The 72,089-nt window shown below is 43.1% G+C and overlaps 1 protein-coding gene across 3 annotated transcripts; it reads left to right on the forward strand.

The window, feature by feature from the left end:
- Nucleotides 1-6,143: 6,143 nt before the first annotated feature.
- SUDS3 (SDS3 homolog, SIN3A corepressor complex component) lies at nucleotides 6,144-56,913 on the forward strand. Of its 3 annotated transcripts, XM_056537212.1 has the most exons (14): nucleotides 6,144-6,593; nucleotides 14,684-14,753; nucleotides 22,245-22,300; nucleotides 26,360-26,431; nucleotides 27,602-27,621; nucleotides 27,702-27,858; nucleotides 36,618-36,713; nucleotides 44,924-44,985; nucleotides 45,718-45,739; nucleotides 46,881-46,986; nucleotides 49,733-49,780; nucleotides 51,241-51,325; nucleotides 52,932-52,995; nucleotides 56,139-56,913. In XM_056537212.1, exons 1-14 carry the CDS (start codon nucleotides 6,470-6,472, stop codon nucleotides 56,156-56,158), a joined length of 1,002 nt encoding a protein of 333 aa, XP_056393187.1. In that variant the 5' UTR covers nucleotides 6,144-6,469; the 3' UTR covers nucleotides 56,159-56,913. The 3 variants fall into 3 exon arrangements, with proteins under 3 accessions (XP_056393187.1, XP_056393186.1, XP_056393188.1); XM_056537211.1 differs by lacking the exon at nucleotides 56,139-56,913 and having other exon boundaries at nucleotides 6,150-6,593; nucleotides 52,932-54,453; XM_056537213.1 differs by lacking the exons at nucleotides 49,733-49,780; nucleotides 56,139-56,913 and having other exon boundaries at nucleotides 6,163-6,593; nucleotides 52,932-54,453.
- The last annotated feature ends 15,176 nt before the right edge of the window (nucleotides 56,914-72,089 follow it).

Genomic DNA, 72,089 nt, shown 5'->3' on the forward strand with positions numbered 1-72,089 from the left:
AACCTGCCCCCAAAATGCGTCTTGCATGTCTGAACTAAAAAAAACAAAAAAAAATTGGTATTGTTGTACTCATATTGGCCCAGAGAATATGGATATAATGTTACTTTTACCACACAGAGAATGGTTTAAAAGACATCATTTTTCCATTTCTCCCAGGAAGAGTTATTAAAAGTTATTATCCATAATGGTTCGGCAAAAAACAGGTCCCAATATGGCTATTGTCAATGGAAAATGGAAAAGTTATGGCTCTCGGAATTTGCTGGTGATAAATGGAAAACAGTATTGATTGGTTTAAAATTAGTTTTTTCCATAAGGACACTCTTTACCTATTATCAGGATAAATGATGAGCATCCATTTAGTGGAGGTCCAACTGCTAGTAATCCCACCAATGACAAGAAGGGATCCCATTCCCCCCCTAGTTAAATGGAATGATGGTTGGACCTACACAGTGTTGCTCCCTTTAGCTTCCACTTTCCTATAAAGTTGAATGGAGCAGCAGCGCTCATGGCCGACCACCATTCCATACGTGATTTGTCCTTTGTCGGAAAACTCCTTCAGTCTGTTTTTTTTTTGTTAGTTTTTTAAACGGTCACTGCAGCTTTTCAGCAGAAGCCTGAAGTGGATCCAGCAGGAAAAAATATAAAACTAGGTCCACACTGCCTTACCAACTATCATTTGATGTTTCCATTAGCTGAAAGTGAGATATACTGTACTGCAGGGCAGCAGATGCTATTTATTTCAATGGCGAATAGTCATCATTAGTTTATATTCAGCAGACTTAAAAGCACTGTCTGCTGCCATTGAAATGAATGGCATCTGCTGTACTATACAGTATACATTGGCATCCTAATGGGAGGGGGGAAGTGATTGGACAGGTAACATTCACCAGTCTCATCAGAAACTTCTTAATCATATAAGAGGTTAATGGCCGACATCAGCCATCCCTCGCCCTGTAAGCTCATGGATGGTTATGGACTGGTAAATACAAAAGAAAAATCCCACTAATCAATCACAATGGCACAGATCATTAGGGGCATGTTGGCACAGTACTTTAGGGAATAGTTTATTAGGGAATAGTGACACAGTTCCTTGGGGAATGATGACACAGCTCATTGTGGCAGGAAGGTAGAGTTTTTTAGGGCATGGTAATACAATACATTAGGGGCATAGAGGCACTGATCATTAGTTGTATGATGGCAAAATTCAGCAGGGCATGGTGGCACCATTAATAAGGGGCATAGAGGTACAGATCATTAGTGTCATAGTGGTAAAGATCATTAGGGGTATAGTGGCACCATTAATAAGGGGCATGGAGGTACAGATCATTAGTGGCATAGTAGCAAAGATCATTAGGGGTATAGTGGCACAGTACTTTAGGGGCATGCAATACAGTTCAGTGTGGCATAGTGACACAATTAATTGGGGCATGGTGGCACAGTACTTTAGGGGCATGTGGCACAGTTCATTGGGACATAGTGACACAGTTCATGGGGGTCCAGATTATCAAAGGCATGGTGGCACAGATCATTGTTTAATGGTGGCAGAGTACTGTAGGGGCATAGGAGTACATTACATTAGGGGCATAGTGGAACAGTAGATTAGGGGTATGGTGACAAAGATCATTAGGGCCATGGTGACACAGTACTTAAGGTGCATAGTAGCACAGTATATTAGAGGCATGGTGGAACAGATCATTAGGGGCATGGTGACACAGATCATTAGGGCATGTAGTACAGTTCATTAAGAACACGGTGACATGGTGAGACATTAGAGGCATGGTGGTATAGATTAAGTGCATAATGGCACAGATCATTGAGGCATGGTGGCACACTACATTAAGAACATGGTGACAGTATATAAGGGGCCTGGTTGCACAGATTATTGTGGCATGGCGACACAATACATAAGGGGCATGGTTGCACAGATCATTGGCGTGGTGATACAATGCATTAGGAGGATGGTGGCACCATCCTTTAGGAGCATGTGGCACAGTTTATTTGGGCATAATGACAGTTCATTGAAGCATGGTGGCACTGATCATTTTGGCATGGTGGTTTAGAATATTAGGGGCATGGTAGCACAGATCATTGTTTCATGGCAGCACAGTACATTAGGAGACTAGTGGCACAATAAATTAGGGGCATGATGACACAGATCATTAGGGGAAGGCACAGATCATTAAGGGCATGATGGCGCAGTTTACCTGGGCATAGTTACACAGTTCATTTTGCATGTTGGCACAGTTTATTAGGGCATATTGACAGTTAATTGGGGCATGTTGGCAAAGTTCATTGGGGCAAAGTGAAACAGTTCATTGTGGCATGGTGGCACTGATAATTGTGGCAGTACATTAGGGCATGGTGGCACAGTACTTTAGGGGTATGGCAGCACAGTGCATTGGGGTCATGGTGGCACAGTACATTAGGGGCATGATGAAAGATAATTAGGGGCATGGTAGCACAGTAGATTAGGGAGATGGTGACACAGATCATTAGGGGCATGGTGGCCCAGATCATTAGGAGCAGTACTTAATGTGCATGGTAGCAGAGTATATTAGAGGCATTGTGACACAGATCATTAGTAGCATGGTGATATAGATGATTAGGGCACGTGGCAAAGCTCAGATGACTGGGGCATGATGGCACAGATCATTGGGGCATAGTGGCACTGTTTATTGATGCATAGTGGCACAGTACATTAAGCGCTGCGGAATCTGTAGGCGCTATATAAATAAAATTATTATTAAGAGCATGGTGACACAATATTAGGGGCATGGTGGCACATATCATAAGAAACATAATGGTGCATTTTATTGGGGTACAGTGGCACAGTATATTAGTATATTTCCATGCGGCATAATGACACCGTACATTAGGGATATGGTGACACAGTACATTAGAGACATGCTAGCACAGTTCATTGGGGCATATGGACACAGTTTGCTGGGACATAGTAGCACAGTGGGGCATGGTGGTATAGTACATCAGGGGCATGATGACATAATTAATAGGGGCATGGTAGCACAGATCATTAGGGGCATGGTGACACAGATCATTAGGGCATGTGGTACAGTTCATTAAGAACATGGTGAGGCATTAGATGCATGGTGGTATAGATTAAGTGCATAATGGCACAGATCATTGAGGCATGGTGGCACCCACCGTGTTTACTGGGACATAGTTACACAGTTTATTTTGACTGTTGGCACAGTTTTTTAGGGCATAGTGACACAGTTAATTGGGGCATGTAGGCAAAGTTATTTGGGCAAATTGACACAGTTCATTGTGGCATGGTGGCACTGATCATTGTAACAGTACATTTGGGCATGGTGGCACAGTACATTAGGGGCATGGTAGCACAGTAGATTATGGAGATGGTGACACAGATCATTAGGGGCATGGTGGCCCAGATCATTAGGAGCAGTACTTAATGTGCATGGTAGCAGAGTATATTAGAGGCATTGTGACACAGATCATTAGTAGCATGGTGACATGGATGATTAGGGCACCATGGCACAGATCATTGGGGCATAGTGGCACTGTTTATTGATGCATGGTGGCACAGTACATTAAGAGCATGGTGACAAAATATTAGGGGCATGGTGGCACAGATCATTAGAGCATGGTGACACAATGCATTAGGGGCATGGTGGCACACAAAGCCAATCACACTTCTGTGAAATCACACTGTCCACTCAGGAAGCAACACTGATTGACAATCAATTTCACCTGCTGTTGTGCAAATGGAACAGACAACAGGTGGAAATTATAGGCAATTAGCAAGACAACCCAAAAAAAGGAGTGGTTCTGCAGGTGGTGACCACAGGCCACTTCTCAGTTCCTATGCTTCCTGGCTGATGTTTTGGTCACTTTTGAATGCTGGCGGTGCTTTTACTCTAGTGGTAGCATGAGACGAAGTCTACAACCCACACAAGTGGCTCAGGTAGTACAGCTCATCCAGAATGGCACATCAATGCGAGCTGTGGCAAGAAGGTTTGCTGTGTCTGTCAGCGTAGTGTCCAGAGCATGGAGGCGCTACCAGGAGACAGGCCAGTACATCAGGAGACGTGCAAGGAGGAGCACTGCCAGATCCCTGCAAAATGACCTCCAGCAGGCCACAAATGTGCATGTGTCCACTCAAACGGTCAGAAACAGACTCCATGAGGGTGGCATGAGGGCGCGACGTTCACAGGTGGGGGTTGTGTTTGGCATTTGCCAGAGAACACCAAGATTGGCAAATTCGCCACTGGTGCCCTGTGCTCTTCACAGATGAAAGCAGGATCACACTGAGCACATGTGAATGTTGAGCCATCCTCCAGCATGACCGGTTTGGCGGTGGGTCAGTAATGATGTGGGGTGGCATGTCTTTAGGGGGCCGCACAGCCCTCCATGTACTTACCAGAGGTAGCTTGACTGCCATTAGGTACCGAGATGAAATCCTCAGACCCCTTGTGAGACCATATGCTGGTGCGGTTGGCCCTAGGTTTCTCCTAATGCAAGACAATGCTAGACCTCATGTGACTGGAGGGTGTCAGCAGTTCCTGCAAGAGGAAGGCATTGATGCTATGGACTGGTCCGCCCATTCCCCAGACCTGAATCCCATTGAGCACATCTGGGACATCATGTCTCGCTCCATCCACCAATGCCACGTTGCACCACAGACTGTCCAGAAGTTGGCGGATGCTTTAGTCCAGGTCTGGGAGGACATCCCTCAGGAGACCATGCACCACCTGATCAGGAGCATGCCCAGGCATTGTAGGGAGGTCATACGGGCACATGGAGGACACACACACTACTGAGCCTCATATTGACTTGTTTTAAGGACATTACATCAAAGTTGGATCAGCCTGTAGTGGGGTTTTCCACTTTGATTTTGAGTGTGACTCCATATCCAGACCTCCATGGGTTGATAAATTTGATTTCTATTGATAATTTTTGTGTGATTTTGTTGTGCGGAAATTCCGTGCAAAGAAAAAAAAAAAAAAGGGAAATTCTAATCAGTGGTTGTCATTCCGCAAAAACAAAAAAAAAGGTTCCTCCTATAAGGGTGCATGCACACCACGTTTTTGCTATACAGTTCCCGTATACGGTTTCAAGTTAAAAACCATATGGAACTGTATAGAAAACTGTAAGCATTGACTTAACATTGAAAACTGTATGACAAACGCATCATCCGGTTTAAGGGTGCATTCACACCACGTTTTGTACATACGGGTGCCGGATCCGGCGGGGCAAACCGGGCGCTCCCGTACCCCAGGCGGATCAGCCCGTGACTCCATTTGCTTTAATGATCCGACCGGAGTCAAACAGTGACTCAAAACTGAGCCGACCGGAGTCACCGTTTGACTCCGGTCGGATCATTAAAGTAAATGGAGTCACGGGCTGATCCGGCCAGGGTACAGGAGCGCCCGGTTTGCCCCTCCCCCCGCCGGATCCGGCACCCGCATGTACAAAACGTGGTGTGAATGCACCCTAAGTCCGTTTTGTATCTCAAACGGTTTTGTCCAGTTTTTTACCCGTACCCAAAACTGTAGTGTACCACGTTTCTTGGTCCGGTTGAAAAACTGTATTAAACCGTATACGTTTTTTTTTTTTATCATGGGAGTCAATGGGAACCGTACAGAACTGTGTGTGCATACAGTTCCATCCGGTTTTTCTTGGAATTTCAATCAAACAAGTGAAACTTTATTCAAAATGGAGTGAAAAGTTAAAAACGTATGCGTTTTTTCTTAAAAAACGGATGCAACCGGACATCATTTTTCAAACCGTATACGGTTTTCAACCGTATATGGGTTAAAATTTGTACGCACTTTTTGAAACTGTTTAGTCAGGTTTTGAGGAATCCGTTTTTCATCAAAAACCTGATACAGGAACTGTATTGCAAAAACGTGGTGCGCATGCACCCTAAATCCGCATCAATTCCGCGACAGAATTTTTAAGCGAGAATTCCTCGCCAATTGTGTGAACATATCGATCAACAATCTGATATGGCGCGTAATAAAGCGGAGGAGCCGGGCGTTATACTGTAGGACACTGCTGCGTGTGGCCACTCGCCATATGACCGTATGACACCTGCACTGTACAACCACTAGAGATTTGTTTCCATCCACCGCTGTACTTCCCGCCAGGGGCTGTCCGTCCTACTGCCTGCAGGGGCCTTTTCTTGAAATTGAACCATTTCTGCCCTTATATGATTTAGTGTTGCTCTAAAAGTTAAAATGATACTAACGCACGCATAACCTAGCAGTGTGCGATGATTTTACGACCCTACAAGGCTTCTCTGTTGTTTTGAGAATTCCGGCAGCGCCATGGACCCCTAGAACGGAGACACAGGAACACGGGCGGCCGAGGACCCCGTTGCTGTGCGCCGATTGTTGTAGCTGGTGTGACGGTTCTCTTGTGTGGGAGTTTCTAGCTGCGGTTCCGGTGTAGGGAGCCCCTGGGTGTGTGTTTGCCGCCGCTGTCAGCGATGACCTCGGTCAGTGTGATGTCCCCCGCCGCGGCGACAGCCAATGATTACTATGAAGAGGAAGAGCTGGAGAGTGCGGACGAGGAGGACGACCGGAGCTTCAGGGGCCGGGAGTCTGATGAGGGTGAGCGGGCACGGCAGGGCTCTTCCCCCCCCCCCCCCCCATACACACAAGGGTTACCCCAAAGCTGGCGACAGGAAGCTGAGATATGGGGGGGCTGATATCTGCTTCTGCATGTGATACCCACATAACTTCACTTCCCACTGTCATAAAAGACAAGGCTACAATTAGAACAGTGGTCTCTAAACTGTAGTCCTCCAGATGTTGCAAAACTACAACTCCCAGCATGCCCGGACAGCCGTTGGCTGTCCGGGCATGCTGGGAGTTGTAGTCTTGCATCATCTGGAGTTCTACAGTTTTGAAAAGCAGTGAATTAGAATAATCTTGCTAGTTTAGTTACTTTTGGATAGAAAGTTGTCAGTGACGTCACTTTCCCTCCCCCTGGCACAGGTGACAGTGTTATGTAAACTAGGGTAAGGCTCTGTTATCCCCACCGCCATGACAGCAGTGCCGGGCCCATAGAATGACAGACCCTTATTCGCTTATAATTGAGTCGGTTGGGTTCCTGCGTGGTGACTGGCGTTTTGAGAGAATAACGCAGCATGCTGCACCGTTTCTTTCCGCCAAATCCGATGGAACTGCTGACACGTTAATGGTAGTATGAAAAAGACTAAGGGTGTGTTCACATGCAGATCTAGGCTTCCATATAGAAATTAAAGAGTATCCACAGCAGTGTTTCCCAACCAGGGTGCCTCCAGCTGCTGCAAAACTACAACTACCAGCATGCCCGGACAGCCTTCGGCTGTCCGGGCATGCTGGGTGTTGTAGTTTTGCAACAGCTGGAGGCACCCAGATTGGGAAACACTGATCTACACAATAGGGCAGGCATAGGCAACCTTCGGCACCGCAGATGTTTTGAACTACATCTCCCATGATGCTCTTACAGCCAAAATGCTGCAAAAGCATCATGGGAAATGTAGTCCAAAAACATCATCAGTGCCGAAGGTTGCCTATGCCTGGAATAGGGGATAAGTATTTGATTGCAAGAGGGTCCAACTCCTGGGATCTCCCATGATCTCCCGACTCTTGGCACATCCATGAGCTGCAGATGCCACTTCATCCGTTCCTTTCTTTGGGAGCGCTGGAGATATGAGAGTAAAACACGCTGGTATCTTTGGGGCTCCCATAGGAATTAATCAGGCGCAGGCCGTCTGTAGCACAAGCTCCTCTCTCGTAAAGCCGGGCCCCATACAGGAGATTGTGAGTAGTACCAGCAAAAGGACCCCCTACAATCAGACACTTATCCCCTATCCTGTGGATTGGTAATAGAAGATAGTTTTCACAGGATAACCCCTTTATTTGGGAAAACTGGTAGCATATCTGCCTAAGAGTATGTTCACATGATGCAAACCTAGTGTAAAAGAACAATGAAGCAGTTGCCCATAGCATTCCGAATCCAACTTTTGTTTTTCAGAGGCCTTTTTAAAAGTGAAAGCTACTATCTGATTGGTTGCTAAGGGCACCTGTACCTCTGGACAATGTTTTATAACTCTCCCCTTAAAGGAAAACTTTCTCCCCCTACACTAACCAGCAGTACTGGCTGATAGTGCGGGGAATGCTGATCAGTTTGATGCTTTCTGTGCCCGGATCTGCCTGGCCGTTCTGCCGATATCTTCGTTTTCCCCTATATGCTAATGAAGGCGTAACTATCACTCTGACATCACCGCTGCCGGCAACAGCACTGCCCAGCTCATCAATATTCCTCCCCTCTCTCTTCATTACAGAGCAGGGAGAGGCAGAGGGAGGGGAGGAATATTGATGAGCTGGGCGGTGCTGACGTCAGAGTGCCAGTTACCCCACCTGTGCCAGTTAGCATTTCATTAGCATATAGGGAAAAACGAACATATCGTGCACAGTAAGCATCAAACTGAACAGCGTACCCCACACTATCAGCCAGTACTGCTGGTTAGTGCGGGGGGGAGCAAGCTGACAGTTTTCCTTTAAAGGAAATCTGTCACCAGTGTCCCCTGCACTTACCTGTCGCTACCAACAGGTAGTGCAGGTGACACTGGTGACAACGGTACTCGCCTTGTCCCGTTCCGTTCAGGGGATCTCCGGTAATCTTGTCTGTTAGCTTTAGCTCCGGGCCCAGCTTGAGGCATGGATGGAGCTTAGTGACGTCACCGCTGTGGTTCTCTAGCAGTGGGACCCAGCAGAGAGAAGCAGCGGTGATGTCACTAAGCTCCGCCCAAGCCGCTGCTGTTCTCTGCTCGGTCACGCTGCTAGAGAACAGCAGTGGTGACTTCACTAAGCTCCATCCGTGCCCCAAGCCGGGCCTGGAGCTTAAATGGACACTGTCAGATACAAAAACCGTTGATATGTTGTAAAGCATGTATAACCAATAGGTTTTGCAATTAGAAAATTTTCAGTATTTCATACTGAAAAAGCCAGTCAAAAAACTGCCCCCCCTGCCTGCTTGGACACATACTAGTCCTGCTGTGTCCATGCGTCATCACCTATGTCATGGACACACTTCCTTGATTGACAGCTGTGAGTGTAGAGCTCATAGATGGAGGAAAAATCCTCCCACTGTCAGCTTGTGTCCCGTTACTGTCAGTGAGGACAAGCTGGGAGTTGTAGTTTTGCTAATGCTAGGGGAAATGTGAGCAGACAGCATATTGAGGGAGGGGGCGGAGACCTGTACTGTGAGGCCACACCCCCTCCCTTTAAGAGAAATTCAGACTAGTGAGCTAAATTAAAAGTGTTATAAAAAAATAAATAAAAGTGCTAGACACATAAAAATGTAAAGGGTACCTCTCATCAAATAAACTTTTGATATATTTTAGATTAATGAATGTTGAATAACTTTCCAATAGCATGTTAATGAAAAATATGCTTCTTTCTATTGTATTTTTCCTGATCAGTCCCGTCAGCAAGCATTTCTGACTCATGCTGGAGTCCTAAACACTCAGAGATGCCAGCCTGCTTTGTTCACAGCCAAACAGGCTGTGAACAAAGCAGACTGGCAGCTCTGAGTGTTCTCCTTTGTGAACAAAGCAGACTGGCCGCTCGTAGTGTTTAGGACTCCAGCATGAGTCTGAAATTCTTGCTGCCAGGACTGGTAGGGAGACCCCTAGTGGTCATTTCTTCAAAGTGGAAAATTAAATAGAAAGAAGCATATTTTTTTAATAACATGCAATTGTACAGTTATTCTGCATACATTAATCTATAATATATCAAAAGTTTTTTTGATGAGAGGTACCCTTTAATGTACATGGTCAGGATTAGGTACTGAGTGATATAAAAAAAATGTTTTTTTTTTGTTGTTGGATCTGACGGGTACGCTTTAAGCTAACAGTGAAGATTACCGGAGATCTCCTGCACGGTACGGGACAAGGTAAGTATCGTTGTCATCAATGTCACCTGCACTACATGTTGGTAGCGACAGGTTAGTGAAGGTGACACTGGGGACAGATATCCATTAAAAGCATACTGTTCCTAAACGTCTTATCCCCTACCCAAAGGATAGGGGATAAGATGTGGTCCAGCCGCTGGGACCCTCCCCCCCACACACACACACACACACCGCGATCTCTGCGGATGTAAAGTTTACCTTGCTCCGTAGAGTTTAAGTGTCCTGCAGGTTGCGTGACTATAAAGCTGGGTTTATATTCTGGCCTGAGATTCTGAGGCGCTAACTGAATCAGGTCGGCACGAGAACCACACAGACATTGCCGTACCCAGCAGTGGATTCTGCCGAAAAATGATCAAGTTCATTCATCGGCGGCAGACGTTCCACTGCTGAAAACCTGTAGTGTGCACGATGCAGCAGAATCCCATAGACAGCAATAGGAATCTGCTGCGCTGGAATTTCAAAACATATACAGTGGTCCCTCAACATATGATGGTAATCCGTTCCAAATGGACCATCGTTTGTTGAAACCATTGTATGTTGAGGGATCCGTGCAATGTAAAGTATGATAGGACAGTGGTCTACAACCTGCGGACCTCCAAATGTTGCAAAACTACAACGCCCAGCATGCCCGGACAGCCGTTGGCTGGAGGTCTGCAGGTTGTAGACCACTGTTAGAGGAAGTTGTACTCGCCTGTCCCCGCCGCTCCGGACCGTCACCGCTGCCCGGGATGTCGCCGTCCATCGCTGTCGCCGCGTCCCCGGGGTGTCCCCGACGCTCAGGCAAGGCCTCTGCTTCCCCGGCATCCGCACTCTGCATCACCACCATCATGTCACTACGCACGTCGATCCTATTGGATGACGGGACGGCGTGCGCAGCGACGTGACGACGTCGATGGAGAGCACCGAGTATGCAGGGGATCCCGAAGAGGACGCGCCGGAGCCCCGAGGACAGGTAAGTGACCATCACCGGAGCTCACGGGGCACCGTAAACGGCTATCCGGTGGCAACTGAAGCAGTCAGCACTGCAGGATAGCAGTTTATGTGATGGCCCCGACATACAAAAGCATCGTATGTTGATGCTGCCTTCAACATGCGATGGCCTCTGAGAGTGATCGTATGTTGAAATGATCGTATGTCGGGGCCATCGTAGGTCGAGGGGTCACTGTACTGCATATACTATTTTTTTTGTGACCTCCAGTCATTGCTCATGACAAAGAATAAGAGCAATTACTTTGCTCAGAAATAATGAGGTGTGGCGAAAAAGTTGAGCAACATGGAATTTGTATGTGAAAAAAAGCCCCATGCCCAAAGTTCTTGTGCTTTGTAATATGTACACGTCCTCACCCCCAAAGCTGTGGACGTCTTGTTGCCCCAACTATTTCTCCCTACTTCCTCTCTGGATAACCCCTGTAGGGTAAGTTCACATGTACGCAGATTTGATGCACAGGATTTTCTGCTGCAGATCTCAATGTAAACTAAATGACTGAGCACAGCTTCTAATCTGCAGTTACAAATCCTGCGCATCAAATCTGCGCAGGATCCTGTACGTGTGAACGTACCCTTAATATGAAGCAATTCATGAGAACTTCCAGCCTGCAGCCAGAGAAGAGTCCCGGCAGACCCCACCAGCTAGTAAAGAAGTCACTATTCTGCGGTCACATGTAAGCTCTACTGAATAGTTACAGGAGAAGTGACAGCCTGGCTGTTGTTGTATTAGATGTCCCTCTCATCTGCCATGTTTATGCAACAAATCTGCAATGCTGTGGAATTGTTGCAGATTTTGACTACCCAATTGAAGTTAAATGGGAAAATGCAGTATATAATCTACGGGGGGTCTACAGCATAAAATAAAATGCTTTCCCTTAAAGATTAATTTTTGTAAAGATTCCTGAGAGATTGTATCCCCTTCACAATGCTTATACTGTAATCTGTGGAAAATCTGCAGTACTTACCTGTGTGAATGTAGCCCTACAAGAATCACTAATACTGCCAAAGAAAGCCTAAGACTGGATTCACATATAGGGGGAGATTTATCAATACCTGTCCAGAGGAAAAGTTGCTGAGTTGCCCATAGCAACCAATCAGATCGCTACTTTCATTTTGCAGAGGCCTTGTTCAAAATGAAAGTGATCTGATTGGTTGCTATGGGCAACTCAGCAACTTTTCCTCTGGACAGGTATTGATAAATCTCCCCCATAGTGTTAGTATTTTAGCCACAAACAGGAGTGGGCCCAGAACACAGAAATCAGTGCAGATCTTTCTGTTCTAGTTTTTCTCTTTCCACTCCTGGTTTGGCTACAATATTTACCACAATACTATGTGTGAACACAGCCTATGGCTTTGTGAACAAGGCATTGCAGCAAACACAATCCTACACGGTAACAAGTGCTGGTCGTGAGTAAAGCATGTAAGTGTTAATTAAAGGGGTTATCCAGAAAAAAAACTAATTTCTTCCATAAACAGCACCACACCTGTTCTCAGGTTGTGTGTGGTATTACAACCTGGCTCCATTCACTTCAATGGAACTGAGCTGCAAAACCACACCCAACCTGAGGGCAGGTGTGATGCTGTTTTATGAAGAAATCATCTATTTTTCTAATCTTGGATATATTCACATGTACAGTATTCTGCGCATATTTAAAGGACATCTGCAGCGTTACAAACACTTATCCCCTATCCTCAAGATAGGGGATAAGTGTTTGATCGCAGGGGGTCCGAACGCTGGGACCCCCTGTGATCTCCTGTATGGGGCCGCGGCTGTCCCGTGCAGGGGGCGTGCCAGCCGCAGCATGAGGTTGCGGCCGGCACACCTCCTCCATACATCTCTATGGGAGAGGCGAGGAGGCAGCATTCGTGCCTCCCCGCATCCCCCATAGAACTGTAGGGGGAAGGGGAGGAGACGGGGCATCACCATCGACCATGAGCGCTTATGGCGGTGCCCCGTTAGGAAGATCGGGGGGGTCCCAGCGGTCAGACCCCCCGCGATCAAACACTTATCCCCTATCCTGTGGAAAGGGGATAAGTGTAATGCCGCTGCAGTTGTCCTTTAATGCACAGGATTTTAAGCTGAATTTGAATCTGTGTTCCATCATTTTAGTTTACATTAAACTCTGAAGCATAAAATCTGTAGCTTCAAATCCTGTGCATCAAATATGCGCAGGATACTGTAGCAGTGAATAGACCCTTAGGGCAGGGTCACACGGCACATCTTCTGCGATCTACCGGCTGCCACTGGGTAGCTCTGTGTGTCTGCTCGTAGCGGTGGATTTCTACAGTGGGAGGTCTGCCACCACGAGTGGACAGACAGAGCTACTCTGCTGCAGCCGGGTGTTTGCCCTTCAGTCCCCTGTGTGACGCTGCTCTTAAAGCTAAACTAAAATTTGTCAATTTAATAGTGAGCATTATTGAGGGCAGAGACTGACTTTAGTGATGGTGATCTCTGTACAGTGCTAGGGCACACAACAGTGCAAACAAACAAGTATCTTCCCTCTTTACTTTGATGGTATTTGCTCCTGTTTGTACGTACACACTTGCTTCTAAAAATAGTGCAAGCAATGTATATTTCTAGGTACAAAGACTTATCAGATCTTATCTGTGGCCATCCCAATAGATCTCTTTACTGATGGGGCTTAAATGGGTACTCCACTGGGCCGGGTTTGGAAGTAAATGTTCCGAATGCTGTTTTCAGTTTTGGCCGTAGTAACCTGTGGGTACAGGGCCATAGTAAGGATGACACTGATGAAAACCATTATGACCGATCTTTTGTACGTATCTTTGTTCACTCTCTGTAATCACTGGTTTTCCTAAAATGGAAATGAGACTGATTGGAGCACAAAAAGTGTTCGCATGCATCATGACATCCGTTCTCTTCTTAAAGGTGTACTCCACTGGAAAAAGTGGTGCCAGAAAGTTTAGATTTGTAAATTACTTCTATTGAAAATCTTAACCCTTCCATTACTTATCAGCTGCTGTATGTTCCGGAGGAAGTTCTTTTTGTTTTAATTTTCTTCCTGTCTGACCACAGTGCTCTCTGCTGACACCTATGTCTATTTTAGGAACTGTCCAGAGTGTAGGAGCAAATGCCTATAGTAAACCTATCCTGCTCCGGATAGTAAAATGGACAGAGGTGTCAGCAGAAAGCACTTAAATTAAAAAAGAAAAGAACTTCCTGTGAAGCATATAGCAGCAATAGAATAGAAGTAATTTACAAATCTGTTTAACCAGTTGACAAAAAAAAAATAGTTTTCCAGGAGAGTACCCTTTTAAGATCTGTCCATGGTGGCTTAATGCAGCTTCACTCTGCAGTGTTACAGCTGGGGCCACAGCTATTAGGCATGTGGAGGAGAGCTGTTATGCTGCAGTGGAGCTCTATTCTGTGACAATGAGGAAGCCGTTGCGCATAGATCTTCCGAACTCCAGATGTCACTGTGCATGGGGGCTTGAAAACACCCCTTATGCTCCAAGCTCCTCATTACCATATCCAGAAGATCAGAGATTACAGAAGACAAATGATTGGTAAGTATGGTTTTCATCAGTGTCATCCGAACTATAGCCCTATACCAACAGGTTAGTGCAGTCATACTGATGACAGATTGTCTTAAGGGAATTTCTAATTCTTGATGTTTCAATCGTCTCCCCCCCCCTTAAATTCTTTTGTATATGTAAATTATTAATGAATCAATCTATGTGACATGTTAGGTCCTTGTTTTGTGATAATGTAACTTTATTTTTCATAAAGATACTGAAGATGCAAGTGAGACCGACGTAGCCAAGCACGACAATGTAGACTACGTAGAAATGAAAGAACAGTAAGTATATTTCGTAGCATGTGCCGTTGACTTATGCCTGACTATTGCGATTTCAATAGTGTAGATTAGGGCTGCAACGAATAATCGATGTTATTGATAAAATTCGATAACGAGATTCGTTGTTTATGAATCCCGTTATCGAATAATCGGCCTATTCGTTGCAAAGGGATGCCGGGCGCTGGCAGTCATGAGGCTTGCAGGTCCTGCAAATCCCACACCGCCACAGCATCTTTAAGTTAACAGTACCTGACCCCAGTCCCAGAGCCCGGGTGGGTGCTGCTGGATGCGGTATCGGCGCTCTTGCTGCGGAATCAGCTGCTGTTCACAGCTCAGGAGCTGCACATCGAGCTGCTGAAGACCGGCAGGGAGCTGCCCCGGCTCCGGGACTACTTCTCCAATCTTGGCAACTAGCGGGCATCAGTAACCCCAGCGGCAGTGGACAGCTGAATAAGTGAACTGTTGACAGGGGGCGGGGCTTGCTGGGGGCGGCTTTCAGCTGGGAAGGAGATAGTGACAGACGGGTGGCGTGGGTCTCGGTCTCTGTCATTACAGTCTGCAATAGTAAGCTTGGTGGGGCCAGTATTAGTATATAGTGTGTACTACACACACTGCTATACACATGGGGGGGGGGTACGTTAAGAGCATTGCACCCTAGTGTCTTCTGCAGACACTAGGGTGCAAATGCTCTGCACATACCCCCATGTGTATAGCAGAGTATATACTACACACACTGCTATACACATGGGGTATGTGCAGAGCATTGCACCCTTGTGTCTGTAGTACAGACAATATTGTGCAATGCTCTGCACATACCACTATGTGTATAGCAATGTGTTTGTACTACATACTGCTTTACACATGGGGGTACAGGGGTGTGGAAATTTTATAAAAAAACTACTTGTCCACGGGACTAAAATGGAGCAAAATCTACTTGTCCCTCATGACGATCCACTTGTCCGGCCAATTTTTTCTTTTACGCTCTGATTTTTTCCTCCTTGCCCTATAATAGCCATAACTACCTACTATAAGGATACATTTTAATTTTTCAATAACATATTCTCCGAACCAAAAAAAAAAATAATTATAATATATATATATTTAGGGAAGTGAAATTGAAATAGTAAAAGATAATTTTGCAGATTTGGTGGTTTTCTTTTCTGCGCCATTTACCTTGTGGTTGAGGTAACATGGTAGTTTTATACTTTAGGCCGTCTGATTACAGCAATACCAGATTTGTATCGTTTACATCATGTTTTACTAATTCTGGACTTTTTCTAATTTTTTTAATTGCCATTTTTTAACCCCTGTAGCTTTATTTTTTTTACCACATACCAGGCTGTATGAGGGCTAATTTTTTGCGCCATAATCTGTTTTTTGTATCGGTGCCATTTTGGTATTGATCTGACTTTTTAATCACTTTTTAACTTTTTTTTTTTCTGGGATATTATAAAAATTGCAAATCTGTTCTTTGGTATTTTTTTTTTTACATTTACCGTACGGGATACATAATGTTATATTTTAATAGGTTGTACAATTACGCACAAAGCGATACCAAATATGTTTATTTTTATTGTGTTTACATGTTTTTATATAGGAAAAAGGGGTTATTTGAACTTTTAACATGCAGTGGTCTTCAAACTGTGGCCCTCCAGATGTTGCAAAACTACAACTCCCAGCATGCCCGGACAGCCAACGGCGGTCCTGGCATGCTGGGAATTGTAGTTTTGTAACATCTGGAGGACCACATTTTGAAGACAACTGGGTTAATGTGTGTCTTTCAAACTTTTTTTAAAACGTATTTATTTATTTTTTTTTTTACATTTTATTACTTATATGAGGAATCATTAGATTCCTCAGACAGATGAATAGATTCTATTGAACTCTCTTAATCTGTGTGCTCTGTGATCCATTGATAGAGCCTGGTCCAGCCAGGATCTATCAATGACAGAGCAGGATAGCAGGGAATAAAGGTAAGTCCTCCGACTACCTCTATAGTAGATCTCCCCCCGCGATCGTGCTGCGGGGGGGCGATCCCCCCCCTCTAGCCCACCAGGGAGCATTCACATGTCCCTTTAGATGCCGCTGTCAGCTTTGACAGCCGCGATCTAAAGGGTTAATAGCCAGCCGCGGCGATCGCCGCATGCTGGCTATTAGCGGCGGCCCCCGGCTACGGAGAACAGCCGGGGGCTGCAGAGTATGGAGCGGGCACGAGTCCGGAGCCCGCTCCATACACACTGCAGAGCACCGCATGCATCTCCCTGTGCAGACGCGCCTCCTCCCCCCAGCTCTCCGAAGCTACAGCTGGGGGGAGTGAAGGCAGAGGACGCAGATCTGCACGGGGAGAAAGAAGCCACGCCCCCTCACCTTCCCCCGCACGTCTGCAGAGCAGGGGAGAGAAGACAAATACTGTACACAGCTTCTCATCTCCCCTGCTCTGCTTCGGAGGACACAGGCTGCAGAGTATGGAGCGGGCAGGAGTCAGCAGCCCGCTCCATACAGACTGCAGAGGTCCGGGCGACTTGTCAGGGCTAAGGGCCGGACAAATTCACCTGCCCGGCGCCCAAAACTGCTTGTCCCGGGCGTCGGGCGATAGGAATTCCACATCCCTGGGGTATGTGCAGAGCATTTGCTCCCTAGTGTCTGTATTACTACAGAGTCTGTACAACAGACGTGGGTTGGGTGCAATGTTCTGCAGTCTGCACATACCCCCATGTGTATAGGAGTGCTATATAAAAGAGTAAAGTTAAAAAAAATTAAATAAACTGCTCCCCCAATAAAAATCCCTCTATGCACACTAATATTTGGCTTGGCCATATGTTTGTGTTGTGAAAGGGGAGAGGGGGTGGTAAGCTGCTGCCAGTCATTCCTGGTTGTGGCTTATCTCCCTGAAAACAAAGGGGTCGGACATTTGAAATCCAACATGTCTTACCATTCTTCTTTACCCAACAGCATCTGTCCTGGATGTTCCTTCAGGGATCTTGTGACTTCTAATCCTGTGGCTGTCACCATTGACCGATATTATACACAAAGGGGGAGATTTCTTAAAACCTGTGCAGAGAAAAAGTGGAGCAGTTGCCCATTGCAACCAATCAGATCGCTACTTTCAATTTTTTAGAGTCCTTTTTTTTTTCCAAAATAAATGGCGCAATCTGATTGGTTGCTATGGGCAACTGGTCCACTTTTCCTTTACTACTTGGCTCCATCTTCCAGTGGGCCAAGTTACCTTGCAGGCATGAAGGGAAACATCCCCAGCTTAGAGAATGATCACCTTTCTGGAGACTGTTTTCCCATACTGAAGAATAGGCTGTGTGGTCAATAACCTCACAACTCTTCTCATTATTTTCTTCTTCTAATTATTCAAAGTATAAATGTTGTCCTGATTTAAAAAAAAAATATATATATATTTTTTTTATTTGTACGTTGTAGTCAATGGGAAAAACGTCCCTGGGGATGGTGAGGATAAAGATTTTACCACATATAACACGTTGCCAAGCGTTATATATGGTAAAATCTACAACTTGGTTCTCTTTAAACAAACCCCTTGTCATCCACATTTTAATTACACTATTTTTACACACAAAAATATGTTAAATGACTCGGACAAGTCAAGGAATGGTAAAAAAAAATGTGAAGTTTATTATAATGTTTAATGAGTGTACATCAGCACTCAGGACAGGAAAAACCTCGAAAGGGGAGGAAACCTGTAGGGAAACCATGGCTACTGTATAGCCCTTCCTCAGGGCTTATTAAAGGAGGTTACCTCTATAACATGAGTGCAAATGAGTTAATGGGGGGTGCAGGGTGTGTCGTCATCTTCTTTGTAATCCCCCTTCCACATCATGGTAATAAAGCATCTATGTGATAAAAACAAAAGAGAAATGATTTACATGTTAGGAATGTACATGAACTTTTCAAGCACAAGGAACTGCAAAAAATACCTATTTATATAGATTTACATGGATCTTCCCTGATACTGTCCCAATGTTATGAGTATGAATCTAGTTTATTGGGATCCTACATTGTAGATTCTGCAACATTCTATGATATACTTATCCTTTATAGCAGTGTTTCTCAACCAGGGTGCCTCCAGCTGTTGCAAAACTACAAAAACAACTCCCAGCATGGCCAGACAGTCTGGGCATGATGGGAGTTGTAGTATTGCCACAGCTGGAGGCACACTGGTTAGGAAACACTGCTTTACTGGGAACTAGAATGCAGATGCAGGTCCCCCTTGGATGCTGCTCCTGGCTCTGGGTCTTCTCCTCCTCCTGTGATGAAGAATGAGCAGGAGCAGCCATGCACAGCTATTCACTCTCAGTGCTGCCCTCTGGTGGATTATCACATCACACATATGGCACGCTATCACCTCATGGGAGTTCTATTTGAGCAGTGCTGCGCTTTGATTGGCTTAAATCCATAAAATATTTTTACTGTTATATATTCTGCATGGCTGTTACCTGAGGGACTTTTCTTTAAGGTTTATAAAAATGGCGCCACTCTCTGATTGATGGAAAGTTAAGGGAACTTCATCAGTCAGCTTTACTATTACTGTGTGGCGTGTTATATTTTTTAGTGGTGCAATTGCCCCCCTCTTCCTCTACACAGGTTTTTTGATAATTCTCCCCTAGAATATTCAATGTAGCGTGCGGCGGCATCTGCTCAGGAACATTTTTTTTCTTAAAGGGCCATCCATAAAAGGAGCAGCAGAGTTTAATCCGTGTCCTTAGTGACACAGAGTTAAACTCTGCACCTCTTAGCCTAATTTTAGTTTCAGTCTTCAGTCTTCTACTTTTTTAAGACATTAGAGGGCTTCAAAGTATAGCAGCAATTTTCAAAATTTTCACGAAAAAATTCCAAATCTGAAATTTTCAGGGACCTGTTAAGTTTGTAGTGGATTTTAGGGACCTTTCTGTGAGAAATACCCCATAAATGACACCATTATAGAAACTACACCCCTCAAAGTATTCAAAATGTTAACCCTTTAGGTGTTTCATAGGAACAGCAGCAAAGTGGAGGAGAAAAATCAATCTCCATTGTTTTTTACACGAACATGTTCATTTAGCCCATTTTGTTTTTAATTTTTACAAGGGTTATAAGGAGAAAAAGCCAGCAAAATTTGTAGCCCAATTTTTTCTTGAGTACGGAAATACCCCATGTGTGGACATAAAGTTCTCTGCTGGTGCACTACATGTCTCGGAACAGAAGGAGTGCCATTGGGCTTTTGGAGAGAGAATTTGGTTGGAATAACGGTCGGAGGCCATGTGCGTTTACAAAGCCCCCAAGGTGCCAGAACAGTGGACCCACCCTACATGTGACCCTATTTCGGAAATACCTCACAGAATGTAATAAAGGGTGCAGTGAGCATTTACACCCTACTTTTCATTTTCATAGACCACTGTTCAAAAAATCTGTCAGACACCTGTGGGGTGTAAATGCTCACTGCACCCCTTATTACATTCCGTGAGGGGTGTAGTTTCCAAAATGGGCTCACATGTGGTGGTGGGGGGTCCACTGTTCTGGCACCATGGGGGCTTTGTAAACGCACATGACCTTCAGTTCCAGCCAGATTCTCTCTCCAAAAGCCCAATGGTGCTCCTTCTCTTCCGAGCCCTGTAGTGCGTCATCAGAGCACTTTACGTCCACACGTGGGGTATTTATATACTCAGAAGGAATGGTGTTATAAATTTTGGGGGGCTTTTTTCCTATTACCCCTTGTGAAATAAAAAATTTAGGGTAACACCAGCATTTTAGTGAATAAATCTAATTTTTCATTTGCACCTCAAACTTTAATGAAAATGTGTGAAACACTTGTGGGGTGTTAAGGCTCACTATACCCCTTGTTCCATGAGGGGTCTAGTTTCCAAAATGGGGTCACATGTATTTTTATTTGTTTTGCGTTTGTCAGAACCGTTGCAACTATCAGCCACCTCTGTGCAAATCAACAATTTAGTCCTCAAATGTACATGGTGCATGAGCCCTGTTGTGCGTCCGCAGATCATTTTACGTCGTATTTCCGTACTCGGGGGAAATTGCGTTACAAATTTTTTTTTTTACACTAACATACTGGTGTAGACCACAACTTTTCCATTTTCATAAGGGGTAAAGTCCCCCAAAATTCGTAACGCAATTTCTTCCGAGTACGGAAATACCCCATATGTGGCACAAATGTTGCCTTGAGTAAGGGTGTGTATATGTAGTGTTTTTTCCTTTATTATGTGTTAGTGAAGTGTAGGTGTTTTTAGGCTACATTCACATGCTACATTCACATGGGCGGGGGTTCACAGCCAGTTTCCTGCTGGGAGTTTTAGCTGCGGTGGAAAATTTGCAGCAGCTCAAACTTGCAGCAGAAAACTCACTGTAAACCCCCGCCCGTGTGAATGTACCCTGTACATTCACATGGGGCGGGGTCCGGGTGCACAAACCTCTCCAGTTATTGCAAAACTACAACTCTCAGCATGGACTGACAGACCACGCATGCTGGGAGTTGTAGTTATGCAACAGCTGGAGGGCCACAGTTTAGAGACCACTGCACGGTGATCTCCAAACTGTGGCTCTCCAGATGTTGCAAATCCCAGCATGCCCAGACAGCAAATGGCTGTGTGGGCAAACTGGGCATGCTGGGAGTTGCAGTTTTGAAATATCTGAAGGGTCACAGTTTAGAGACCACTGCACAGTGATCTCCAAACTGTGGCCTTCCAGATGTTGCAAAAACTACAAATCCCAGCATGCCCACACGGTCATTTGCTGTCTGGGCATGCTGGGATTTGTAGATTTGCAAGATCTGAAGGGCCACAGCTTAGAGACTCTAAACTGTGGTCCTCCAGGCCACTTACCCAGATCGTCCCCGTTGAAGTTATACGCCGCCATGGCATCTGGATCGCCGCTGCCTGTACCTGGATCGGGTGAGCTCCACCGTTCCCCTGCTCTGCCCAGACACCCATGGATTTCAGCAGGCATTCCTGTACCCCTGTGTCCTTAAGGACTCAGCATGCAGAGAGTATGCATACGCCCTGCGTCCTGTAAAGGTTAAAGTGTACCTTTCACTTTTAAAAAACTTTTGACATGTCGTAGAGACATGCCAAAAGTTTTGGTTGGTGGTGATCACTAGAATGAGTAGGATAAGATGCCCATGACTGTGTACTTCCTTCCCCGTTTCTAGAGGCTTATATAAGAAGTCTGCCTCGGTCATGTGACACAGCTTCTCCTGACTCATTCTAACCATTGGTCATGGTCTAAACATCCAGACCCCAACTGATCACTTTTGGTTATTTTCTGTTTGGCATTGGTATAGGCCAAATTTGTCTAGTCCCCTGCGTTCTATATCATTGGGTGAGTGGCACAATTTTATTTATCTAAATCTCTATGAAGTGTCAAGATTTTTTTTATTTTAAGTAAAGGCTCACGTTTAAAACTAACATATTTTCACTTATTTGAATGTCGGGTATATTGTTAACGTAATGGTATTATAATTGCAATTTTTTTCCATGTCAGGATGTATCAAGATAAACTGGCATCTCTAAAGAGACAACTGCAACAACTTCAAGAAGGTACGTAGTATTAAAATTGACATGTGCTAGATGCATGTGTAGAGGTGTCACAACTTCGAGAGATGACATGGCACGTATAACTAAGCAGGGACTTGTAAAGTCAGGTGTTTACAAACATTCAGTACATAAATGGAAAAAAGAAATTATTACAGAATGTCCATCAGCATACATCTGTGTTTACACTTTGTGTTAGAGCCTGCAGTCCACAGCTCTATTTGAAATTCTGGTTCAATTGTTATTAAGAGTTTTAACTCCTTAAGGACGCAGGGCGTACGGGTATGCCCTGATCCCGCTAGCGAGGTTTAAACCGTTCTCAGGAGCGGAGAACGGGTTAAACCCCGTGGCAGCCAGGACCCATGGCTAATGCTGGGTACCGCCGATCGGGCCGATGCCCGGCATTAACCCTTTAGATGCCGCAATCAAAGTTGATTGCAGCGTCTAAACTGAACTTAAAACTATCCCGGCAGCTCAGCGGAGCTGATCAAGACTGTAGTGACAGAATCGCAATGTCCAGATCATCCAACAGGAGGGTCCTTACCTGCCTCCTCGTCGTCCTATCGGTGATCTACTACTCAATGCCTGCGCAGAAGGCTAGAGCAGTGGAGCGCCGGTAACACTGATCAATGCTATGCTATGGCAAAAGAAAAGTGTAAAAAAATCATTAACCCTTTGAATTATCCCTTCCCCTAATAAAAGTTTAAATCACCTGGCATTTCCAATAATAAAAAAAAGTGTAAATAAAAACAAAAATAAACATATTTGGTATCGCCTCGTGCGGAAATGTCTGGGAAAAAAAAATACCACTAATTAAATCGCATGGCCAATGGCGTACGCGGAAAAAAATTCCAAAGTCCAAAATAGCGTATTTTTGGTCACTTTTTATATCATGAAAAAGATGAATAAAAAGCGATCAAAAAGTCAGATCAATGCAAAAATGTACCGACAAAAACTTCAGATCACGGCGCAAAAAATGAACCCTCATAGCGCCCTGAACACGGAAAAAGAAAAAAGTTATAGGGGTCAGAAGATGACCATTTTAAATGTATACATTTTCCTGCATGTAGTTATGACTTTTTTTCTGAAGTAATACAAAATCAAACCTATATAAGTAGGGTATCATTTTAACCTTGTGGACCTAGAGAATAAAGATAAGGTGTCATTTTTACCGAAAAATGTACTACGTAGAAACGGAAGCCCCCAAAAGTTACAAAATGGCTGTATTTTTTCAATTTTGTCGCACAATGATTTTTTTTCCCGTTTCGCCGTAGGTTTTTGGGTAAAATGACTGATATCATTACAAAGTAGAATTGGTGGTGCAAAAAATAAGCCATAATACAGATTTTTAGGTGCAAAATTTTAAGATTTATGATTTTTTAAAGGTAAGGAGGAAAAAAAAAACGAAAGAGCAAAAATGGAAAAACGCCCGGTCCTTAAGGGGTTAAACATACTAATTTTGGTGCATGTAGTTATAATTTTTTTTCAAAGTAGTAAAATAAATAAAACCTACATAAATATGGAATCCCTGTAACCGTATGGACCTGTAGAATTAAAGATTGTGTCCTTTTTACCGAAACGTGCACTGCGTAGAAACGGAAGCCCTAAAAGTTGTAAACGGGTGTTTTTTTTTTCTTTTAATTTCACGCCACAAATAAGTTTTTTGTTTCCCCGCAGATTATGTTATAAAATAAGTAATGTCATTACAAAGTACAATTGGTGACGCAAAAACAAGCCCTTATAGCCCTGTAGGTGCAAAATTGAACGTGTTATGATTTTAAGAAGATGAGGAAAAAACAAAAGTGCAAAACGAAGATTGTTTTGAGTCCTTAAAGGGGTTATCCACCATAATGTGATTTTAGTATGTATATGGCAGACAGTAATGGACTTGCTTAGGAAGGATCTGCGCTTGTCTTGGGGCTAAATGGCTATGTTGTGATATTACCATAACACTGGCTAGCTTTTTGTGAACTTGTATTTCCTGTTTGATTTTTCTTTTTTTGACTACAAATCCCACAATTCCATTTTCCTCCCTCCCACACATCAGCCACCCCACCCATTGAAACAAAAGACCTGTGGTTTTAAATCAGGGTGCCTACAGCTGTTGCATTTGTTGCAGTTGATCTCTCTCCCACCAAGAGATCCCTCCACCCATTGAAGCAGACAGGCTCCCGGTCATCAGCTGACTAGTGAGTCAGGTCTCGACCGCATTGCAAGCTGGGAAAAATCCGAGACAGCAGTCATTTTGTATGCTGATAAAAGTAAATACAGTGGTCCCTCAACATACGATGGTAATTTGTTCCAAACGACCCATCGTTTGTTGAATCCATCGTATGTTGAGGGATTCGTGCAATGTAAAAAGTGCATTTAATACTCACCTGTCCCCGCCACTCCGGACCGCGTCCTCACTGCTCCCGATGCTGTCCCAAGGGCTCCCGATGCTGTCCCGCTGCTCCGGCGTCTTCTTCAGGATCCTCTGGCTTTTTCCGCATCTTCTCCGGTGTCCGGGCCTCGCCTTCTGGTGACGTTATTACGTTGTGTGCCGCAACGTAATAACGACGCCGGAAAGCGAGGCCCAGACCCCGGAGAAGTTGTAGAAGACGCCGAAGGATCGCGAAGTGGACCCGGAGCAGCGAGGATAGGTAAGTGAACCTGTCCGGGATGCTTAAACTGCTATCCGACAGTGCAAAATGCTCAAGCCGCTGTCGGATAGCAGTTAATGCGATGGCCCCGACATATAAAAGCATCGTATGTCGATTTGATCATATGTCGGGCCATTGCATGTAGGGGGGGGGGGTTACTATATTGGGGTGAAAATCACAGAATAATTGTGAGAAAACCGTCACACACAGGTACAGACACTATATTATGAACTACACTAACTTTACAGCCCTTGTAGCATAGTCAAATAAAAAAAAATTCCTGGAATACCTCTTTAAGGGTACCTGTACGTCCTGAGTCCGCTCCCATTCTAGAAGGCGGGCCACAGCATGCCGCGCGCTATCAACCCTTTAGACGCGGCGTTCAAAGTTGAATCGCCGCGTCTAAAGTGAAAGTAAAGTGCTGCCGATTAGCTCAGGGGGCTGATCGGGACCGCGGCAGTGAAATTGCGGCGTTCCGAACAGCTGTAGCACACGAGGAGGATCCCGTTACCTGCCTCCTGGTGTCCGATCGCTGAATGATTGCTCAGTGCCGGAGATCCAGGCATGAGCAGTCAAGCAGCAGAATCATTGATAAATGGTTTCCTATGAGAAACCATTGATCAATGTAAAAGATCAGTGTGTGCAGTGTTATAGCCCCCTATGGGAGGCACACTAAGTAGCTCAAAATTGGATTCAATGAAATATTACATATTTGCATAAATACTTAAAACAAGGAAACATACAAGATGATGTGGTTGTATGAGCTATATAGCTATAAAATAGGTACTCTCAATACATATATACAACTACAGCAATATCTCATCATATTTCCCTGTTGAACCATATTTGATAACTTACCCCTGGTACAACCTGCACGCTCATACAGACCAGGAGATGCCAGCACAATATATTTTCCGTGCTTGCTTCTCTTAAAAGTGCATTAGGAGTGGGTCACAGACCTAGAGATAGTGGAAGTGAGGAAGTAAGTATTATACATGCATCCTGAGCAGTTAAATAGAAAAAAAATAATTTTTTTTACTGATCAATTGGTGCCAGAAAGTTGAATAGATTTGTAAATTACTTCTATTAAAAAAATCGTTATCCTTTCAGTACTTATCAGCTGCTGTATACTACAGAGAAAGTTGTATAGTTATTTACAAAAATATTTAGTAATTTACAAATCTGTTTAACTTTCTGGAGCCAGTTTATAGGAAATGTTTTTTTCCACTGGAGTAACTGGAGTACTCCTTTTAATATAAAGTTAGAATTATTTTCTTAGTAAAAACTAGTAACTAGCGAGTAATATTGTGGCACAAACTTGTTAGGCAAGGAGATACAATAATAAAGCTATATAAATGTTTTATAAACCTATATTACAAATAATAATACATGATGATTTTTTTTTTTTTTTTTTTTTTTAAAGGTACACTGCAAGAGTACCAGAAACGCATGAAAAAATTAGATCAACAATATAAAGAAAGACTGAGAAATGCTGGTGAGAGCCTGATAAATTATTATGGGAAACTTTTTCCAATGATTTTTTTTTTTACAGAATTTATTATTGTATGCCAAAGATGGGGTTCGTGTAACCAGCATGACCAATGACATATAGCCAGACCTTATGCAAAAAAAAAAAAAAAAAAAAAAAAAAAAAAAAAATGAAGACTCGCATGACTATGGTTCCCTTTACATAATGCTATGAATTAGTCTAGAGTTCTTCAAAGTAATATTGAGATGTACCGTATTTTTCGCCGTATAAGAAACGCCGTATAAAACTGGGGGAAAAAGTCGGTGCATCTTATACGGCGAATACACACCTATCGCGGCGGTCCTTGCGGCCATCAACGGCCGGGACCCGCGGCTAATACAGGACATCACCGATCGCGGTGATGCCCTGTATTAACCCTTCAGACGTGGCGATCAAAGCTGACCGCCGCGTCTGAAGGGAAAGTGACACTAACCCGGCTGTTCAGTCGGGCTGTTCGGGACCACTGCGATTTCACTGCGGCGGTCCCGAAACAGCCCAACTGAATAGCCGGGTTAGTGCTTACAGGAGACCGGGACTGACCTTACCTGGCTCCTCGGTGTCTTCTCCGTTCAGGGATCCCCTGTATGGCCGGCGCTCTCCTTCCTCGTCATCACGTCGTCGCGTACATGCGTCGGCGTGCGTAACGACGTGATGGCAAGGATACCCGGCCGGCAGCAGAGACGTTCCGGAGCGACGGGGATACGGCGACAGCGATGGAGCGACATCCAGGGCAGCGGTGACGGGTCCGGAGCGGCGGGGACACGTGAGTATTACCTCCTATGCAGTGGTCTTCAATCTGCGGACCTCCAGATGTTGCAAAACTACAACTCCCAGAATGCCCGGACAGCCAACGGCTGTCCGGGCATGCTGGGAGTTGTAGTTTTGCAACATCTGGAGGTCCGCAGGTTGAAGACCACTATTGGGTTCAAAACCTTTATTTTTTTTAGATTTTGCACCGATAAATTGGGTGCGTCTTATACGCCGGTGCGTCCTATAGGACGAAAAATACGGTATACGTAAATGTTTATGTGGCGTTCATTTGGTTAGTCACTCCCTTTTAATTTTTGAACTGTAGGCCATTATTTTGTGAATCATGTATAGAGAACTTATGGTTATTTTATTTTTTTTCCCCCTCAGAGCTTTTCTTTCAACTAGAGGTAAGTGACATTTTTGGATGTAGATGCCAGTGTTCTTTCTATGAACTGATTAAATGTGATGGATTGTGTTATCTTCTTAGACAGAGCAGGTGGAGAGGAACTACATCAAGGAAAAGAAAGCAGCTGTGAAAGAGTTTGAAGACAAAAAGATTGAACTGAAGGAGAATTTGATAGCAGAATTAGAGGAAAAGAAGAAAATGATTGAAAATGAGAAATTAACTATGGAGCTGACAGGGGGTAAGTACTGTCCAGGCTTAAATATCTTTGCAGTTCTATTCAATTTTCCTCAAGCGTTAAGGGATATGTCAGAAGTATGTATTGGTGGGGGTTCAAGTGCTAAGACCTCCCCCCTCCGATTGCTAGAATGAAGGGGCAGAAGTGCGCAGCTGCGTGCATGTTGTCCCTTCATCTCTAATCTACACAGCTATAGCGAGGGGTATACAGAATTATACTGGAAGTATATAGGACTTCTGTCAAATCTGTATGCCAAGTTTACTTTGTTATACATCCTCCATAGTGTCTGGGTACCTGGTTTATTCTCAACCTTTCACTTCTAAGCTGACTTATGACCCCAGATGAAGGGTCAACTTTGCTGGGACACTAAAGGATGCTGCGCAACAGAAAGTACACTTATCATTTTTAACAAAGACTTGTGTAGTGTAATTTTGTTGTCTGCATAGTAGTTTATACAGGAGGCTTCTACAGAGTTTAGTTGTACATCATCTTCCTGTCAGTGCTAGCCACAGGAGCCCAGGAGATTGCTGTTGGTTCATTGATTAGAAGCAAAACCAGCTGCCACCATGAATATGCCTTTTCTGTATACTTGTGCTCCTGTTCCCGTTGTTGCAGTAAACCTGGGACTGACTGCCAACTCCTAATTGGTGACCCACTGATGACTATCTCCTGGTCCAGGCTGGGAAGATACAAAACAGCTCTTTGGGTTAGTAGTAGCTGCACAGCCAGGAAGATACTTCACCTGCCAAAGGTTTTCAGTTCTGCACCCTTTACAATCCACCCCTATGTTTATGAAATCTTCTGCTGATATGATTCTGACATTGCAGTGTTTTCTGGGCTGCACATTGGTAGTGCTTTCTCACTCTCTTACTCGTGTATGCTGTATACTGCACTTGACATTGAACATGTGCAGTGCACAGCTGCTACAACACCAGCGTAAGGCTAAGTTCACACCATGTTTTAGCCATCCGGCAGGGAAATTTCAGAACCAGCCCCTGCTGTATCCTCACTGGACCTGCGCAGCATCTCATTCATTTAACCCCTTAAGGACCACCGGCGTATGGGTACGCCCTTGCTTGCTGGTACTTAATGACCAAGGGCGTACCTGTACGTGAATTAACACCGGCAATTTGCGGCGAGTCCGGGTCATACGGGTCTCTGGTGATCCAGTGACCCGGAAAATAAGGGGGATCGGGAGTGTCCAAGACCCTGAAGGGATAGGAGTTAGGTGGCAGGGGTGCCACCCCTCCTATCCCTGCTATTGGTCGGTCAGAAGCGACCGACCAATAGCAGATCGGGGGGGCGGGGGGGGTTAAAGTCCGGTTCGCCCGCTCTGCCCACCCACTGTAGTCCGGGCAGAACGGGGGAACCGTCGGTGACAAACGCCGGAGGTCACGTACCGCGGGCGGCAGCAGGCGGCGATGACATGCGGCTGGCTCCCTGGTGCAGACTATGGAAGTTGGTGAGTTGCCTAGCAACATCTGGAGGGCTACAGTTTGAGACCACTATACAGTGGTTTCTAAACTGTAGCCCTCCAGATGTTGCAAAACTAGAACTCCCAGCATGCCCAGACAGCTGTCTAGGCATGCTGGGAGTTGTAGTTCCGTACCTCCAGCTGTTGAATAACTACATCTCCCAGCATGCCCTTCAGCGATCTGTACATGCTGGGAGTTGTAGTTTTGCAACAGCTGGAGGCACACTGGTTGGAAAATACTGAGTTAGGTAACAGAACTTTACTGAAGGTTTTCCAACCAGTGTGCCTCCAGCTGTTACAAAAGTACAACTCCCAGCATGCACGGTCTGTCAGTTCATGCTGGGAGTTGCAGTTTTGCAACAGCTGGAGGTTTGCCCCCCCAACACTACACTACACTAACACATAATAAAGGGTAAAACACAACATGTACACTAGGGATCGACCGATATAGTTTTTTTTAGGGCCGATACCGATAATCGGTGGAGGTTAGATATTCCGGTATAAGTTATCGGCTATTTATCCCCCGCGACACCGCTGCAGATCATTGATTTAAAGCGGGCGATAATGCCCAAAATCGTGATTATCACCCGATAATATCGGTCATACCGATAGTCGGTCGATCCCTAATATACACCCCTTACACTGTCTCCCCCCCCAATAAAAATGAAAACGTATCGTACGGCAGTGTTTCCAAAACGGAGCCTCCAGCTGTTGCCGCGGCCACTGACTGTCCAGGCATGCTGGGAGTTTAGCAACATCTGGAGGCACCCTGTTTGGAAATCACTGGTGTAGAATACCCCTATGTCCACCCCTATGCAATCCCTAATTTAGTCCTCAAATGCGACTGGCGCTCTCTCACTTAAGAGTCCTGTTGTATTTCAAGGCAACAGTTTAGTGCTACATATGGGGTATTTCTGTTCTCGGGAGAAATTGCACTACAAATTTTGGGGGGCTCTTTCTCCTTTTACCCCTTATGAAAAGGAAAAAATAAATAATTACACTAACATGCTGGTGTTGCCTCATACTTTTTTTTTTTTTTCACAAGAGGTAAAAGGAAAAAAGTACTCCCAAAATTTGTAACGTAATTTCTTCCGAGTACGGAAATACCCCATATGTGGGCGTAAAATGCTCTGCGGCCGCGCAACAAGGCTCAGGACTGAGAGTGCACCAAGTACAGTTGAGGCCTAAATTGGTGATTTGCACAGGGATGGGTGATTTTACAGCGGTTCTGACATAAAGGGCAAAAAAAAAATACCTACTGTGACCCCATTTTGGAAACTACACCCCTCACGGAACGTAACAAGGGGTATAATGAGCCTTAACACCCCACAGGTGTTTGACGAATTTCCGTTAAAGTTGGATGGGAAATTGAAGAAGAAATTTTTTTATCACTTAAATGCGGGTGTTACCCTAAATTTTTAATTTTCACTTGGGAAAATAGGAAAAAAAGCCCCCCCCCCCCCCCAAAATTTGTAACAGCATTTCTTCTGAGTGGATGTAAAGTGCTCTGCGGGCGAACTACAATGCTCAGAAGAGGGGGAGCGAGAGAAAATTTTTCCGGAATTGAAGGCCACGTGTGTTTACAAAGCCCCCATAGTGCCAGAACAATGGACCCCCCCCCCCCCACATGTGCCCCCATTTTGGAAACTACACCCCTCACGGAATGTGATAAGGGGTGCAGTGAGCATTTACGGCCCACAGGTGTCTGACAGACTTTTGGAACAGTGGTCCTTGAAAATGAAAAATTTAATTTTTCATTTGCACAGCCCACTGTTCCAAAGATCTGTCAAACGCAAGTGGGGTGTAAATGCTCACTGCACCCTTTATAAAATTCTGTGAGAGGTTGAGGGGTGTAGTTTCCAAAATGGGGTCACATGTGGGGGGGGGGGGGGTGTTGCACTGTTCTGGCACCATGGGGGGCTTTGTAAACTCACATGGCCCCAGACTTCCATTCCAACCAAATTCTCTCTCCAAAATATCAATGGCGCTCCTTCTCTTCTGAGCATTGTCGTTCGCCTAGAGAGCAATTGATGTCCACATATGGGGTATTTCCGTACTCAGAAGAAATGGGGTTACAAATTTTGGGGGGCATTTTCTCCTATTACCCCCTGTAAAAATGTAACATTTTGGGAAAATACAGCATTTTTTTTCATTTACACATCCGACTTTAACAAAAAGTTGCCAAACACCTGTGGGGTGTTAAGGCTCACTATACCCCTTGTTACGTTCCGTGAGAGGTGTAGTTTCCAAAATGGGGTCACAGTAGGTATTTTTTTGCGGCGTTTATGTCAGAACCGCTGTAAAATCACCCATCCCTGTGCAAATCACCAATTTAGGCCTCAATTCACCTATAGGCGGTCTGTGCCACCAGTAGCAGGCCTGTGCCGTGTGGAAGGACCATACCTCTGTGTACGGCCTGCCCCACTGCTGGCAGTGATTTATCACTGATCAGCATTTTTTTTTTTGCATTCAGGCGGGTGCATTTTTTCGGGGTTAAGCGTTTTATTTTATTTTTCGGATATTTTTTGTGGCGGACTTTGTACGGGCCACTGATTTCTGCAGTTTTTTTTTATTTTTTAGCTAGAAGTCCAATTTTTTTATTTATTTTCTTTTCTGTTTTTTTACCCCCTTTTTTTAGTTTTATATTATTTCTGTTGGGGCGGGTTTAGTTAGTTAGGTTAGGGAGGTAGTCTCGCACCACACCACACACAGCACATACACAAATAAAGTTTTCCCCACACACACACATACACACACTCCCATCCCCTTTAGAGTAGGGAAATGGCCCACAGGTTGTTTTCAGAGGAGGAGGGGGACCAAACTTGCCTCCGACACTGAAAACGCCACAGAGGATGAGGAAGACCCCACTTTCCTTATTTCCTCGTCCTCCTCATCATCTGGCTCTGATAATGAGCCACAAAGGAGGTGGAGACTCCACCATGTAGGACCGCAAACCTCCTCTGCTCCTGACCCTATGCCCCATGCTTCCCCCTGGCACTCATACTAGTCAACCCCCCCCCCCCTGCCAAGTTCAATGGTGCCCCATGCTGGAGAACTTGTCTGGACTGAGTCAGCGGACCACGAGCCTGTGATTCCTGAGTTTGTTGGTGACTCAGGAATCAAGATTGACATCATCTAGTTCACCATTGACTTTGTCAATCTGATGGTTGACCAGACGAATCTGTATACCATATATCGTCACTGCAAACCTGGGCTCACTTCTGGCTAGGCCAGGTGGCTAGTTCCCAGTCGATGCCGCCGAAATGAGGACATTTTGGGGCCTCGTGCTGCATATAGGCCTAGTCAAAAAAAAACAGTGTCAGGCAATATTGGAGTGGGGACGTCCTTTACCAGACCCCGCTATACAATATGGCCATCGCACGTCGGTTCGAGGGGCCATTCGGAAATGTTTGCATTATGCTGATAATGCGGCATGTCCCCCCCCCCCCTGAACTGATCCCGCGTATGACCGACTGTATAAAATCAGGTCGCTATTGATGAGTCTCTCATCAGCTTTAAGGGGAGACTTGGCTTCCCAACTATGTGGGCGCGGTATGGTGTGAAGATGTATAAACTTTGTGAGAGTGCCTCAGGGTACACCTGCAAGTTTATGGCGTATGAAGGAAGAGATTCCCGTATTGAACCCTCAGAATGTCCCCCCACTCTGGGTGTTAGTGGGAAAATAATTTGGTGCCTTTTGCACCCATTGCTAGATAAAGGTTACCACCTTTTACGTGGATAATTTTTATACTAGTATCCCTCTCTTCACATCCCAGATCCAGATCCACTCTCACTTGTGGGACCGTGAGGAAGAATCAAAGATGCCTTTCTTCCTATCCCCCGGGGGGGAGTCCCGTGCCTTTTCCCATGAAAACCTGTTGCTGTTCAGGTATAAGGACAAGAGGGATGTCCTTATGCTTATCACAATTCATAGGAACGGCAGCACCCCTGTCCCTGTGCGAGGTACCGTGGGACCAGCCCTCAAGCCTGATTGTATTCTGGGCTACAATCAGTATATGGATGGAGTTGATCTCTCTTATCAAGTCCTCAAGCCATACAACGCCATGCGGAAAACATGAGTACTGTACAAAAAAAGTTGCGGTCTACATGGTACAGGTTGCCATGTACAACTCTTTTGTACTGTCCCAGTACGCTGGCAACACAGGGACATTCCTGCTGTTCCAAGAGGAAGTTCTAAAGGCCCTCATCTTTGGTGACAACCAAAGAGAGCGGGTCAGAGCACCTCTGGAACTTTGGGCCCCCGGATCGTCCCCGGCCAACACTTTCCAGGTGAGGTCCCCCACACTGGAAAGAAGGGACGATCCCAGAAAAAATGTCGCAAGAGGGGGTTCGGAAGGACACCATCATCCGACACTTGCCCCGATAATCTTGCTTCAGGGAGTATAACACTTCCATGGAGTACTAAATTTTTAATCCTTTCACCTGATTTTCATTCCCCAGAATTCGAATCCAATGTACCAGTTCAGAGTACATTGTGTTCCAAATTTAAAACAAAAACACCCCCAAAAATGGGTCATGGGACACAGAGTCAACAGCATTGGGTGTTTGCAGTTGTTGTTAAAAATTCGCAGCACGCTCTCCCCACCTGAGCGTGGTGCGCATTTGACGTAACAGAACAGGAACTGCCACACACATCACATTCCCAGAATGATGATTCAGAGCATAGGGTTTGGGGCTGGCATCATTTTTACTTTTGGCTATACTCTGGGTCATCATTGTGGGAAAATAATTGGCATATCAGTATTAAAATTTATATTTATACAATTTTAATTCCCCCCCATAGTATACTTCATCCATTCCTGGAAAATAAATTTAGGAAACACCCATCTGTTCCAAATGTCCACTTCTCCCCTATACACTAGGGGGTGTACTGTTTTTAATAGGCTCACATGTGGGTGTTCCTTTCTTGTATTTTCCTCTGAATGTATGTAACTGTTAGGTCCGTAGCAAACATCCGCCTCAAATGCGAAGAGTTCTCGCTGAGCTCTGTCGTATTTCCAGGTGACAATTCAGAGTCACATGTTAGTTGTTCGCGGAAAGATGAAGCAGAGCATAGGTTGAAAATTGCAATTCTCAAAAGCTACCCTTCATCCCTTCCTGGAAAATAAATTTAGGAAACACCCGTGCGTTCAAAATGTCCTCTTTACCCCTATACCCATTCCTAAGGTGGAGTACTTTCTGTAATGGTGTCACATGTGGGTGTTTCATTCTTTTATTTTCCTCTGAATGTATGTAACCGTCAGCTACTGATATGCCATAGGCCACAAATACAAACTGACCTCTATGACTTCTGAGCCTTGTTGTGCGCCCGCCCAGCATGTTACCCCATATGTGGATGTATTTTTATAGTCAGGGGGAAAAGCCCTCCAAAATTTGTAACCCAATTTCTCCAATTTCCCCTTGTGAAAATGTAAAAAAATTGGGTAACCCCAGCATTTTAGTGTAAAGAAAATAAATTTTTTCAATTTATGATCCACTTTTCAAAAACCTGTGAGGTAGAATTACTCACTGTATCTCTTGTTACCTTCCTTGAGGGGTGTAGTGTGGTCACTTGCTGTTTTTATTTTTTGAAATTTTATTTTTTATTTTTTAGATTTTATGTCAACCATTGCAGTGCAAATCACCACTTTAGGCCTCAAATCTCATCGGTGCTGTCTCACTCTCTGTTTTGCACCCGCATTGTTCTTTACCACCTTATATGGGGTATTTCCTTATTCTGGAGAAATTGGGCTACAAATTTGGTGGAGCTTTTTTTTGTCTTTGTACTTGTGAAACAAAAAAAAAAAATTGGTTAATACCAGTAATTCACTGTTAAAAATCAATTATTTCACTTTTACGGCCCACTGTTCAAAAAACATGTGGGCATGTTAGTACTCCTTGAGGGGTGTACATTCCTTGAGGGGTGTAGTTTCCAAAAAGGTGTCACATGTGTGGGATTACTGCTGTTCTTGCACAATGGGGAGCTTTGTAAACTCTTATGGCCCGACTTCAATTCCAACAAACGTTTCACTCCAAAAGCCCAATGGTGCTCCTTCTATTCTGAGCATTGCAGTGCACCCGTAAAGCACTTAACGTCCACATATGGGGTATTTTTTTTTTAATCTTGAAAAATTGGGCTTTAAATTTTGGGGTCCATTTTCTCCTATTACCCCTTGTGAAAAAGAAAAAAAAAATGGGGTAACACCATCATTTTAGTGTTTAAAAATCTAATTTCTTTTTCACGTCCAACATCAATGCAAAGTCGTCCAACAGCTGTGAGGTGTTCATGCTCAATATACCCTTTGTTACGTTCCTTGAAGGGTGTAGTTTCCAAAATATTATGCCATGTGTTTTTTTTTTTTGCTGTTCTGGCACAGTGGGGGCTTCCTAAATGCAACATGGCCCCCAAAAACCATGACAGCATAATTAATTTTTCAAAAATCCCACAGTTTCTCTTTCCCTCTTGAGCCATGTTGTGAGCCCGCCCGCCATGTTGTGAGCACTTTATGTCAACATATGAGGTATTTCAATACTCTAGAGAAATTGGGCTACAAGTTTTGGGTAGCTTTTTCTCCTTATACCACTTTTAAAAATGAAAAAAAAAAATGGGGCTACAAGAACATGTTAGTGTAAAAAATGCAGATTTAGATTTTTCTCCTTCACTTTGCTGCTATTCTTGTGAAACACCTAAAGGGTTAACAAACTTTCTGAATGTCATTTTGAATACTTTGAGGGGTGTAGTTTCTATGATTGGGTATTTCTCACAGAAAGGCCCCTCAAATCCACTTCAAAATTAACTGGTCCCGAAAAAATTCTGATTTAGAAATTTTGGTGAAAATTTTTAAAATTGCTGCTATACTTTGAATCCCTCTAATGTCATCAAATAGTAAAAATGTGTCAACTTTATGATGTCAACATAGACATATATTGTATTTGTGAATCAATATATCATTTATTTAGACTATCAATTTTCCTTATAAGCAGAGAGTTTCAAAGTTAGAAAACTTCCTGCAAGAAAGGATGCAAGTAAAACGAAAATTTACCACTATGTTAAAGTAGAATATGTCACGAAAAAACAATCTCGGAATCCGAATGAAATGTAAAAGCATCCCAGAGTTATTAATGCATAAGAGGACAGTGGTCAGATTTGAAAAAAAGGGCTGCGTCCTTAAGGGGTTAATAAACATTGTATATGTTTTCCTCCTGGAGTTATCCCTTAACCCTTTTATTTTTTTTGAATAAAACATGCATTATAAAATATTCTTCTAAAACATTTTTCCCTTAACAGATTCCATGGAAGTTAAACCCATTATGACACGAAAATTGCGACGACGCCCAAATGATCCTGTACCAATTCCTGACAAAAGACGGAAACCAGCTCCTGATATCTTTTACGTTCAAAGCTGTAATGTAACACAGAACAGATTTGTTATACTAGTGCTGGAACTGTCATCTGAGGAAATATAAATTTAGAAAAAACATGTCCTACTGCTTTAAAATAAACAGGGGTCATGAGCACAGCTAGAAAAGTTTACTAACAGAAAAACAAGTCTGGAGAACTGAAAATGATTTTTATTAGCGTTTTTTTGCTCTTAATATTTTTTATGTGGCCTAAATTATTTCTCGTTCCCAGCTTATATATTGATTTAAATAAAACTCAAATCTATATTGACATAAACACCTGCAGTAAATTTGCCAGCCTGTAGGTGGAGTCAAAGCCAATTTTCTACTGATGAGCAGCGTTCATCTGTTTATCTTTATTGGTTATGATCAATGGTTTTCGACCTTTGAAGATATTTCAAAGGGTTGTTCCCCTTCATCAGAAGTGAGTGAAGGGAGTAAGTGTGATAAAATTACATTGCTGTGGTGATGACATGCTGATATACCCCTGTGTCTACTGGAGCTGTACACTGGCATGATGTAAAACTGTGCACTAGATAGTGGCTCCATTTTATACTTAAGATGTGTGAAATTCATTTACATACACTATATTCTTGTAGACAGTGGTGTTATATAAGACTCCAAAACAGTGTAAAATAGTTGCAGCTTTGTAAAGGTTAAGTCTAAATATTTTATCAGCATTTTTAACAAATTGTTAGATTTAATCTCTCATCTGTATTTTTTTTTTGTTAATGTTTCAGCTATCCTAAGCCCTTTATGATCACAGCGTCATACTATAGGCCTGGTTAACATTTCATTTGTTGAGATTAGTAACAGTATCTCTACAGTCTACTCTGAAAGGAAACCTATTGTCAGAAGATGACTTATTAGTTAAACCAGGATGCACGTTTTTTTGTTCAAAACAAATCTATATTTCTGCTGGAAGCTTAGGTAAGTTAGGATAAGAAGAGCTCCCTCCCGGCTAAATATTGCCAACCGATCTGCTGATCACAACTTTTGCATGGCCCAAAAAATCACTGTCTGTCCACAGCTCATTCCCATGTGTAAAAAGGAAATATGAGGCTGATCATAATGTAAGTGGATGATCCAGCGATTTTTCATGCAGCTGTACACTCCATATAAAGGCTTCTTTTAAATTGCTCTTGTATTGGGCTGTATAATGCCGGTGTAAAAGAAACCTCACGCTATATACCCAGGTAAAGCTCTGTTGTTCATCTCCCTTGTCAGTTGCAGTCTAACATTTCGGTCAGTTGACTTTGATTTATTTCAGCACACACATCCTCCATTACTGAACATTCAGAAAGTCTAGGGGGAAGGTGTGTGCGCCATATGGTGATCCCAAAGAAAGATTATATAAATAACAAATAAATAGCTGCAATATTAGAAAAGACCCCCCACACATTTTTGTTGTCTATGTACGCAATACAGATTGAGTAACACTTAAAGATTGTAAGAAGCACCTTCAGGAAACAATGTAAGGTTTATGGATGCTGCCTAATAGATACAGAACCTAGAGGAGTTGAATTTTTTCTGTCTCATACCATTGTTTCAAGATAAGAGGTGTGTGGCAGTTGTTGACATCACTCTATGTTTAGATAACATGCATTTCTCGGACGCTCTTAATTGGGGGACACCTTACTGATGGGTATATGCTCTTGCCACTAGGAGGCGCTGATACTAGGAAAAAAAAAGTCGGATCCTCCTTGCCAGGATATACCCGACCACTGAAAGTGAGGTAATCAGTTTTAGCTAGTGTCAGCAGGAGGCAAGACACATGACTGGGAGCTCCCCAGACCTGGTCTTTTTCTATTAGTTTCTAGTAAGGGCTGTTTAGTTTGGTTCTTTACTCCCTTTTGTTTTCCTTTTTTTCAGGTGGGGGTTCAGGAGCATGGCGCTACCTGTTCCCCCATATGCGGCTAAGGGGCATAGAGTATGCACCGTTAACCCCTTCCCGCCAACGGGCAGCACCTGGGGTTGCACCTAGGGTCCGGGTCCCCCTATCTTCCCTGCTCGTCCTGCTGTCTCACCCTGATGTAATGTAGGTGACTAAAAAGCTGGCTGAAGACATCTTGGGTGAGTATGTGGCAACTGAGGTGAGTATACAAACCCCCTCCCCCCTGAACGAACAGTGGTATTATGCCCCTATTTCTGGGGCTGTTTTTTGGGTCCTGGCAGTGAGGGGTTAACCCTCGCTATTTTATTCAGGCAGCTTCGCTCCATCTAATGTCTTTGGTAGGGGGGTTACCAGGGAGCTGCGCTAACTTTTTCCCGTCCGGGAGCTCATCGTTCACTTTCTGCTCGTCCTGCGAGCTGTCACCTCATCAACTGGGTGAAACGGGGTCTGCCGCGTGGACCCGGCATGGGGTGCGCTCCAGGGTGCTCAGCCAGTGGGAGCTCGGGAGGGAGCATGGCGGCACAGAACTTTCTTCATATAATGATTCACCGCATGAGCCAGAAGGTCCGGCAGCGCCTCCTCTCTGGCTCGCGTACTGCTGGGGCATTGTCCAGTGAGGTATGCACCTCACACTGTGGCAGCTAGCTCCGCCCTTCTCCGCTGCGGGGGCTGTTGCTGCTCCGTTGGGAAGGTTCTTTTTTCTCCCGAGGCAGTAGCAGGCGAGAGCTTGTGATTCCCGGGCCTCTATTACTCCCCTACTGTGGAGCTGTGTGGCGGCTTGGCAGGCGCTTCTATAGCACGCTGCTATGAGACGTCGCTGCTCCATAGGCTTCCTGTCTGCCTGCATAAGAAATGGGTTCTGTGGGCAGAATGTTGCAGAGCGCCCCGCGCCCCATGCTCCTTTCCAGCCACATTATTGCCTGATAGAGAGAGGGATATATATATATATATATATATATATATATATATATATATATATATTACAAAATTATAGCGAGAGAGAGATGCAAATCATAAAATGTTGCAGTATATTGTAATACCTTTTTTATTGGACTAACAGAATTTTGTAGAGACAAGCTTTCGGGATTCCTCCCTTTATCAAGTACAAAGCAAATCTAAGCTCACAAGCAGAATACACAGGTTACATCTCACAAATATGCAGAGGTTAAGACAATAAATGTGGAGAATTCACACTAAGGTGGGCCATAAATTGTCCTGCTATAGGAACAAGACTAGATAAGGATGAGAAAAAGGGGGAGGGAGGGGGGAGCATGGGATAGACTGATAATTAAGCAGGACAAAGTGAGATGCAAAAGAGAATGCAGTACAGTACAGATTATAAGAAATTTTGATAATGAGATAAGAAGCTCAAATCCACATTGAGTCCCCTGTTTTTCGAATCAAAAAACAGTATCATTTTGGCTTCAAAGGTCTTTCTCTCTTGTGTGTTTTTGAAATTCCCTCTCAGTATCGAGTAAAATATATATAAAAAAAAAAATAATAATAATTTATATATATAATATATATAATATATATAATATATATAATATATTATGAATTATGATTTGGTGTAGTTTGGCACCCTCTTGTGGCCCATACTTCTATTGCACTCTGATTTCTATTGCAGCCTTGGCCGGCCATATCTGTTCTCATCAGTTTAATATCTACAGGGACTTTCTGAGGGTCCATATTGGGGGCTGCTTTATTTGTTACCTTGATAGGTGACCTGCTATACACAAAAGACATGAGCTGCTTGAGGTATCCCTCTGGCACTCCTAATCCTGCATTTTTGCTCACTGTCGTAGAGCATATGTAAACTGCTGTGGCTGGTTGTTGCCAGGGATTCCCTTTCCCTTGGAAACTACCGAGGGATATATTCCAGCAATCGGTCTCTCCTACCATTGAGTGCCATACATTGTGCACGTTTTGTTGCGTAATCCTGGCAGATGCTCAGGTTTCTATTGAGATTACTCATCTGTCAGGTCTGCTGGCCACTCATCCTGGAGGTGTTCTTGGCATGACATGCTATGTGATTCCCTTCTCCACAGTCCAGCACATCCGCGGCTAGTGCTCCGGATTCCCACATGCAGCGCAAGGTCTCCATGGGAATATTCCTGCATGGATTGGACCTGATATCATTATGCCAGACAGTAGTCTCGCCGGTCACTCATTTCACTCCGGTACTCCACTGCTGGTGCGAGGTGTCCGAAGGATTGACCCGTTGTATACTATGGACCTATACCAGTTAGCCAGATAGTGGTCTGGGGGGTTTCCTCTGCCGCTTGTCTCTCATCACACAGCTGATGTATCTGCGGCTGGAGTTCCGGTACCTCGCTACTGTGCGAGGTGACCGACGGAATGACTCATTATCTACTATGGACCCATACCAGTAAGCCAGACAGTGGTCTGCATGGTTTCCTACACAGCCTGTCACACATCACACAGTGTTATCGCCTATCTGACTGTCCCCTTTTTTGCCAGCACCTGCAGGTGCTCTGTTCAACCAGACTGTTGTCTGCACAGTTTCCGCCACCATCGGTATCTGATCCAGGGCTGCGGCAGGCAAATAGGAGATAGGGTGTGATAGCCAGGTTCCAGTACCTCACTGCTTCGTGAGGGATCAGGAGAAGGGTCCCCACAGGTACACGGAGCTGCTGCAAGTCAGACAGTCCTTCGTCTGTTGGATCTTCTACATCACCAGGTCGCCCGTTGGATAGGCTGCACTCCCATTACCCCGTCTTCTGTGTTGGTTGCATGGAGTGACCCTGTGCGCTCAAGAATCTAATTCCAGGCGGCCAGACAGTTTTCCGCATGGCCTTTTACTACGTCGGGTCAACTACCATACACTTTCCACACCCTGGGCGGTAAGCCCACTGCCGAGGTGAAGTTCCGAGTGGGTCACCTCGTGTTGCTCCATGGGCCTTTTACAATGCACCACATACTGGTTTGTAGGGTTCCCTACTTTACTAGGTCCCTCTCTGCTTGCTTGCTACTCTCTCTGACGGCTGGTCTCTCACTTCACTTTGTGTTTCTGTATTCGGGACCCGGCGTGCCCATGGTCCCCATACCACATAGCCAGACTGTGTGTGCATGGTTTTTGTAATCTCCAGGTCACCTCCACGTTTCTGCCGATGCTGCGGCTGCAGTCCGGTGTCTCTCTTTCCAGGTGAAGTTCCGCAAAGTGTGTCTCTGTGGGTTCCTGGTACCTTTTCTACCTGTGAGTCAGACTGTGTCTGCATGTTTCCTGCTCCACATACATTCTTCATCTCTTGAGTCTACGCCTGCAGTATTGGTGTGTGACACCATTAGGAGATGGAGTGTTTCATTTTTTTTTTCTGCAGGTTCCAGGGACTTTCTCTGCAACAGAATCATCACTCTGTTCCCCTTTCTAAGGTTGCAATGTTGGTCTGCTGGAGGCATACCTCCCTTCCTGCAGGCCCTTTGGATCTCTGCAGTTTCTTTTGTGTCTGCAGTCTTGGTATCCCACTGCTATTGTGAGGTACCCATTTCTGTGCCCCTACATATGCTAAGGCCGCTCTGTAAGGTAGAGCCCACCTTTCCTTCTGTTCGGTGGGGTGTGCCTTGGGGCTTCCTGTGACTTGGTTTCCGCAGTTCTGCAGCGATTGGGCACTTTCTGTTCTGTCATGAGGCCTGATGGGGCGACAGTCAGTTCTGCTCTTCCCTATGTCTCTAGGTACTTTCCTGGGGCTTCTTTCCAGGGTGGCTCAGGCACCTACACTGTTGCCTTAGTAATCGTCCGGAATGGCTCTCTATACATCTTGTTTTTTCCCCAGCTCCAGTGTGCAAGGATTCCGATCCCTCTAGGGACACGAGATGGCTCCTCCATTCCGCGATGGGTTGTCGCTGGCGCCTATGTCCACCCAGTACTTGTTCAGTGGCTCTTGTTGTTTTCCCATCCACTAAGGGGTCTATTTGGTTGAGCTATTTCTGCCACCAAGATGATGCCATCTCTCTGTTCCTACTATATTGGTGAGCCTTCGTTTTTTTCTGAGATCAACTATTATTTTTTTTTATGCTGTCTAGGCTTGTGTGCTCACTGTCCACCATTGCAGCCTGGCTCTTTTTGGTTATCTACTGCTGCTTACGCTGCCTTGGCTCTCTCCTCAGGTGGAGGAGTTTGTGATTTGTATAGCCGATGACGACTGGTCTAGTTACAGTCTGTTTTTCGGGTCCTACCATTGCTCTTCTCCTCCATAGGCGCAATCTCTCTGGAAGGGTGTGTTCTTCCTTCCATTTTATCGGTGTCAGTTGTACTGCACTGACCCCATGGTCTTCTGGAGTTACCTTCCTCCTGTGCCCAGAACCTGGGAACCCCAGCTGGGTACCCCTTTGTTTCCCCCTCTGTTCCCATTCTGGCGGGATGTTTCTTCGGAGTACTCTGGTCCTCTGTGACTACTGGGTCCAAGACCGGTTAGTCTCCTTGGCTTGGTCTTGGTCTTAGGATGCTGTGGCATGCCTTCTTTTCATGTGGCTCTTCCGGTCCTTCGAGCCTTGATGATGTTTGTGGTCTCGGGCATGTGTACTGCTCTGGCCCAGACTCTTTCACGATCCCATTTGATTGGGCAGTTTTTCTGTACTGCACTTCTTTCCTTCTTCATGTTTCGACATGGAAGTTTGTCGTCCGGAAAGTTTTTGCGGACGTCAGTTTTCCTTACTTTTCAGGTGTGAGTCTTCCAGGTGACTCCGGAACCTCCAATTCTTATGTCGGTCACTCTGGAGGTGCTTCAGAGATCTACAGTTTCCATGTTGGTCTCTCTGGTATCCGGGATGACTCCTGTTTAGGGCATTCCGCTCCTTCTCCTTCGGGGTCCATGTCCTCTCCAGTTGGAGGGCGTTCCAGTCATCCAGATTGCTCCACTCCAGCTTCTGTCTCCTTCCTGGTGCTCGTAGCGGGACCCTGGGACAGGGGTTTTGGGTCTTTAGCTGTTCAGGTCTTTGTTCTTATGCCCCAGACCTCTCTAGAGTAGGTTTCCATCTTTCTTTTTTTCCTGTGGTTTCTGGTCTCCACCTTCTGTGCTCGACTTCTCAGGCATACACTGATCTCCCTGCTGGGTTCCTTGGAGTTGTTCCTATCTGCCTTTGGGATGATTCTGACCCATCTGGCTTCCTGGTCGACCTTTTCTTGTCCCTCTATATGGCCCGGGTGTCTTGAGTCTCTGCTGAGGACGGTCATTCCTTCAGCTTCCTAACCCATTTCCATGGATGGTGGATCTTCAGAGATCTAAATTTCTGGGCCTAGTTTGTCTCTGGCCTGGAGGCTTGTCTGCAGGCCTTGTAGACACATGAGTTTGGTCTCGGGACTGACTCCTTTTCTCTGGTGGTTGTTTTTCGTACCCTAGGGGACTGCTTTGGTACGTCCCATCAGTAAGGTGTCCCGCAATGAAGAGCGTCCGAGAAAAGGAGATTTTTTTTTGTAATCACCGTAAAATCTTTCTCGTAGCCTTCATTGGGGGATACCGCTCCAACCCATTTTTTCTCTTTTCCTGCAGATAATCCTGTTCGGTTGTTTATTTTTTTTAAATCAGAGATTCCATTCTAGAGTCCTTCGGACATGTTCTGGTTGGCTTCTCCTACTGCTTTGTGACAAAACTGATTACCTCACTACCAGTGGGCGGGTATATCCTGCCAGGGAGGAGATGATTTTTTTTTTCATATTGTCAGCGCCTCCTAGTGTCAAGCGCATATACCCATCAGTAAGAAGTCCCCCAATTCAGGAACGAGAGAGATTTTACAGTGAGTACAAAAAAACTCCTTTTTGTAATAAGTATTTTTAATTTTTTTATAGAGAAAGTAGTACTGATAACTGTCAAGAAATAACTTTTCTGACATTAAAAGCATCATGTTTGCAGACTAATCCATTATTCTTAACATAGACATAGTATAACTGACTGCCCCCCCAGTTTTTCCATTATCGTACAGATTTGGTTCAATTCAAGGTTTGTTTCTTTTTAATTGAGTAAGCAGAATAAGCAACAGGTACATCTAATGCTGTTTCACTTCTGTGGAACCTAAAGGATCAAACAAGTAAAAAAAAAAAAAATATGTATATGTGTGTGTGTGTTTTTTGCCCCCCCACCCCCCCCATGGAAGATCATGGCCTCGCCAGGCTCCAGGCTGTACAGACATTAGATAGGATCCTCTAATAAAACTTATTTGTCTATATTTAGGTTCGCAATATGGGATCCAGTGGAGCACTCATTGCTTTGTTTTGTTTATATATTCGTGATTGAGTGTTTTCTTGTAGATTCTCCTTTTAAGGTTTTCCTTAACACTTGCACCCCAGCTTAACTATCTTCTCACAGATGAACAAATCATGGAAGATTTACGGACACTAAACAAGGTAATAGTGGAATTCACTGATCCATTGCTCATTGTTATACAGATTGTGAAATATTTTTGCACAGTAAACTTTACTGTCTGTATTAAAAAATATAAATAAATGCCAATTTGTAGGTACTAGCTTATGCCACATATATTTAAGCCAAGATATATATATCTCTTTGCCACAGTGTTTGCACACATTAAGCTTGCTTTGCTTAAATGGACACTGTTATTTGCTGTCTTTTTATATAATGTAGATAATAGCATTATATCTATATTTGTAATATATTGGTTAAATAATGTGTATATTTTTTGGTGACAAAGGGATTTCTTGTCCCTGCAGCTATTGCCTGTGTTTCTTGGCTGGGCCAAAATACAGGAAGTGTGGGTGGACAAGTAGGGCTCTTTTCAAGCTCCTGGGTTGTCAATCAGCCTGCTGTGTGAGCTGGGAGCTTGTTATAGAGCCTCAGTGTACAGCGCCCTGCTTGTCCTCGGTGCACAGCGCCCTGCTTGTCCTCGGTGCACAGCGCCCTGCTTGTCCTCGGTGCACAGCGCCCTGCTTGTCCTCGGTGCACAGCGCCCTGCTTGTCCTCGGTGCACAGCGCCCTGCTTGTCCTCGGTGCACAGCGCCCTGCTTGTCCTCGGTGCACAGCGGTTAAATTAATTTTGTAAGAGTCAAGAGTGCAAAACTACTTTTTTAATTTCAAAATTAATATTTTTTTTTAATTTTTTTTCTTCTTCTATGTAACAGTTAAAATCCCCTAAAAGACCTGGTAAGTTTGAACTATTTTATATTTTTTTTTTAAATGTTTTAAATAAATTATCCTAAAATTGGGTGATCATTTGTCTTTGCATAGCTATCTTGGGTTAACATGCACAATCAAATTTTTTTTTTTTTAACTTTTTTATAAGTTACATTTTACTTGTACAGGTATTATATGCTCAGCAAGCAAGAAATTCTTTTTAACTGGTTTGATTTCAGTCTGGTTCTCTTTTACTTTCCAAAATGAAGCTGCTACAGCCAGTGAAATTTGCCATCTGCTTTCTAGTGCAGTGGCCACTTAAATAATTGCATTTGAAGAGGTGTTTTAAATACAAAAGATTTTTTTATATGGTGCTGGGGTCGCTATAAAAAAAAAAAAAAAAAAATCCTTACTCTCCTACCTTGCTCCCTAAAAGCACCCAGCTTATTAATGACCGCAGCTGTGTCCTGCCTCAGTCAGCGAGTGGGCAGTCACTACTGAGATGGGCCTGTCTTGGAAGTAGCAAGCTGCAACAAGTAGGGTGGTGAAATCTGTCACAAGGGAGCAAGGTAGGTAAGTATGTGTTTGTTTTTTTCCCCTCATAGTGGTACCAGCACCATATCAAAAGTCTTCCGTCACTGGAATACCCCCTTTTAGATGCATTAATTAAAATAACCACTGCATTGACATGGTAAAGCTGATGGCAAATTTCACTGGCTGTAGCAGCTTCATTGTGGAAAGTACATGAGATCCAGACTGAAATAGAATCTGCTGAATGAAATTTCTTGCTTGTTGAGCAATATAATACCTGTACCAGAATTTGGAACCGTTTCATTGCTTTATAGTGTTTAAACCATAATTTATCAGTCAAGACTAAAAGTAAATGTGAAAAATGTAATTTATTTGTAGATTTTCATGTCTGACATGACGGTCAGTGAGCTTTAAGTTTATTCCTAAGCGGGAATTTTGTTATCATGAAAAAAAATCAGTTGTCTTTAGAGGTTAAGCAGAGTCCATAAATCATATTGTTAATCATCTCTATTTTCCTATTGTGAATGCTGGATATAAACGTACGTTCTAGTGTGTTAAGTTCAGAACCATCAAATGTGTAGTCATTTTTGTCTGTACTACAGATTGGTTGTGGTTTAGAACCTGTATGTTTCCTTTACAGTATCACCATCAACCCCAGAACACCTTCCAGCAACACAAGCTGAATCTCCTGTCCAGCGCTTTGAAGCTCGGATAGAGGATGGCAAGCTCTATTACGATAAAAGATGGTAAGAAGTTCTTCTTCAATGCTAACTTAGTTTGTACTTGATACCATAATTGTAAACCTGATAACAGATCCAGTAACAGAGTGGAACAGCAGCTAGAACATCAGATTTCCCCTGCAAATCCAGACATAAATGCTTTTCTCTTTTGGCATATAAGCAAAAAAATAACATTTCATACTTTTAGAATTTCCCACCTATGCCTTGCTGCTGCACAATAAAATTCATCCAGTCATGGGCTGTTGTAGTGATCTAGCGATATTAGTAAAGCATGCTCCTCCTGGATATACTGTTCATGTGGATTAATATTCATCCTGTGTCTGTGTAAACAGATTCATTTTTTTTTTGTTCCCTTTTTAACTGATCCATTAGATTATACCAACATAAAACAACTTCTTCCTCTGTCTCCTAGAGTTTCACAAACCGTTGCAGTTTTATATAGAATTCTTGTTCATTTAACAGGATTATTATGAAGCAGATATTGTTCATTGAATTCATTGCTGTGTTAAAGCATACCTGTCAGATCCCACAAAAAAAAATACTGTTATGTCACTCAGTACCTCATCCTAATCATGTACATGTCATTTTTGTCTCTATCAGCCATAGTTCACTAAAAAATAGCATATTAACCCTACTCACTGTCTTTTCCATCTTGTCAAAGGGAGGGGGCGTGTCCTCTCGCCTGCACTGTGATGACTCCCCCTCCCTCAATCTGCTGACTCGCTGCTCTCGGGAGCCTGGCAGCCCTGTTCTGTAACCCTTTCCTCTCTGGATTTATGCTGTCTACACAGACACACACACACAAACACACACACACACACACACACACACACACACTGATTATTGGAGATTGCCTGTACTCTACCACCAAAGACAATATGGTGAGTGTATAACTTACATCTTCCTATGTCATTTATGTGTGTCATCCTTAGGCAGTCCTGTAATGCTGGGACTTGGAATACAGTTGGAGGTACATTGTTTGGATAACTCTTGTTTGCAGCTGTGGGCCTACAGCTTTTGAAAAACTACAACTCCCAGCATGCCCAGACAACCTTTGAATGTCCAGGCATGCTTAGAGTTGTAGTTTTGCAACAGCTGGAGGCACATGTTTGGTAAAACTCTGTTACAGCAGTGTTGCTGCAGGCTGTGTTCCTCCTGCAGCCTTGGCAATTAGCCATCTTTTGTCTATGACCCTTTGAGGTATGGGGGACCCCTAGTGATGGGATTTTCAAAGGCAGTTTTCTTTAGCAGTTTTCTTTAGAGTACCTTTCACCAAATAAAACTTTTAATATAGTGTTCCTTGTATAATTAGCAGACCCTTTCCCATTCACTTGCTTTTAAAATGATCAACATAAATGTAATAGAAAAATCGTCCACTAGGTGGCACAGTTCTGGTCCCTGCTGCAATTAATACAGTGAATTTGGCCTCCTCCGTGCCTGGCAGGAGACCAAACTAAGGAAGTGTTTCTCTGAACTGAGCTTGATTGACAGCTCTACAGGATCTCATTGAAAGCTGCAAAGAGCCTCACTGAAAGGCTCTGTGCAGCTTTGTCTGTGCAGCTGAGGTCTTCTATTCATCCCAGCGCTGCAAAGATGTGAGGGCGGAAGTTGTCCTCCAGCATGCTTCAGTGCCTGCTAGGGAATGCCCATTTTCTCCTGCTGTGAGATTGCATTATGTTATCAATAGTAAGATACAGAGCTTTTTAAAGCTCAAGCATTTATTTTTTATGACTTGGGGGTGTTAGTAGTTAGGGAACATAGCCTAAACTTAGAAAAGTTTATTTGGTGACAGGTACTCTTTAATAAAATGTGAACATTTTTTTAAAGAATTATATTAGAAAAACAATTGTTTTGCCAAGATGTACAACGTATAAAAAGTTTATATCTGATAGTGCCCTTTTAAGAAAAATAAGGTAGGGGGGGCCCTGTGACCAGTGGTCTGATCAGGATATGCTGCAGCTTTTATTTTTTTTACTTTTTAATGACTGCTGATGAACCTTTTTACAGTGGTCATTAAGGGTCCTTATTTTAGTTATTATTTTCAGTTCTTTATGTTCACAAACAATTTTTTACAGTCTTTAGCTTGTCCATTTTCAGCTCAAATTTCATTCTGTTCATTAACATAGTCCTAGCAGCACAGTGTATTGTACATGGGAAAGCATTAAAGAATTTTAATAGGTTTCAATTAACACCATTTATGTATGTTCACATATATGCTTCAGATTTTATGCTGCAGACTTAATTATCGACTTACCAGCATTAAATTTGCATCATGTATAGTACATGTGAACGTAAAAACATAAATGCCTATTTAAAAAAAAAAAAAAAATTCCATAGAAGTGTGGGCATCGCTTTTTGCATTTACTTTTGCTGTGATCATGATAGATAATTTTTATGGTTTTGATCGACTTCACATTTAGCCACTAGGGGTTGCTGTTTGTACAGGAATCAATCCAGATATATAGAAAAACTTCCAACTGCTTTTTCATCAAAAGCAAAAGATTATATAGAGACAAGGGGGGGAGACTTATCAAAACTTGTCCAGCGGAAAAGTTGTGGAGTTGCCCATAGAACCAATCAGATCGCTTCTTTCATTTTTAAAGAAGCCTCTGCAATATGAAATAAGCAATCTGATTGGTTGCTATGGGTAACTCAGCAACTTTTCCTCTGGATAGGTTTTGATAAATCTCCTCCAAGGACTGCACTGTTAGGAAGCTCAGTGGAATTATAATAAAAATCTTTAATTTTCCAGCATGTTCAATAAAAACAAAAACAGATGCCTTGGGAAAACCTTACTACAGTAGGTGCTCCTTTATTTGGTGACAATCTTAATCCGATAAATGTTATTGCTTTTAACTTCAAAACATAAGATCCAAAAGTAATAGAAAAGATTGTAGAGCACTATTTACAGAAATATAACATGCATACATCACCATTGTCTTTGAAGAATAACAATAGGATTCTGTAAGAAGTCATGAGGAGGTTCAGAGAAAATTGCAATAAATGACAGTAGATAAATTTATAAGACTTTTCTCAAAAACTTATCTTTTAGGTTGCGTTTTTTACATACACATGAAATACACAAAAGCATGTGGCCAAAACCATGCCTTATGCTTTCATCGATGGCTGTGCGATGTTGCCAGGATTGTAGTTCACCTGCATGTTAGATTGTGGCCTTAAACTTAAATCATTGCAAACTTGGTGAATTAATTTACTAGTTGATTCCCCAGTCCTAATAAAGAATTAGAATATGATTTATTAGACTTGTAATGAGATTTCTCTGTGTGTTATATAGCCCAGCTAAAGGAGGAGGATACAGATGCTTGTAAAATATTAATCTGCTAGGAGGACACAGCTGCTTATAAGAGGTTATTCTAAGGCTATGTTTACACACCAAAATTTCTGCATGAATTTATAGCCTGTACACTTCGATGGGATTCTGCTGTCCCATTCACACAGCAGAATTTCTGCTGCAGGAATTCCATTGAAGTGAATGAGCAATTCATATCTGCAGAATTTATAGCATTATTTACAGCCTGCCATGGCTGACTGGAGCATCGGAGCACCAATCGACAGATAGGAGGCAGGTTAGGGCCCTCCCACTGTGTGTCACATCATGGTGATCCCGATCAGCCCGACTTGAGCAGCCGTGATTTTTCTTTCTTTTAGACACCGCAATCAACTTTGATTGCGGTGTCTAAAGGGTTTACGCCGGGCACTGTGATCTGTGATATCTGGCACTAGCCACAGGTCCTGCTATGATTCACGCTCCGCTCCTGAGTGGGCGTCATTGAAGGGGAGTGGGTGCAGGGTGTACATGTATGCAAGATCTTTCAAATCTCATCCACTTGCCCAATACTGTATCCACAGGTGAAATTAGCAGCTGGATACAGTATTGGGCAAGTGGATGAGATTTGAAAGATCTAACACAGGAATTGACCTCGGTCGTGTATTTTAGAATTTACAGCGTCAAATTTTTACCACGGATTTCACCTGTTTCAACACAATATAGGGGCCGGTGAAACCTGCAGCGAAGAACTCTTGCAAAAACTTGCATGTAACATGGGTTTTCCAGTAGATTCAGAAAAATCGGCCATATGTACTTATGCCCTTAGACTAATGAAATGGAAGTAAAAAAAAATTCTTCTTTGCCTATTCTGTTAACATCGCGATCTTTAATAAATTGGTGGAATACAAAATAGACAATGCAGTTAATGAATGGGACTTATATCTGTAGAGCTGTCTCTAATTCCATTACAGGTACCACAAGAGCCAAGCAATATACCTGGAATCCAAGGACAACACAAAAATCAGTTGTGTAATTAGTTCTGTGGGAACTAATGAGGTAAATTCAATGTTTTTTTCCTATTTGGTGCCGTTACCTGCACAGTCCTACATTGTTCTGTTCACTGATGACAATTGTGAACCCTGGCTAAGTTCATGCTGTGAAACAGTGCAGAGCAGCAGATATTCTGAGATTGACATTCTCTCCTCATTATTGTGATTCTTTATAAAAATAAATAAATATATATATATATATATATATATATATATATATATATATATATATATATATATATAAATATTGTGGGGAGTAGTGACATTCCGAGCCTAATATGGCTGCCTAATGCAGCTCTATGGGCTCGAAAGTCACACTAGCTGGGAGAACTACTGAGCTTCCTGTACACAGCTCAGGAAGGAATTACAGATGTACGGTGAAAGACAGAAAACGCAAGTATATTGGAAAGTTATATAACTTTTGTTTCTGCTGTATAGGAAAAGCAATTGTTGGGCGATGCATATCTCCTTTAACCCGTTAATGACCATGGACATCTATGCTCGTCCATGTGCCGTTAACTGGGTATGACACGGGCTCCCAACTCGAGCCCGCATCATACCGGCCGGCCCCCAGCTGATTCCTGTAGCGGGGGGACGGCGTTAATAGCCGACATGCGATGATTGTTGCGGACGGCTAATAACCCTTTAGATCGCGGCTTCTAAAGGTGCCTTTATCCCATCCCTGGTGGGGGGTGGGATCCACTGTGGAGTAGCCAGAGGGCTTACCTCTGCTCTTGTGCTGGCTTTGGTGCTCAGATTGATAAAGCCTGGCAGGACCAGGCTTTATCAATCGAGCTCGGAGCACACAGATCAATGGAGTTCTATGGAACTACATTGATGTGTATGAGGAATCAATTGATTCCTTCTAAAAGTCCCCTAAGGGGACTAAATGTTTAAAAACACACACATTAACCCTTTCCTTATTAAAAGTTAAAATCACCCCCTTTTCCCAAATTCCATATAAAAATATATAAACAAAATAAAAATATGTGGTATCGCCGTGTGCCTAAATGTCCGAACTCTAAAAATATATCGTTAATCAAACCGCATGGTCAATGGCATACCCGCAAAAAAATTCCACATTCCAGAATAGCTTATTTTTGTTCAGTTTTTAAAAATTAAACCTATATAAGTGGGGTATCGTTTTAATCGTATGGACCTACAGAATAAAGATAAGGTGTCATTTTTACCGAAAAATGTACTGCGTAGAAATGGAAGACCCCAAAATTTACAAAATTGTGTTTTTTCTTCAATTTCGGCACACAATGATTTTTCCCCGTTTCGCCGTAGATTTTTGGGTAAAATGACTGATGTCAATACAAAGTAGAATTGGTGATGCAAAAAATAAGCCATCATATGGATTTTTAGGTGCAAAATTGAAAGGGTTATGGTTTTTAAAAGGTAAGGAGAAAAAAACGGAAGTTCAAAAACAGAAACTCTTGGTCCTCAAGGGGTTAAATCTAGTCTTGCTTGATTGCCGAGCCGTCATTGTATTGTGCAATCACTGAAGCACGGAGAGATGCAGATACCATGTATTTGTTTAAACACTGCTGGAAAGAAGGGTGAAAATGTCCATAACTGCCAATACTACATTATTTTTTCATTATTTGCAGATTTGGGTAAGAAAAAGCAGCGACAGTACAAAGATGAGGATATACCTAGGACAGCTACAGAGAGGTTTGTTTGTTATCCGCAGACGTTCAGCTGCTTGAAATCCAACAGACTCTTCAATGACACTTCTCATTTAACACGTTAAAATACAACTAAATGAACGTTGACATCACTGATCAGTAAGGATAAATGTCCGATTTTGATCAGTTAACAATGAGGTATTCATTGCCTTCATGGATTCCATGGATGGTCAGTAGGGTGCAGGACTTAAAGAAAGTATTTTTCAGAGCGAGCCTGTTCTTCAGCAAAGTTGAAGCAGAATGTTCTCACGTACTTACCTTATGCCATTGGTAAATTACAAAAATCGAAGCAAAGAAGTGACTGTACCTTTCATGAAGAATTCCCGTACAAAATGCTTGTCCAGTTTCTGTGTGGTAGATGGGATTATTATAGGAATATGACCTGACCTGCCAACCAAGGTCCAACCAAGCTAGACACTTACCTTTGGCTGGAATTCAGTGCAATAACAAATTCAATTGTTACCTGTCCTCTATCAATCTGGTTTCATAATATCCTAAAGAGTCCAGACAGGAGGTTTATTTTTGTTTTTGTTTGACTTTTTTTTTCTTTCTTTTTATCTTATTACGTTTTTAAGTAGCCCTTATTTTTATACAAAAATAAAAGCCAAGAGTGTTTTGATGTATAAAATTTGCTGCAAACATTTCATAGGTCATGTGTTGCCTTCTTACTGCACAAGTCTCAGGAGTTTAGTGTTAAAAGGTGGTGCTGAATATACAGTAGTCTACTGCATTTAGATATTCACCTACACTAACATGGTCTAATACTGTCTATCCATGACATTCACATAGTAGAATTCAGTTATATATGTTCCTCCTCTTGTGTAACCATCATGAGTTAACTAATGTCTTTTTATTATACACACCCAAACTTTTGAGGGGCTGAAAATGCTTCAGCTGGTTATAATTTTTAATAGTAGGGATGTGACTATAAGCAGCCATTATTAGTTATTACCATAGTGTGTGTGAAATTATGGTGTTTGGATTTAGACGGATGGAAATTTTTGTTCCCGCAGTCAGGCATTTTCTCAATATTGATTAAGGGCTGAGTTACACAGGCACATCCGCGTGCGTATTTCAGAGTGCGGATGCGCCGACGGCAGACTTCAGGGTGAGCTCCCGGCTGCAGACGGGGTAGCTCTGTGTCAGTTATAGTGGCAGATTTCCCGCTGCATAAATCTGCCACTACAATCGGAGATACAGAGCCACCCGGCCGCAGACAGACAGGAGCTCACTCTGTGACTACCTTTTTCGCATTAGCAGCGTGAAATACATGGCGGATGCGCCCCGTGTGACCATGCCCTTAATGCTATAAGATCAGAAATATATATGTGCATATACTGCACATAAAGGACAGGTGCAAAATAATTCTAGTCTTTAAAAATATCTTTTAGTGTAATGGCCTGAATCCTATTAATGCTCAGCTTTACAAATAATTATAATTTAAAAAAAAAAAAAAAAAAAATATATATATATATATATATATATATATATATATATATATATATATATATATATATTTGATTTGTCTATAGAGGGATCTACTACTGCAAAGCAGGGAAATAAGAACTATGACAATATCCATGTTTCTACCCTTACTGATGGATTTCTATATGGACATGACTGTAATTCATTGTTTTTGTTCATTGAAAACTCTATATATAAAAAAAAGCTGTTTCTCTGTAACCATACTGTTATTTTATCATTAGAAATGGGTTTGATATAGAAAATAGGAAGTCTGTACAATGCTGTTTCCCCCCCCCCCCCCCCACAAAAAAAAAATGCCAAAAAAGCTAAATATAACTCAGTTGTGATGGTGTTTAGTGAGTTAAACTACCTGTTTGGCAGATTGAAGGTAAGAAACATTTGCATCTTTTTCATTTTATTTTTTTATGCTCTATATAGATTTTGAGTTTTGTTTCCTTCCACTTTTGAGCAGGACAGAGGGAAAATCGGGGGCCCCTGTGGTTTCACATAGTCCTTCGCATAATACAGACTATTGTTTTTACTCTGTTATGGGTTGCAAATGATAGATCTGATCACATGACATACAGTGTAATCTTTGTGAATTCAGCTCCCAAAATCAGAATCTGCTCAGTAGTTCGTAGAGAAAAAACATATCCAGTACAGTTTGAAAATCACGTCATTTGTTAAAGCAGTTTCTTCTCATTATAAGAACGGAAGAATCCAGCTAGTCCCAGATCAGCGATGAAGATAGTTTTTATTGCAACTTTAAAATGCGGAACACAGTTACAGGTGGCAGGATGGGACTCTTTTTGGCCAGGTGCTGGCCTTACTCATACTCTCAAGTTTCAGCACATTAAACAACATTAGGATGCTGGGAGTCAGATTATCCCCATTGCCTTGGTCTAGTCCGCAGCATTGAGTGAAATTCGCAATAGAAATCTGACGTAGATAAGTAGTGCGTTTTTCAAATGGAAAGAAATCTGCCATGTACACAAGGCATTTTTTTTAAACAATAATCTTGATAAATTTCATGTGTATTTTCCAAAAATACAAATATCTGTAATTAGATGGAGCTAATTATTTAGGGTCTGTTGATACATAGGAAAAAAAAAAAAAAAAAGTCTGCAGAATAACCAAGGAAGTCTGCAATGGCAAATCTGCACCTAATCGTGGATTTTCATGAGGATTTCTTTAAGAATAAAAAAGTGAATGTGGATTTGTGGGAAATCCACAGCAATGATGTCAATGGGAACAATCCACACTATTCAGCAATAAAATTTAACATGATAAGGATTTAAAATCCTCACAACAGGTCATTTTTCATGTGGGGAAAAAAATAGCATCACCCTACAAAATACTGCGATGTGCTGTGTAGTTTCTGGTAAACATGAATACATCCTTACAGGGTTACAATATCAAGAAGGTGTATTACCTCAAGCCCCTTTGTCTTAGGAGCTACAGGGAGACAAATGTATACCTGTTAGGACATTGCCTTTCACTGCCCTTTGTCGTGTAAAGATGCCTGTTTTTGTAAAAATGTCTTACAAAATTGTGTCATTGCTAGCATGTAAGATTTGTGAATAGCTCATTTCAACCCAAATTGGAAAAATTGTATTCTTGTAAATTTCAAATGTTCTCAAGTGGAGCTTTTTTTTGTGGTCCCAGAAGGTAGCATTGAAGGATGATCGTATAAGTGTAAACCACGAAGAACGTCATGGACTTACCACTCACCTAGTAATTATCGAAGAAAGAAATGCCAGACTTTTTTTTTTTCTTTTGATATTTTTTTATTAAATTATTTTGACACTGATTATCATAAAATGTTTTTGTTTGGTTTTGCTTTTCAGTCAGGTTAATACTACAGAATCACTTATACAATTATATTCATTGACTTTTTATTGTTTTTTGTGCCAACATTTGACATCGGTTTGTGTATTGTATCTTTATCTTATTTTTTTTTTTTCTGTTCCTAGCATCAAACATCTTCCCAAAAATGGCTCTCACAGTACACCTTTACCATGCAGGATATAAAGCCAGATTTTTCCAAAATCTTGTTTGGTCATGCCACTAAAATCTGATAGCTGGTTACTTTTTTGTTTTATTCTTTTCTCTATCTCTTCTACATTCATGACTTCTTTTGCACGTATGGTCAGCTTCACTGCCAAAGTTCTGATGCTGCTATGCACCTCCAGAGCTTAGTTCGCCATTGCCAGGTTACATGTATTGTACATTCAGGGTAACTTGTGTTTAAGAAGTCAAAATATGTAAATAAAACATTTTAGTACCATTTTAGTGATTTTCTCTTATACATATGCTTAATGCATTTGGTGTTTACACCCTTTCATGCTGCCAAGGGAGGACACAAAGTACCCTTCACATTTTTCTTCCAGTGCCCTTGTTCTGTAGGAGACTGTCTTTTCTATTGCATGAACCTATTGTTTTACATTATAAATAAAATTATTTTTATACAAAAAAATCAGTAGTACATGTGAAAATAAATTTTGTATTATGTTTTTTTGGGGGGAAATAACCTCTTCCCCCTTCTTCCAGCAGTCTGTAGATATGTTTTACATACAGATTTGTAAATTACTTCTATTTAAAGGGGTACTCCGGTGGGCTTTTTTTTTTTTTAAATCAACTGGTGCCAGAAAGTTAAACAGATATGTAAATGACTTCTATGAAAAAATCTTTACCCTTCCAGAAGTCATTTACAAATCTGTTTAACTTTCTGGCACCAGTTGATTTAAAAAAAAAAAAAAATATTCCATGGGAGTACCCCTTTAAAAATCTTAAGCCTTCAAGTCCTTATCAGCTGCTGCATACTACAACGAAAATTTTATGTAGTTCTTACCACAGTGCTCTCTGCTCACACCTCTGTACGTGTCAGGAACTGTCTCTGGAACATACAACAGCTGATATGTACTGGAAGGATTAAGATTTTGAAATAGAAGTAATTTACAAATCTGTTTAACTTTATGGCTTCAGTTGATTTGCAAACATTTGTTTTTCACTAGCTTTCCATCGGAGTACCCCTTTACCTCTTAAGGGCAAAGGTTATGCCCTGCACCCCTTCCCCTTCTATGACGCAAGATCAGGAGCAGAGCGCACATCATAGTGTGGCTAATGCTGGACATTACTGATCGTGGTGATGCTCCTCAATCATTGTTGATTGCAGCATCTAAAATGTTAAAAAAAAAAAATAATAATAATAATAATAATCTATTCCGGCTGCTCAGCGGTGCTTATCAGGACCACCACCATGTCCCGATCAGCTGAAAGGACGGCAGGAGGGCATTTACCTTCCTCCTCGGCGTCCGATCGGTGCTCTTGTGCTCCACTCAGCCATGGCAGACTGGAGCAATCAAGCACCAATAACACTGATCTATGCTATGCTATGGCAAGACATTGAACAGTGTATGCAATCCAAGGATTGCATGTAATAGTTTCCTATGGGGACTAAAGTGTACAAAAAAAATTAAGTAAATGTGATTTAACCCCTTCCCTAAAAAAATGTTTGAATCACATCCTTTTCCCATAAAAAAAAAAGTAAAAATCGGCAACGCCGTGGTATCGCTGCGTGTGTAACTGTCCGATCAATAAAAATATAACATTTAATTAAACCGCACGGTCAATGGCGTATGTGTAAAAAAAAAAGTCCAGAATTGCGTATTTTAGGGCACTATTTATAAATTTTGTAGGTTATACACAGTGATCAAAATGTCCCATCAAAACAGAAATGTAACTGATAAAAACTACAGATCACTGCAAAAAAATTAGCCCTCACACATCCCCGTATACAGAAAAATTTAAAAGTTAATAGGGTCGGAAGAGGACATTTTTAAACATTAAAATTTTGTATGGGTACGCCCTTGCATCCTGGTACTTATGGACGCAGGGTGTACCTGTATGCCCCGGTCCCATTACCAGGGGTTGGAAGTGTGCTCACGATCTGAAAAGTTTTTTTTTTTTTTTTTTTTTTTTTTAAGTTGTTAAATTTTAATTACCCCCCCCCCCCCCCCCCCGTTTCCCATTCATTAAATAAAATAAAATAATGTCATAAAATATAACTTCGGTATCACCGTGTGCACAAATATCCGCATGTAGCGATTAAAATAATAAAATACAAGGTTAGTTAAACTGCATGATCGATGGCGTACACGTGAAAAAAAAACAAAGTCCAAAATTGTGCATTTTTGGTAACAAAATGAGCCCTCATATAGCCCTGTATGCAAAAAAAAAAAAAAAGTTATAGTGGTCAGAATGTGACAATTGTAAACATGCTAATTTTGGTGTATGTAGTTATGATTTTTTAAATTAATAAAATAAAACCTACATTAACGAAGTATCCTTGTAACCGTATGAACCTCCAGAATAAAGAGTAGGTGTCATTTTTACCAAAAAGTGCACTGCATAGAAACAGAAGCCTCCAAAATTTACAAAATGGTGTTTATCACCCCAAAAAATAAGTTTATTTTTTCGCTGCTGATTGTAATGACATCACTTTTTATAACAAAGTACAATTGGTGATACAAAAAACAAGCCTAATATGGGTCTGTAGGTGCAAAATTGAAACACTTATGATTTTTAGAAGGGGTGGTGGGGAAAAAAAAAAAGTGCAAAGTACAAAAATTGGCCAGGTCCTTAAAAGGGATTATCCAGGAAAAAACTTTTTTTTTTTTTATATATCAACTGGCTCCAGAAAGTTACAGATTTGTAAATTACTACTATAAAAAAAATCTTCATCCTTTCAGTACTTATGAGCTTCTGAATTTGAGTTGTTCTTTTCTGTCTAAGTTCTCTCTGATGACACGTGTCTCGGGAACCGCCCAGTTTAGAAGCAAATCCCAATAGCAAACCAATTCTACTCTGTACAGATCCCGAGACAAGCAGAGATGTTAGCACATAATAATTTTGCACCAAAAATATCAATCATATGGATTTTTAGGTGCAAAATTGAAAGAGTTTTAATTATTTTTTTTTTAACCTGTTGGGGACCACGGGTGTATAGGTACTTAACCCCCCCCCTTAACGACCACGGACATAAATGTACGTCCTGGTTTGACGGTACTTCATGCACCAGGACGTACATTTACGCCCTGTGTATGACCGCGAGCATTACCGGGGACCCGCCGGTAATGGCCGACATCTGCGCGATTTTGCGGATGTCCGCCATTAACCTCTCAGATGGCGTGATCAGTACAGATCACGATATCTGCGGCAATGCGCATGTTAAAATAGATGATCGGTTTGCCCACAGCTCTGCCGCGGGGATCAGATCATCTGTGATGGCGGACGGAGGTCCCCTCACCTGCCTCCGTCCGTCTCCCGGCGTCAAATGATTGCTATACATTGTCCCCTATGGGTAAAAAAATAAATAAAATTGAAACGTGTAAAAAAAAAAAAAAAAAAAAAAAAAGTGTGAAATCCCCCTCCCCCAATAAAAATGAAAATTGTCTGTTTTTCCCATTTTACCCCTAAAAATCGTGATTTTTTTTTTTATAAACATATTTGATATTGCCCCGTGCGTAAATGTCTGAACTATCAAAATGTTAATGATCCCGTACGGTGAAGGGCATAAATGTAAAAAAAATTTAAAAAGTCCAAAAATGCTTTTTTTTTTTTTTTTTTTTTTTGTCACATTTTTTACAAAAAAAAAATAAATTATCTAAATGTTTTATATAGGCAAATGTGGTATTGACAAAAAGTACAGATGACGGCGCAAAAAATGAGCCCTCATACCACCCTATATACGCAAAAAATTTAGAGTTATAGGTGGTCAAAATAGGGCGATTTTAGATTACCGATTTTGTACAAAAAGTTTTAGATTTTTTTTTTAAGCGGTACAAAAATATAAAAGTATCTAGCAATGGGTATCATTTTAATCGTATTGACCCTTAGAATAAAGAACACGTAATGTTTACCGTAAAGTGTACAGTGTGAAAACGAAACCCTCCAAAATGTGCAAAATTGTGGTTTCCATTTAAATTTCCTCCCTAAAAAAATAATTTTTTGAGTTCGCCGTACATTTTATGGTAAAATGTGAGGTTTCATTAGAAATTACAATTGGTCACGCAAAAAACAAGCCCTTATATGGGTCTGTAGATGGAAATATTAAAGAGATGGATTTTAGAAGGCGAGGAGGAAAAAACAAAAATAAAATTGGTCTTGTCCTTAAGGTTAAAATGGGCCTGGTCCTTAAGGGGTTAAGGACCAAGGGCGTACCTGTACGACCGTGGGAATTTCCATCCCCGCCACTAGCCAGACGGGAATCGGAACGGGATGCCTGCCGAAATCATTCAGCAGGCATCCCATGCAAATGCATTGGGGGGTCCGAGGGTCCGAGACCCCCTCATGTCGTCAAGCGCCGCAAATCGCCGATCAATTCAGATCGGTGATTTGGGGCGATTCCGAGCTGATCGGGTCTCTGATGACCCGATAGCCCAGAGAATAGCGATGATTGGATCTGTCAGAGACAGCTCCGACCATCCTGAAGGATAGGAGCGAGGTGGCAGGGTGCCACCTCCTCCTATCCCCTGCGATTGGCCGATCAGGACTGACTGGCGAATCGCAGGGTGGGGGTGATGTCGGGGCAGAGCGGGGGAAGATGATGGCGATGTGCGATGGCCGTGGAAGCGGTGAGGACCAGGGTCTGGTGGCTGACAGGAGGAGGCAGGCAAGTGGAGGCAGAGGCGGCGGTATCCCAAATGCAGCAGTGAAGATTGCCGTAAAGTGATCTTCACTGCTGCTTCTAGGAGTTTCAAAACTACAACTCCCAGCATGCCGAGACAGTCCAGGCATGCTGGAAGTCGTTCGGTAACAGCTGGCCCTTCAGATGTTGCAGAACTACAACTCCCAGCATGCCTGGACAGTCTCAGCATGCTGGGAGTTGTAGTTTTGCAACATCTGGAAGGGCACTGTTAGGAGACCACTATACAGTGCTGTCCAAACTGTAGCGCTCCAGATGTCAATTCAAAGCATGTGGAGACTGTCCAGGCATGCTGGGAGTTGTAGTTCGGCAACATCTGGCCTTTCAGATATTGCCGAACTACAACTCCCAGCATGTCTGGGCATGCTTGGCGTTGAAGTTTTGCAACATCTAGAGGGCTACAGTTTGGAGACCACTACACAGTGGTCTCCAAACTGTTCTCCTCCAGTTGTTGCATAACTACAACTCCCAACATGCCCTTCGGCTGTCTGGGCTTGCTGGGAGTTGTAGTATTGGAACAACTGGAGGCACACTGGTTGGGAAACATTGTCGCGGCCACTTTAAATCAGTGACCAGCGGCGGCTCCTCCCTGCTCTGCTTAAAATTTTTCTTACCTCCCCCCTCCCTCATCATTCCCTCTTTTTCCCTGCTTTGCATAGTTTATTTTTATTTTCCTTACCTGGCTGCGCTTGCGGTGGGTCTTGCGGGCTGTGGTAAGTGAAGCAGATGAATGACGTCCTCTGCCAGCTTCTCTGCGCGGCACCAGAGACGTCCCTTTTCGTTTCCTGTAGTCGCCGCACTCCGAAATCTGACTCGCAGCGGTTGCGGGAAATGAAAAGTGACGTCACTGAAGCCGCACAGAGGGGCCGGGAGAGGACGTCATTCATCTGCTTCACTGACCACAGCCAGCAAGACCCCCTGCCTGACCTGGCCTGCCGAAGTGCAGCCAGGTAAGGAAAATAAAAAAAACTATGAAAAGCATTGGGATAGTGGGAATGATGAGGGAGGGGGAATGATGGAGGGCATGATGAGACAGGGGGAAATTATGGTGGGGGTAGGCACTAAAGGCTTAATGTCTGTATGGCTAGTGGTGGTCTATGATAGGGGGAGATGATGAGACATGGGGGGGGGGGGGGGTGGCGGCGATGAGAGGGGTAAATGTGGCACAGGGACTGATAAAAGGGAAGGAATGATGTGGCACTGGAAGGGACGGGACCAAACTGAGGTGCAGAAGAAAACGAAGTTAGGGGGATGATGTGGCATTTAGTCCGTCATTTATTTTACATTTTGTTTTTTTTACTTAAATTTCCCTGTTAAAATGGGGGTGCATGTTATACGGCAGTGTGTGTGTTTCAGTATATTATAGTTTTTATATTGCATTTTTAGTCTTTCTAGAATATTTCTGTAAATTGAAGTATTTCTCACAGAAAAGTATTGCAGTAACACATGTTTTGCTATACACGTTTATTCTCTTTGTGTGTATTTGAACTAAACCAAAACAGGAGGAAAAAAAAAAGCAAATTGGACATAATGTCACATCAAACTCCAAAATTGGTCTGGACAAAATTATTGGCACCTTTTCAAAATTGTGAATAAATAAGATTGTTTCAAGCATGTGAAGCTCCTTTAAACTCACCTGGGTAAAGTAACAGGTGTGGGCAATATAAAAATTCCACCTGAAAGCAGATAAAAGGGAGAGAGGTTCACTTAGTCTTTGCTTTGTGTGTTTGTGTGTGCCACACTAAGCATGGACAACAGAAAGAGAACTGTCTGAGGACTTGAGAAACAAAATTGTGGAAAAATATCAACAATCTCAAAGTCCATCTCCAGCGATCTAGATTTGCCTTTGTCCACAGTGCGCAACATTATCAAGAAGTATGCAACCCATGGCACTGTAGCTAATCTCCCTGAGCGTGGACGGAAGAGAAAAATTGATGAAAGGTGTCAATGCAGGATAGTCCAGATGGTGGATAAGCAGCCCCAAACAAGTTCCAGGCTCAGGGAGCCTCAGTGTCAGCGCGAACTATCCGTCTACATTTACAAAAGTTCATTTGACAAAATGAACTTTAATAAGCAAAAATCCTTCTGGGAAAACATCTTGTGGACAGATGAGACCAAACTGTTTGCCGAAAACATAATGAGACCTACAAAGAAAAGAACACAGTACCTACAGTGAACTATGGTGGAGGTTCAATTAGTGCTGGGCGGTATACTGGTTCATCCCGAATACCGAATTTTTTTTCCTGCACGATATGAATTTTTTGCATACCGCAATACCGGTTGAATGAATTATCAGCCACAGCGCACTGTCCCCACATCGGGGAACTAATCATATGTGACCCGCGGGCACTGTTCTGCTTCTCTTCCCTGTACTATCCTTGTGCCCGGGCTGCAAAAATAAACAAAATAACATTTATCTCACCTTCCTATGTTCCTCCGTTGCTCAGGTACCGGCCTCACGCTGGGGATGAAAACATCACAGAGCCGTCAGCGTATCACCTGCCGCAGCGATGTCCCGCCTTTTACCGGTGATAGGCTGAGCCCACTGTCATGTAAGGAGCCGAGGCGGGACATCGCTGTGGCCGGTGATATGCTGACGGCCCTCTGACGTTCCCCTCCCCAGGAAACAGCAAGAGGACCATTAGGCCGGTACCGGAGCAACGGGGGAACATAGGAAAGTGAGTGAAAGTTTATTTTGGCAGCCCGGGCACTGGATAGTACAGTAAAGTGCAGTGGCTGATAATTATTTGGGGGGGGGGGGAGAGAGAAGCAGCGCTCGCGGGTCACATGTGATTAGTTCCCCGATGTGGGGACAGCGCAGCACTGGGCTGATAAACCCTGTTGGGGGGGGGGAGAGAAGCAGCGCCCATGGGTCACATGATTGGGGGGTTTGAAAATATGTTAAATACTGTGGAACCGCCATAACTTACAAAAATACTGTGATACACATATTTGGTCATACCGCCCAGCTCTAGGTTCAATGATGTTTTGGGGTTGTTTTGCTGTCTCTGGCACTGGGTGCCCTGAATGTGTGCAAGGCTTCACGAAATCTGAGGATTACCAACGGATTTCGGGTTGCACTGTACAGCCCAGTGTCAGAAAGCTGGGTTTGTGTCTGAGATCTTGGGTCTTCCAGCAGGACAATGACCCCAAACATACGTCAAAAAGCACCCAGAAATGGATGACAACAAAGCGCTGGAGAGTTCTGAAGTGGCCATCAATGAGTCCAGATCTAAATCCCACTGAACACCTGTGGAGAGATCTTAAAATTGCTGTTGGGAAAAGGCCCTTCCAATAAGAGAGACCTGGAATAGTTTGCAAAGGAAGAGTGGTCCAACATTCCGACTTAGGCTGGGTTCACACTACGTTTTGTCCCATACGGGAGCGCATACGGCAGGAGGGAGCTAAAACCTCGCGCTCCCGTATGTGACCGTATGCGCTCCCGTATGTCATTCATTTCAATGAGCCGACCGGAGTGAAACGTTCGGTCCGGTTGGCTCATTTTTGCGCCGTATGCGCTTTTACAACCGGACCTAAAACCGTGGTTGACCACGGTTTTAGGTCCGGTTGTAAAAGCACATACGGCGCAAAAATGAGCCGACCGGACCGAACGTTTCACTCCGGTCGGCTCATTGAAGTGAATGACATACGGGAGCGCATACGGTCACATACGGGAGCGCGAGGTTTTAGCTCCCTCCTGCCGTATGCGCTCCCGTATGGGACAAAACGTAGTGTGAACCCAGCCTGAGAGGTGTAAGAAGCTTATTGATGGAAGCGACTGATTTCAATTATTTTTTCCAATGGGCATGCAACCAAATATTAAGTTAAGGGTGCCAATAATTTTGTCCAGCCCATTTTTGGAGTGTGACATTATGTCCAATTTGCTTTTTTTCCTCCCTTTTTTGGTTTAGTTCCAATACACACAAAGGGAATAAACATGTGTATAGCAAAACATATATTACTGCAATCCTTTTCTGTGAGAAATACTTAATTTTCTTGAAAAAATTTCAGGGGTGCCAACATTTACGGCCATGACTGTACTTTTGATGTCATAATTTTACAGGCCTTTTTTTTAACATTGTATTGATAGACAGGGATCAGCATAGCCGCACTAACCGATCTGTGGCTGTACAGCCCCATAAACAGCAAGCTTCATTGTACTATGTATTCTCACACTTTTTCTATTGTATCCAAGACAACCTAACCCTTTTCTTCCTATGAAAATAAGTGTCTTGGGCCCCTGTGTCTCTGCACTGTCACCATTACATCATAGCAAAAACCAAGAAGAAAAAGCGGAGTCCCTCGTAAAACATAAAGTGATACATTTATTAATTCCGTAGAATATACAATGTAAAGACAATTTAAAATTTACGTAATATCAAAAAGGAATATGGCTAAAAACTGTGGTATCAATGGCTCTGCACATAGGACTAAGGCTGTGGTACATAAAGTATATTGCTCTCTGTCTCTACTGCAATTCAATCAACAATTATTGTGTAAACCAGCACATTAAATTGCACATATCAAAATAGTTGCTGCATAGTATATTAAAGATACAGCTATCTCAAAGTGAGATTAAAGTGCTACATATGATACAAAGTGCAATGTGCATGAAAACAGGAAGAAGACATTATTGCAGAGATACACACCATTGTAAAGATATACAGCAGTACAGCAGCAAATGGGAGAGACCGGGATAGCACCACTCCAACGTACGTTTCGGTACGCAACCTTCGTCTGGGAGTGGCTCTATCCCAGTCCATCTGTCTATTTAAGCCCAGAAAAACCAATCAGATTACATATTAGAAAAATAATGTGGTCATCACCTGTGGCTGTTTGTTCGGCGCATGAACAGCGTCGCCTGGAAGCCGGAAGGAGCTGAGTCATGTGATTGATCACACGACAAGGTCATGACGTAGACGCGATTCCCCGGATCCCCGACGTTGTAGAGACGGCGCATGCGTACTAGCAACAGGGACAGTTTCTGTGATCAGCAAAACACGGACAGATCGCATATACAAAGACATAATGGTAACACAGTATCAAATCATAAAATAAAGGACAATGAGGTACATATATGAGGGTAAATGAATGGTAATTGGTATGAATGACTCAAAATTTGAAAGGGATGAAAAAATGGAGAGTGAGTAGTATAAGTGTGAGAGTGGTATACATAGTATTTTGCATGACATCCCGTCTTACCTTAAAGAGACACGGACAGTTTTCTCCTGCAGCTGGAAGACTTCCAATGGGAAAACACTTACAAAATGGCGACCATAGATGTCGAAAGTCTCTACACCCGGATCCCCCAAGACTTAGGGGTCCGGGCAGTGAAGGAGTTTCTACTTGCTGCCGACAAAAGCAAAGAGTATATAGACTTTGTCATGACTGGCCTTGAAATGGTACACCCAGAAAACAGGTACCGTGATGGGTAGCCCTGTGGCATGTACCTTCGCCAACCTATATCTTGCCACACTCGAACGCAATAGGATCTATAACCCCAACAATCCGTTCACCAAAAATCTAAAACATTACACCAGGTACGTTGATGACGCCTTTATTATCTGGGATGGCGAAGAAAACGAGTTTCTTGATTTTGTCAGCTTCCTCAACAATAATAACCACATGAATATGTTCTTTACCTGTAAATTTGCCGTTGACACCATCGACTTTCTGGATGTTGAAATCCACATCAGCAACAACCACATCACCACTACTAGTTACAGAAAACAGACCGCCACCAATTCTTACCTACACTTCAACAGCTACCACCTTGCGCATACCAAAAACTCCTTGCCATACAGTCAGCTCCTCCGCCTCAAAAAAATCAACAGCACCGAAGAAAAATTCACTGCCCAAGCAGAAGAGTTGATTGACAGATTCACCCAAAGAGGCTACCCCAAAGATCTTCTCACATCCTCCTTTGAAAAAGTATCTCGGATCCCACAGACTGAACTCCTCCATAAAACCTACAAAAAGACCAAATTCAAAAAGACAAGTACTCAAAAAGACAAGAGGTTTGTGTTCTCTTTTCAGTACAATCCCCTGTCTGAAATTATTAAAAAGACTCTTTACAAGAATTGGCACATCCTGGAAAGTGATCCAGTGCTACACGATACTGCCATCAATAAACCGCTTATCACATTCAGACGAAGCACAAGCCTCAAACATCTGTTGGTCTCATCTACATTTTCTTCTAAAGCCCCCACTGAGAACTGGCTCACTAAAGAGTAACTTAAAGGGGTACTATGGTGCTTAGACATCTTATCCCCTATCCAAAGGATAGGGGATAAGATGCCTGACCGTGGGAGTTCCGCCGCTGGGGACCCCTGTGATCTTGCACACGGCACCCCGTTTGTAATCAGTCCCCGGAGCGTGTTTGCTCCGGGTCTGATTACGGGCGATCAAAGGGCGGGCGGCATTTGACATCACGCTCCGCCCCTCAATGCAAGCCTACGGGAGGGGGCGTGATAGCTGTCACGCCCCCTCCCATAGGCTTGCATTGAGGGGCAGAGCGTGGCATCACACGCCGCCCTGTGATCGCCCATAATCAGACCCGGAGCGAACACGCTCCGGGGACTGATTACAAACGGGGTGCCGTGTGCAAGATCACAGAGGTCCCCAGCGGCGGGACTCCCGCGGTCAGGCATCTTATCCCCTATCCTTTGGATAGGGAATAAGATGTCTAAGCACCGGAGTACCCCTTTAAGGCCGTGGGGTTGTACTGTGTTCAGACACCAAATCCAGTAACTCTTGCGTTGGGCTAAACGTTTTCCCAGGTCACCACCACGCATACCAGGGTATAGTCTGTCAATTCCACAAAATTGGAGGAGCATATCATTACAATCATGATGTAATTTAAAATGTTTAGGTATCGTCTTAAGGTCTTTGGTGGTTGTCACTGTCTGTCCCATCCTAATATCCTCTCACACTTATACTACTCACTCTCCATTTTTTCATCCCTTAAAATTTTGAGTCATTCATACCAATTACCATTCATTTACCCTCATATGTGTACCTCATTGTCCTTTATTTTATGATTTGATACTGTGTTACCATTGTCTTTGTATATGCGATCTCTCAGTGTTCTGCTGATCACAGACACTCTCCCTGTTGCTAGTGCGCATGCGCCGTCTCCGGGGAATTGCGTCTACATCATGACCTTGTCCTGTTATCAATCATATGACTCGGTCATGTGACGCGGCTCCTTCCGGCTTCCGGGCGTCGGCGGGTGACGCTGTTCATGCGCCCAACAAACAGCCACAGGTGATGACCGCATTATTTTTCTAATATGTAATCTGATTGGTGTTTCTGGGCTTAAATAGACAGATGGACTGGGATAGAGCCACTCCCAGACGAAGGTTGCGTATCGAAACGTACGTTGGAGTGGTGCTGTATATCTTTACAATGGTCTGTATCTCTGCAATAATGTCTTCTTCCTGTTTACATGCACACTGCACTTTGTATCATATGTAGCACTTTAATCTCACTTTGAGATAGATGTATCTTTAATATACTATGCTGCAACTATTTTGATATGTGCAATTTAATGTGCTGGTTTACACAATAATTGTTTATTGAATTGCAGTAGAGACAGAGCAATATACTTTATATACCACAGCCTTAGTCCTATGTGCAGAGACGGTGATACCACCGTTCTTAGCCGTATTCCTCTTTGATATTACGTAAATTTTAAATTGTCTTTACATTGTATATTCTACAGAATTAATAAAATTATCACTTTATGTTTTATGAGTGACTCCGCTTTTTCTGCTTGGTTTTTGCTATAAATGTTTGGAGTTCACATACATATGGCTCTTACCTGTACCTGGGTTATATTGTACCTGGGTTATATTGTCCATCTTTGTTATATTTATCACAATTACATCATCTCTACATATTGGTAGGTTAGATAATACCAAACCACCTGCTACCATAAACCTACTCTGACCCACTCATCTACATATCAATATTTTGCCTTTGCCAAACTCACCATATTTCTGTTTCCAACACATCAAGTTCAGGAACACTGTTTCCCATCTGCATCAATCAGTGTGGGTGCCAATGACCCTGTGAGTGGTTAACTGCTTGTTCTTTCCCATTTTTGGAGCTCTAATATAGGGAACTAGCCATCACAATTTGGCCCTTTTACCTCAGACCTTTACACTTGATGATTTTTCATGCTTCCAACATATTATCAGCTTTAAGCACTGACTGTTCATTTACTGCCTTCTATATTCTACCTCTTGACAGGTGGAACTGTCACAAAATAATTTACTTAAAGGGAAAATTATAGCCTGTTCCCCTATACTAAATCCAATATTCTGGTTAATAGTGCTGGTGAACAGCATTAAAAAGAGTGGTCACTTACTTTAATTGGTCGAGTATTTGCAGTGTTATGCCTATTTCCTTATCTACTGCTGCTGTGCGCAGTGCAGGAGGGGAGCCAGCTCGCTGAGCTCCCCTGCCTCCTTATTATCTCCCCCCTTGTGATGAATATTTACATTTTTTTACGCCTGCTGGAGCGTGAGTGCTTTGCTCTTTGAGTAGAGTGCAGGCGCTGCTGCCTTGCTACACCCAAAGAGCAAAAGCACTCATATGGCGGCAGGCCCTCATGTCCTAGTGACATGAGAGTGAAGACGTTTAAATATTCATCATGTTGAGGCCTGGGCGTTGAAAAATAAGGAGGCAAGGGAGCTCAGTGAGCTCACTAATATACAGGGTGGGCCATTTATATGGATACCCCTTAATAAAATTGGAATGGTTGGTGATATTAACTTCCTGTTTGTGGCACAGTAGTATATGTGAGGGTGGAAACTTTTCAAGATGGGTGGTGACCATGGCGGCCATTTTGAAGTCGGCCATTTTGAATCCAACTTTTGTTTTTTCAATAGGAAGAGGGTCATGTGACACATCAAACTTATTGGGAATTTCACAAGAAAAACAATGATGTGCTTGGTTTTAACATAACTTTATTCTTTCATGAGTTATTTACAAGTTTCTGACCACTTATAAAATGTGTTCAATGTGCTGCCCATTGTGTTGGATTGTCAATGCAACCCTCTTCTCCCACTCTTCACACACTGATAGCAACACCGCAGGAGAAATGCTAGCTTAGGCTTCCAGTATCCGTAGTTTCAGGTGCTGCACATCTCGTATCTTCACAGCATAGACAATTGCCTTCAGATGACCCCAAAGATAAAAGTCTAAGAGGGTCAGATCGGGAGACCTTGGGGGCCATTCAACCGGCCCATAACGACCAATCCACTTTCCAGGAAACTGTTCATCTAGGAATGCTCGGACCTGACACCCATAATGTGGTGGTGCACCATCTTGCTGGAAAAACTCAGGGAACATGCCAGCTTCAGTGCATAAAGAGGGAAACACATCATCATGTAGCAATTTCGCATATCCAGTGGCCTTGGGGTTTCCATTGATGAAGAATGGCCCCACTATCTTTGTACCCCATATACCACACCATACCATCAATTTTTGTGTTCCAACAGTCTCGGAGGGATCTATCCTATGTGGGTTAGTGTCAGACCAATAGCGGTGGTTTTGTTTGTTAACTTCACCATTCACATAAAAGTTTGCCTCATCGCTGAACAAACTCTTCTGCGTAAACTGAGGGTCCTGTTCCAATTTTAGTTTTGCCCATTCTGCAGCACCTGAAACTACGGATACTGGAAGCCTCTGCTAGCATTTCTCCTGCGGTGTTGCTATCAGTGTGTGAAGAGTGGGAGAAGAGGGTTGCATTGACAATCCAACACAATGGGCAGCACATTGAACACATTTTATAAGTGGTCAGAAACTTGTAAATAACTCATGAAAGAATAAAGTTTCGTTAAAACCAAGCCCATCATTGTTTTTCTAGTGAAATTTCCAATAAGTTTGATGTGTCACATGACCCCCTTCCTATTGAAAAAGCAAAAGTTGGATTCAAAATGGCCGACTTCAAAATGGCTGCCATGGTCACCACCCATCTTGAAAAGTTTCCCCCCTCACATATACTAATGTGCCACAAACAGGAAGTTAATATCACCAACCATTCCCATTTTATTAAGGTGTATCCATAGAAATGGCCCACCCTGTAGATACTAAATAGTCTCCCATAGTGTGCTTGCTTGAGCATGCTTTTGTAGTTGTGTAGTTCCTTCATTTTTAATGTAGTGTAGTCTCCAGCTCCTTTGGTCCTCCCATGCTCCTGAGACAACACATTTCTGTAGTCTGTAGGCTACGGTCCCATGTAGCGCTTACACAGTGTATTTCATGATGTGCAGCAGGAAATACGCTACATATTCTCTGTTGAGCATGCACACAGGACTACCCCACTGCAGCCCCGTGTGTTTACTGAGGGTTGGAGGTGGGGTCGTGCAGCTCCCCCTCCAAACCTCACTAAATACACATAGGGCTGCCACTGGGTAGCCCTATGTGTATGCTCAACTGAGAATATGCCGCGTATTTCTAGCTGCACAGCAGTTTTTGCGCAGCATGAAATATTCTGCATAAGCGGTATATGGGACCGTACTCTTAGGCTATGTTCACACACTGTAATTTTGGTGGTCATTTTGATCACTATATATTTTTTTTTCTTTTTACCAAAATCAGGAGTGCAAGCAAGAAGGAACAAAGATGCAAATCTTACTATTAGCCTTAACTCACTCAGTATAAAGCTATATTCACCCTGTATAAGGCTATAATCAATCTGTATAAGGATATGTTCACAGTGTAAGAAAAATAAACTCAAAAGAAACCCAGTTCTAAGCTGCAATTGACTTTACTTGGCCATCTCTGCCTAGAGCGCCCTCTTGATGTGGGGAGGGCACCGCTCTGCCTGCCACAAGAAACTTAGACAATCATCATCCAAACCACTCGCTCAACCAGCAGCATGAGGAGGAGATTTGTTACAA

Source organism: Hyla sarda, chromosome 1, assembly GCF_029499605.1.
Source record: "Hyla sarda isolate aHylSar1 chromosome 1, aHylSar1.hap1, whole genome shotgun sequence".
NCBI classification, from domain to species: Eukaryota; Metazoa; Chordata; class Amphibia; order Anura; family Hylidae; genus Hyla; species Hyla sarda.

Excerpts from the sequence above, each read along its gene's own strand:
- SUDS3 (XM_056537211.1), top strand. The coding sequence starts at position 6,470 with ATGACCTCGGTCAGTGTGATGTCCCCCGCCGCGGCGACAGCCAATGAT. Across the intron at positions 6,594-14,683 it reads GGGCCGGGAGTCTGATGAGG|ATACTGAAGATGCAAGTGAG; the intron begins GTGAGCGGGCAC and ends TTTTTCATAAAG. Across the intron at positions 44,986-45,717 it reads ATTTACGGACACTAAACAAG|TTAAAATCCCCTAAAAGACC; the intron begins GTAATAGTGGAA and ends TCTATGTAACAG.